We start from the raw sequence: 72089 nt of genomic DNA, 5'->3' as shown, positions 1-72089 counted from the left end.
AGGTGTTTTGTTGTAGGGATAGTATTGTAAATTGACCTTGGTCCTTTTGCTTATAGAACGGATTCTTTTTCTTTTTTATTTTTCCCTCCCAATTTTGCAATTTTAGGGTTTTATTAAATGCAATCGGTATATATTGTCTATAATTATATCCGCCAAATTCCCGTATATTTTGTTGTTTTCAATTGCGTATTATCCTGTGAATTTTTATGGCTGATTGATAGTATTAATGGTATTTGCTGAATAGCTACTCAGCCAGGCTTGCAAAATTGCAGTGTCGGTTTTAATATGATAATTGAAGGAGTGAGAAATGTGGGATTCTATTCCAAATTTGCAAAGGCAATATAGGGTAATTTCTACGCCCTTGTATGTAAATTTGCAATCTTTCGTAGATTGCACTGGTTCCAATGAGGTTGAATATTAATTTGTACTGTAACTTGTTTTTATAAAGTCTCACCAATTAAGGATAGCGTTTCATATATCTCGATTGTTGTGGCTTTCTCTATATACATGATTGCTTTAGTTATAGAATTTATAGAAGAATAGCTTTTCAATTGAAAACTTGGCAATTCGGTGTGGACATGAGTTAAAGACCATCCGCAGCGGTGAAGAGGATGTTGTTCGTTCGTTGGTGCCGCTGAGAACGGTGCCGTCCGTCTGCTGATGGAGCTCGTCTGTCCGTGCCAGCGGTACGGCGCTGCTCTTAGCTAAGAGCACGTCCGTGCCGCTGAGCAGCCCTACGTGGCACGCCCTGATTGGCCAACGGCATAGCCGTGCAAATTCGTTTTTTTATTTTTTAAAAAAAAAAAATTCGAAATTTATCTAAAAAAATATTTTCCCACTTCCCAAAAAATTATATCCGTTTTCTACCCACTTTTAATTTATTTTTCAATTTTTTTCCCCAAAATTCACATTTTCATCTATAAATACCCCCACTTCAACACAAAAAAATCACATTCTCATCTATTATATCATCATCTACATTCTCTCATCTTTTTTCCTCATACTCTCTTATCTAAATTCCCACCACACTACACAATGTCCGGCTCCGGCGATCACCCCTCCGGCAATCGCGGTTGGAACCACGATTAGTTCGACTCCGAGGCCGGATTTAGTCCGGAAACGCAATTTACGGCCCCTCCTCAAACCCAAGGTTCGCAAGCTCCTGGTGGCTATCGTCCTTACCCGGTGCACGACCTAAACGCCTCCGGGTTCGGGTGGGCACCCGAACCCGGATCGGGAGGGAGCAACAGCTCTACTCCTACTCCTACTTTTGTTCCTACTCCTCCTGTTCGTGGCACCCGCACCCCGTACACTCCGGGTGAGATGATGGCGATGTTCAAAGCCTACTTGGCAGTCTCCGAAGATCCAGAAGTTGGCACGAACCAGACCGAGGAAACGTATTGGTGGCGCATCACTCGTCTTTACAATGAAACCCGGCCGGGGAGAACCATCTATCGCAATGATAGTATGGTTCGCAATTGCATCTTCAGATGCAACGAGGCAATCGGGAAGTTTCAGGGGATTTACCTCCAGGAAGAGCGGTCGGCGGGGAGTGGTACGAGCGAGCTCGACATCATCATTGCCGCCTTGGCGACCTACCAACAGGAGGAGTTCAAACCGTTCAAGTACCTCGATTGTTGGCAGGAGGGGCGCCTACATCCGAAGTATAAGGGCGGCATAGTTGCATCCTCCTCCAACTCCTCCAGCAAACGGTCCAGGTCGGTAGCCCTATCCGACGGCGCCTCCGATGATGTGGCTACCCAGCTTGCCGGAGCTAACTTGGGTAGCCCCGACGCTGGCCCGAGCAGTTTCCGGCCTCAAGGAGGAAGAAGGCGGCGGCCAACCGCCCCCGCCGTCGCGCCCCGACTCCATCCGCCCCCGCTCTTGCTCCCGCTCTGGCTCCCTTTGTGCCTCCTCCACCCTCGAACAACTCGTTGTGGACCCTCTTGGGCCAACTCTATTTGAACGATACGTCTAAGATGGCTCCGGAGCAACTTGCAACACATGAGCAAATGATCCGAGGTCTCAAGAGGCAATAGGGGTTAGAGGAGTAGTCTTCCACGTGTGTAATTTTTAATTTGTAGGATTTTAATTATGTATTTTTTTATTTTCTAGGATTTTAATTATGTATTTTTTATTTTTTAGTATTTTAATTATGTAATTTTTATTTTTTAGGATTTTAATTATGTAATTTTTATTTTTTAATGTATTTTTATAATGTAGAAATGTTTTTATTAATTGGAGTATTTAAATTGAATAATAGAATGGTGGGACCCTTGAGCTTGTCCTTAGCTAAGAGCACAACACCTAGGGATATAGAGATATTAGGACAAGGAGTAAAAGTGGGTTCAGACCAACCTCTGTGCTCTTAGCTAAGAGCACGGATGGGGATGCTCTAAGCCGCATTCCCTTTCTGATCTAGGGATATAGAGATGTTAGGAGATGCTGGTTTATAAGCTTGATATCCTCCTCACATTTCTTTATTGACGAAAATTATAAATCCAGCTATATAAGCTCTGGATAAATTGCAGTATTTCTTGATACCATCATATTTCTCATCTGCTAAAACTTTAGATGATGTAGATATTGCTTTCAATTATTTTAGATGCTATACATGATTAGTCTCTCAATTGGTGATATTATAATTAGAGTGTTATAGATGAATGACCCGTTTAATAAGCTAGTAATGCCTAGATATAGATACTTATAGGACTATTTCTAAGTGTTTGATATCATAGTTAACCTATTATGTCAGCCCGTTGTTTTCTCTATGGCCCATCCGAGCCCGCAATTTTTTCCTTAAAATACAAAGATATGTATCTCACAAATTTGGTCGGATAGCATTTCTACCTCATTTATTATGATTTTTAATACAAAATCCAGATAATCTACCAAACAACAACGAAAAAACCTTTATCTGAGTTTATCTTGACACGAAGCCCGCATTTTTTATCTTATTTAACAAATCTTGTTATATCTCATCTTTCTTATCAAACGAGTATAGTGTACAACTACAATTAGTTCTACAGACTACAATTGGCACATTCTTGTGAGCTTGATCATCTGTGTTGAATTCTTTTCCTGTGGTGCTGTTTCTCATTCTTAGATTTCATAAATAATCTGGAACTTGGAGTCTGTGGAATGAATAACATTGAAAGAGCAGTGTGCTAGACAAAATAGATAACACAATAAATGAATAAGAATGAAAGATTGGACACTAATTAGTGAGGATATGTGAGATCCTAACATCCAATAGAAGTTACCACTTACTTCCTCCGTCCCATAAAAATAGGGATTTCGGGGATAGCACAAGTTTAGTATAAAATTGATAAAGTTAGAGGAACGTAGAAAAAAAAATGATTGAATTATTATTAGTGGAGAATGAAACACACGTTATGAGAAAGATAAACTTGTCAAAAATGAAAGGTGACTATATTTGTAATACAAACCAAAATAGAAAAAGAAACTATTTTTATATACAAGCTATGTGTGTAATCAACAATTTATAGGCGCCTGAAATCAGGTTTAGAATACATAAGCGATCGTTTTAATAATTCCCAGATTCTTGCTAAGATATCAGATTAATAGTTAATCGAATTAAGAGTTAGTGAAATCAACATCCTAGAATTCCCTCTTTTGTCTAATTTAATCTCGTGATTTATTTAATTACTCTATATTTTCTTAGTTAAAAATCCTTTTCAAAGCCCCTACAAGATAGTATTTGGAGATCAAGCTGCAGTATTCAGTTAGTGATCAATCTTAATTTAGATATACTAGAGTAACATGTCGAATTAACAACTATTTTAGTGCTAATAAATAATGCAATCACCTAATTCGACGAGGTATGCAATGTCTTGGCCTTCAATGCACATTGCATGAAAATGTCTCCACCGATAAGGCTACCATGTAAACTAAAAATAGACACTTGCGTATCCTCTTTTTGTCATATCTCGATAGTTTAACTTAATTAGGAAGTTCTTTCGCATCCCAAACAATATGCGAAATATGTTCATTTTGCAAATAAAGAATGGATGGATCTTCTGTACCACACGATAATATTTCTCTAGACGAGCTAGTGATCGGGTAGTGCTAAACAATAACTACATTAACTTCATAAATCAAACTAAATTGACATCACATTATTAAACCCTAAAAATTTTAATACTACTAATCAACAACAAATAAATGAGCATGCTCTAATCAAAACTTCAAATTACATGTAAACACCACACCACACCACACAATCCTTAATACACATAATACACGACTATAAAATCAAATCATCCTCATCATATGAACTCATGAAGATTTTACAATAAAATTGTCAAACCCTAACTTTCTTATAAAAATATGAAAACAACAAATGGACAAACAACACATTGTGTTTTTTTTTTCACATTGTGAAATGTTGTCCACATTGTGTTTTTTTTTTCTATTTTTGCTAAATGGAGTCCACTTTCCACTAACTCATTACACTCACATTATATACTAATAAAATTTATATATAAATGTGGAACCCACGTTCCATCGACTTTTTTCACTCACTTTTCTTCACATTTCTTAAAAGCACTTAAAAGCACGTGCCGAGTCAAATGAGGACCAGCCTTTCTCATGCATTATTTTGTTACTCCGAGGGAGGAATGGGGGTAGAGATTGACCATCCCTCCAGCACTGGATTTATTGAATGGCTTCGATGATTGCTAGAAATAGATAGTGGTGGAGGATCTGTACATGGCGGCGATGGTAGCGGTGGCTCCACCGAGGGCGGACACTGGCGACGGGGAGATGAGGAATAGTATGGTGGCTGAGACAGCCAAGCAAAGAAGAAGGTGGTGGCTGAATCCTAATTTTATTTAAATTTCTGAACCAAATTAGTAAAATGAACATATATTTAGGACAAAAATGGACTTTATTCTTTAATTATAAATTAGTATTCTAATTAGGTAAAAAATTACTCCCTCTATCCGCCATTAGAAGTGTCATTTGTGTCGGCACCAATTTTAATATATATGAAGGAATGTGGAAGAGAAAAGGTAATGGAATGTGAGACCCATTTTTATATATTATGTTTTAGAATAAAATGTAAGTGAAATGAATTAGTAGAATGTGAGGTCAACTACCATTTTTATAGTAAAAGTGAACTGAAACTTCTAATGTCAGACAGACTAAAATTGGTAAACTTGGTAAACTGATACTCTTAAAAGCAGATGGACAAGGGGAGTAGTTAACTAGTGTTGACCATTAGTTATTAGTTTTGTGACGGCGCCGTCCAAAAAAGGACCATATCATTATGTTCAAGATTCAAAAATAAAAAAGTAAATATTTTTGACCAAATTCTTAAAAATTGCTATATGTATAGGACCAAAAATGGACATTAGTCTACTTTTAATTGACAATTATGAGATGCAGTACAGCATGTGTAAAAGAAATGGTCACATATGATGTTAGAGTGAGTACTTAAATGATAACTGAATGTTACGTTCCAGAGACTACTTGAAGTTGAACTTCGATTTCTATATATACGACTTCTTTTGGGTTTTCATATTTTGATATCTCTAATAACAGAAATTTAAATTCTGTAATATCAATGTCTTCTCGCATTTCTTCTAATCCACTGTCTGGAACTTCTAATACAGTTTCAAAATTGTATCATTCCAGCAAACTGACTGAGGTACTTCACATTTCAACTTGCAATAAAACTTAAAAGTTCATCTACAGCTCCCGTTTCTATTGGGAAATCATGAGCAACGATGACAGCTGAAAAAGGTAAAAAAATATGTAAAAATAGAGGGGGTCGTTGTGCATCATAAAACAATGTTTACTCGGGATTTCGAACAAAATTGTGCAGCAATAACTCACAATGTGACAGTCATTGCCATTCATTCTTCCTCACAAGAGATTGACATGATTTCATACAAGTATTTGATTAGGATTATAGAAATCTGGGCAGTCTTTAGGAATCTAAAAGATTTGCCCTAAGCTCAACACAGAGCATATAATGGATATTAATAAGAGCAAGACATATTAGATGAATTCAACCACTAATAAATTATGTGCATGACAACAGGAGTTGGCTTCAGATGTGAAAGTTTAATATATAGTTCAAAATCATGCGCGCATTCAGATATATGACTTTTGAAAGAGAACGTATGTACCTTAGTTCCAGCGACAATGGTGCCATCCAAAGGATGGGTAGCACATGCAGTAACACTTTCAGACAATGATAAATGTCTGTTTTGCTTAGGGCGGATGCTTGCTTTTTCACCACTTTGCATATCCTCACTACCAGCAACAATTTCTAGATTAGATAAAATAACTATTGCAAATCAATGAGGATTCGAAAAAGTTCATATTCTCTACTCTTAACCCTTGATAATCGCTTATAAAATGTTCCGTTTCACAATATAAATACTAGCCTATATTTATATCATAATCAGTTTGCCATCAATATTTTGGAATCACCAAAGCTATATAAGTAAGAATCAGTGCTAGTAGTAGTACAAGTTCTTTGAAATAAACATAGATTTGTTGTACTAAAATGAGATTATAGAATTGAATAACAAAATGACACCATTTTTTATGCAAAATAGAACAAATCAAATAGTTGCTACTTGAGAGGCCTAGAATTTCCGGGCTCGCTTAGATCCAACCTAAGCCACCTAGGGCTAAAAGCAGGAAAGCAAAGTCCCCTAAACCCAGAAAACAGATTAAGGAAAGAGATTTAACAAGGTTCTTACTTGTAATCCACGTGACAAGGGGACGTAGAATCTGGATAGAAATCCAGAAGATAAAGGCCATCACTGGATAGTGATCCAACTGCATAGATCTGCACATGTCCAAAAAACTAGAGCTCAAATTAATGATTACAACTGCTTGGATGATTGATAAGTGATGTCTAAATCTGAATATTCCCTAGAATGGTTACATATTTCCAACATTCTAATACAAAAACTCAATCATATCATTAAGAACACATTAGTGAGACCAAGGCGATTTTACAATATTGTAGATTGTAGGTTGTGAGACCTAAGCATAATGTAGATTGTGTATCCCGAAGTAAAATAATTAAAAAGACAAGAAACTCAAATTAACCAACTACATAAGGATCCTAAATTAGAATCAAAACACATCAGTGAGACCAAGGCGTTTTTAGACAAGTTTGCTCTGGAACATTGCTCATTATCCTCCTTCAGAGATATTGTAGATTATGTATCTTGAAGTAAAATAATCAAATCGGTTTACGACTTACCGAGTTGAAAGGAAGCCAGCATGGATTTCTCAAGTACGAAAGATTGGCGAAATCATTTGGTTCATCCCTAGTCCCTCAAATTAAGATGAATAATATACTGACATTAGTAAGGATTTTACGAATTTCTGCTAGAATGAAGTCAAATCCAGAGGACTTAGTGTACTCACAACCATGGAGGTGGAGGGCAATGAATGTGTGTCACTTGAAGCCTGTTGGTGTCCAGAACACCTGACCTAGAAAGAATTAATGATAATCATTCTTAGCAAATTGTCAAAGCTTTGGATGAAGGATGAAGGATCCCAAAGCATATGAAATTCTCACAAGGGGAAAGGGGGAAAGTGGAAGAATGTGTCTTAAAAAACACAAACTATTCAAGGTTTTTTTAGAGAATTTCCAAACAATCAAAAACTAGAAGTCGAAAGTCTTGTTTTTCCTTCGAAATTCAACATACAATTTTCTAATTCAAGTAAGTATGTTTGACACGTGAAAAACAGAAAGTATCGCTGCATATTGTAAAAGTAGAATCCACTTGTTTCCAGAATTACCATCCATCATCGAGATGAAATGCTAGTTGATAAGGGCAAGATGGATTGATGTCAATTGAGTGTATTTCCTTTGGAACAATGCTTGATTGAGCCTGCAGTCACATTAGACATGCAATCAAATTGAGTCAACAACATAGGAAGAAGAATAATTTTATTAAACCTTGAGAATTGAGTTTGAACTCATAAGAAATTATTTGTATTGAAACATGGACTGATCTAAATCAACAAAGAGTATGCTGTCTAACATCTCGACCCGCTTACATTTGCACATAAATTAGTTATAACAGAGTTGGACAAGAGCCATAGTGATGTTGCTAATGGCTAATGATCACAAATCACATATGCAAACAACCTTTTTTACACTACCAGGCAAAAAAAAAAAAAACAAGCCTTAGCAGTATTTTGTTAAAAAGTACAAGATGCCACTTCTATGCATCCAAACATTATTAATCAACCTTATCAATTTTTATTGTTGAGGTATTCGTGTTCAGCATAATTGCACGTACTTTAAAATTTTTATCTAGATAGCCTACAGATCAGAACAGGTGAACTTGTACATGTTACAGACTAGTGATTCATATTAACAATCTCCCCCTTCGACCATCAATATCATACCAAAAGAGGATTGGGTATTTACTATTAAGCTTGCTAGCAAAAAAAATAGACTCCGAATATAAAATTGCATGTTATCTTCGCATTGTTCTAGAGTGAAAAGCAAGACTTAAATAATGTAATTTGGTATTAAACAAATTGAGAAAGGATCAGCCAACTTCGGTAGAACAAACTGAGCCTGAACTCAATAAATTCCATCAGTGTCATTACCTTAAGAGGTGATATTTTCTCCAACTCAGGCGCCAACTTCACAGTTATCAAAGGAGAATGATATTCCTGCAAAGTCACTCATAACTAAGTACAGAGGGTAAAGTTTGGTACAAGAAGTTGTTTAGTACAAGAAGAATAAGAAATGTCCACCTCATCAACCAGTCTGCCATTTGTGTTAGCTAAGTTTGCATTTCTATTGGTTATAATAAATTGAAATAAATTACTCCGTACTTCTTTGAGACAATAATTTTGATTTTGGTATGTCAAGCTGCAATCTAGGTCCTAACTCAAAATTTTTACATCTCACCTAAATATCATTCATCTAATACAAACAATATCAGGGGGAGCTTTTCTAGTAACTTTTAATTTATATAAACAAGAATTACTAAACAGTTTGGTAAGAGAGAAAATAAATTCATGTTGACTTTTCTTGTTTTAGAATGTTAGTCAGGATATCAGTATGACGAGGCATAACATTAATCAACATGTATGACTTATGTGATTCTCACAAATGTAGATTTAATACTGCATTTAACCATTTAAAATTAGAAAGTCCTATGAGATATATCACATATCATTGGGGGAGAAGCCCAAAAGCATTATTACCTCTTTATGGTTTTTGAAAGTGGATAATGACTTTCCTCCACGTAGATCCCAGATAAATATACTTCCCTGCTTGCTAGCTCCAAAAACAATCTACTGATTCAACAGAAAAATGTAAGACAGATGGCATATCACTGTTGAGATGATGAGTGATGAGGAATGTTTCTTATTCATGTTTCAAGCAACAAAACTCAGATAAAACCCACCTCATTATCCCTGCTCAATTTGATGCTATTAAGCAAGCCAGTTGAATTTGTGGTGAGTTCCAAACATGGACGATCACTAACTCTTCTATCCCATATATTAATTACACCACTACTATCCGAAGCAAGCAACCTATTAATGAGGATTTGGGGACCAAAAGGTATTACGAAAATGCAAAGCGTGAATAATTCAGAAACCAAAAGCTTTATTCACGGATCTTACAATAATAACTGGATAGTAATGATGTTTAACTTAGAACTCATACATGAAACCTAAAAAAATATATTGCTGGCCCCAAAAAGGTTCCCTAAAGGCTAAAAACATATGGCACACACAAAAAATAAATTGGTCCTATATGAGACACAAAATTCACTTAATTGGAGACTATACCCATTATATAACAGCCACAAAGCAATTATTTTCTTCTTAGCAACTATTTCTGAGGACATCTACGAGTTGCATACATTTTAATATTTTATAAACAGAGTGGTGTCTAGGAAATATGATCAGACTTAAAATCTCAAGAGTTCTCAGATTGTTTTTTAGCCCCTGTCATTCTTGGTACTGAAGTTATATAATCAACAATTTAATTATCACTCCTGTCTTGTACTCCCTCTATCCCATTTTAGGAGTCCCGGTTGAGTTCGGCACGGGTTTTAAGAAATGTAAAGGAAAGTTGGTGAAAAAAGATAGTGGAATGTGGGTCCTACTTTTTTATATTAGTTTTATAATAAAATGTGAGTGAAAAAATGTTTGTGGAATGTGGGACCTAATACCATTTATGGAATATTTCAATCGGGACTCCTAAAGTGGGACACCCAAAAATGGTAAACCAGGACTCCTAAAGTGGGACGGAGGGAGTATTAGACCTAAACTTTTATTACAGAGGTGTATGCTCTATAAAATATGTTTCTAAAAAGCTTTGACATTTTCATGGTATTAATTATTCCAATACATATTTACAATATTGAGATTTCGTGTTTCTTGCAACAACTACTTGATTGTAATGCATAGAGAATCGCCTATGATTTTTAAGAACGTGAAATCAAAGTCCAAACAAGATCGAGTCTTCATAGACCTCGAATTGTCATCAGATGAAAAGGCAATATCAGAAAAGCCTTTGTGGACATTTAACCCATGGACAGTGATATTGGGTCTCTTCTTCAGTACCTGCATAAGCAAATACAAGATAAAGACATTCACTTGCAGAAGCAAGTTGTATATCAACATTCAAGTATGCAAGGCTACAAATGTGCTGCACTTCAGGTTTCTCAAGCATAGTAGCCTTAAAAGTCGCCTCTATCAGACCTAATATCTTATTTAACTTCAATATTGTTAAAAACAAGTTAGTTCTTTTTAGTAAAATCACTCCTTGACATGAACAGATGAACTCAACAAGTAACGAATGTATTCATATGTTTTTTTGCTTTTTTTTCTTAATGTGATAGGAAAACTCACAGCTACCACTTGTGGACATGTTCACACTCACACCCAATGATGTTTTATGTTGAACTTTTTTTGCAATAATTCAAATTTTCTATTTATTCATTTATTGGCAACTTCTATCACGCTTTCCAGGGAGAATAAAATGATTACTTTTCATTCAAAAACAGCTACTATATGGATTTTCACATAATAAAGCTGAAAATGATACTTACTTCAACAGGTTCAGATGAGATGTAACCAATATCATAAATATGAATCTCACTGCTTCTCATTGATGTACACGCAATCTGGAATGGCCAAAATATGATAAAGTAAGAGGGTAAAGAAATAACAGAAAAATGCAGGGGTCAATAGAATAAAATATAGAACTTTTGCTAGGCTTGCCAAAAAGAACGAAAATCAAAAAAAAGGACAACATGCTTCAAATTTATTGGATTTTCTCAAACAGAAAACCGATAATTGCTTATTTGACCAATGGAGATATGATATATGAAATAGACAGAAAATGAAAAGCAAAGTCAAAGAAAAGGTGTCTTTTCGTGACAAAACTTCACAAGAGAACGGAATGAAGAATCATTCAATGATTCAACAACTGCTAACCACAAAATAACAAGCATGTGGATTTTGTCATCACTTCAGTAAGGAGGTAGCTATCAGAAAGGGTTCATATGATATGATACGGGAAATTATCAACGAAATAGGTTTAAACATGAAAGTTCACAACTAACAAGAAAGACAAAAAGAACACCGAACTACCTTTCCCATTGCAGAATGAAGAAAATTTTACCTCATCTTGATTAGCAAGGTTCCACTTAACAACATCAATTTGTTGAGATGTAGAAATGTGCAGCAACTGCTTATCTTCATCTTCTTTCGAATCTTAAGGATGTATAAGACAAAAAGAACAAACAAAACAAAACAGCTCAATAAGGGATGTCTGTAGTTTATATGGTACAAAAAGGTACAAACCAAACCATATACCAAAAAGCAAGAGCTTACTTAAAGGGAGTTATAATAATAAATATGAGCACTCTACAACAAACAGTCAAGTTCTTCTACAACATTCTACACTCTTAAATAAAACACATCGCACAACTTAGAGCAACTTAAGTTTTACCGCCCTTCATTTCATGGCTAACCTAATCCTTACTGCTAGGTGTAAAACACTAAAAACAAAATGTAGATTTTCCTTGAAGCTAAAAAAATCTAACATTTTTGCAACACTGTGATTTTGTTTGAGGTCTAAGATGGAATATTCTCAATTTTCATCCGGATTAAGTGATAGTTTGTTCGAGAATAGAGGCCAAGGTACATAAAGCCATTAAGTATTTTTGTCCCCAGAATGTGTTATTCTATTGTAGTATTTTCTATGTGCTCAGGCTGGTGCAATTCATACCTCATAGTTATTTATTAGAACCTAGAAGATGTGAGAAGTTACGTAGATTCACCTATGATCATAACTAATTAAAAGAAGAAGTCAAAACCATTGGGCACCAAATGGTCAGCAAAACTTTGAATAAAGACATAGTACATAAATCTGACTAATATGACTTTTTACCTGCACTACGTATATTGTCAAAGTCATGAACAGTTAAGCAACCTGATTTTGTTACTGATGCCAAGTACACACCCTGACAAAACATGGAAGCATTATTGATTAGTCCAATAATGCTAATAGAAAAACAACAAAATCTTCCATATAAACATAAACATTATCACACTGTGCAATTTTATGCTTCAAAGCATCCACTTGCTACTGTGAGACAAGAATCCATCATGCAGAATAGAAGAGTGAAGTTAGCTTTGGAATCAACACGTTCGCTGCTTTTTTAAGCTTAACCCTGGAACAATAGAATGTCATTTACATGTTCCGATAGAAGGATATAACATTAGATAAAAGTGGCATTGTCATGTAAAGTTGCTGCTAAAACCTAAAAGAGCATGCCAGCTAACATTAAGGGTCGTGGCATTTAGCGAACAATACAACTAACTAATTTCTCCAGCAATTTTGTTTGGCTCAAGACCACGAAACTTCGCTCATGGAGAATATTGACATTTTTAGTTGACAAGTCATATTGCAGTCAATGGAATGTTTTCCTGTTATCAAGTAGTATGACATTGTATTTCTCTATGTTTAGTTACAATAAAATGTTAAAAACCTGTGAAAGTGTGAAGCTAATTATGTTCTAAAGTGATAAAAGTGAGATCATAGTTTATATGAGAATACTATTTCATCATTCAGTAAGTTATTAATCAACAAACAAGCATCCCAAGCTCACCTTTGAGTCAAACTCAACTGATGAAATACCTTGCCTGAAAATGAATAAATAGATATATCATAAATAAATATATAGATTAAATAAAAACATATTTTCAGATGTTACAGGAAAGGAGAAGTCTTTATTTCTGCAGATCGACCTTGCACTAGAGTAATCACCCATTCCAGCGTTCATAAACCAAGAAGCCTGTCAAAAAGAGGAATTACAGATATTCACGGTCAATGTAACTTCATTTTTTACAATCATATCAAAATAAGACATAGTAAAAATCAGTAAATGAGTTCATAAAAATTCATACGTGCGTCTGGCAAGGCTCCCCATTGACATGATAATTATGAGGAAATGCTCCTTTCTTTTTTGTAATTGCCCCATCAATTTTTCACCCCAAAAAAAGGAGTTAATTCGAGCATTTGCAACTGTATTAAAATTTGGGGAAAAACAATAAGAAGCAGCAATAACCTTAGAATATGAATCAATTATAAGAGTAGAGATATAATGGCGATAATTGGGATCCGCTCTTCCGTTTAATTCCACGAGACTTCTCTTCCATGGGCACCTGAATTCCACCCACGGCTTCACAAATTAAAATTGAAATAGCAGTAACAGTAATAGAAGAGATATTATATGAGGTTGATGATCAATTTTGTTTAAGGAGGATTTACCGTTTCACCGACTTCGTTTTGTCGAAAAGCGTAGTTGCTGAAGGGTCTAAGAATTTGTCCATGAATTCGAGCACACAAGGTTTGATCTTTACCGACTGCTGTGATGTGACTGAGAATTTACTTATCCCATTTCCCGCCCAAATTTGTTGTGCAGATTGGTGTTGGGCTCCTAATTTCTCCATGTCTCTTTTTAATTTGGTGTCCAAATTTCATCTTAACAAGAAAAAGTATTTCATGTTACTTGAAAATAAAAAGTTACATCAATTTAATTCTAAAAACTACTATTAATAACCATAAAAATCATAATTTAAAAACTAAAACCTCTTTTTTTTTTCTCCTACTCCTCGATAGACTGATAGATAAAAAAAAGGGTTTTTGGCTTTTTAAACCAAAACATTTCCCCGGATTCCGGTTTTTCCCATGATCTATGAGATTTATTTTTAAAACCACGAACTTTCATTTCGTTAGGATTTTCCCCTGGCGGGTCAACGGCGAAACCCGAGTGTCTACATGTCAATTTTAATCCTATTTGTCATTAACGGCCAGGTCGCCCACTACCAGGACATCCGCAGCCGGCACACCCAAAACGAGGATGCCCAAAAGCAACTTCCTCACCTACCTGAGATCAAACGAAGACGCCTGATTTTGAACTGAGCATATGAACGAAGATGCCGGAATTTGATTTTAGGGTTTAATTGGCTGGCTGAATTCGATTTTAGGTGAGTTGGGTAATGTTTAAATGTGATTGAGTCGTAAAACGACGTCGTTTTAGGGTCCTGTATCCGGCGTCCATGTCATTTTTTCGACAACTTCTCTACCAGAAATGTATTATTCGGGTCGGGTTGAGAAAATCTTAACAAAATGAAAGTTAGTAGTTTTAAAAACAAATCTCATAGTTCATGGGAAAAATTAGAATTCGGGGAAAGATTTTGGTTTAAAAAGCCAAAAACCCATAAAAAATTGGAAATATGAAAACAAAAAGTGAGCTGTGAAAAATGAGAAGAAAATATGGATATTTATAGAGAAATAATATACATTAAATAAAAATTAAAAAAAATTAAAAAATTAAAATATAAATCGCGATGCGGCACAATTTAGCCGTGTAAGAGAGTTTGTTGGGTGGTCGTATAAGGGAGAGGAGGTGCAATGCAACCCTGTTTGTGAATGACCTTATAGTTTTAAAGGGACTCACACATCTGCATGCCCGGATTCGAACTCGTTTTTCCTGCATAGCAATCGTAAAACAATGTGTTCAATGTTTGCGACAATTTATATTTGTGTAACTCGTCTCCTTCACGTGTTTCCATAAATGGCCATGGCCTCGACCTAATGTCCTTGGACTTTCCCTTCCTCAACCCTCTATCATTAAGGTGGCGAAGTTCACAATCACAAGAGGTATTTTTTGGCACAGTGGATATATCAAATGTCGTCGCTTCATAGGTTCTCGTTGTTGGAACATGGTGAAAATTGCATGGTTGAATATTAAGATCTTTGTCTTGTTTGTGTTCATGTTAGTTTTGTTGAAAGAAATAAGTTGGATGTTGAAGAGAGAGAGATAGAGAGCTTAGTGTGTATTGCTGAGTAAAATGGAACTTCCCCGATCCAGAGATCCCACTAGACACTGGGTCTAGGAACTCAGAGAATCCTCGGGTTACCCGCTATGCTAAAATGATTAGTACAGGGAAGCAGAGATCGAATCCACAGAGACAGCTGCGTAAGTAAACATGTTAAAAGACCTGGAAACTATTTTTGGCTGCTGCCATGCAATTTTCTCGGGGTTGAGATTTAATTCCTAGACTCAGGAAATGAAATGTTCTATCCTAACAGCTAAATCTAGGCAGAGATAACAGAACATGCATAATGATGACCAAATGTGCTTGAAATTACTACTAGACCTGGTAAACGGCTTCCTAAACTATCCTAGACACAGAGACGACCAGCATGTGGGGACCATTTCCCTAAACGGCATAGTACGACGGAAAAGCTGCAGATTAACCAATTAAAGGACTAACTAACAGCAACATCATCTTCTCTAACTTTTATCACGAAATTTCAGAAGAAAAACAGAACAAAGCAAAGATCGAAACAGGGCAAATGAGATTAAACCAATTAACGCAATTAACGACCGAAACTAAAGCAGATTTACGATTACTAGACGAGGTAAACAAGTAAACAGAATTTAAATATCACAACCATGCAAGCATGAACAGATCTAAACGCTGGATGCTTCATCCACTCCGGATCCAAGCCATCCACAACAATCCAACACAATTTCCATCTTCGATCTTCATAGATTCAACCAGATTCAGCCGATCAACTACAAATCTCCATGCAATTTAAACTCCACCTCAGATCAATCAACAATATCCACCAAAAACAAACAGATAATGCAACAATAACATAACCGAAACCAAAGTAGCAAATTCCATAGCAAAATAACGCAATATCCAGCGAGAATGTAACAAACACGACCGAGCTTCGAACGGCGAAGACTCGGGAAATCCAAAACATAAACAAAAGCAAATAAAAGGATTGTATCTTCGCCTCCCTTGGAGACGGTGTTACACAACGACTGATTTTGGAATGTGAACCCCCTCAATGATTCCCCTAAAGTGTGTGTGTAGAGAAATGGAAAAGCTAAGCTAAGAGCTGATGATGCAGAAAAGAGGACTCGCTTCATGTTGAATGCATGCTCTTATTTATAAGGGGTGGAGCTTCTAGACTCTTCCTAATATTTCCCATTTTTCCGTCCTCGTGGATGCTCCTTCGTCTAGTACTCTTCCCTTTTTTTGCTCACTTTTCCCGCCAGCTTCTTCCTCCATGTAATCCTTTCTTTCTTCCTGGGGCTGGCATTTTCTCTACACACCTGGCTTATAAAACTTTGTTAGCCCGGGAAATCACATAATTTATCCCATAACCAATGCATGAAATTAGCCTTATCAGATGTCAAATTTATTAATTGTATGTCCAGTGGTTATGAAGACGATGAGTTTGATTATAAACTATGGGATGAGCTGGACTGGAAGGTTATTTGCAATAAAGATGTGGTTTGGAATGAACATGTATCGCATGTTGACAGATTAGAGGCATCGATTTCCCACAGTTTTGAGCCCCAAGTAGTCAAGCTAAACATTTCAATCTCGAGTAGGAGCAAGGATAGTCAAAATGCTAAAGAAGTGTTTGAAGAAGATTCAAACACTCCACCATTGAATATCTGATGCCTAGACCGACTATAGAGTGACATGAGATATTCGCCCTCTAATTTTTATATGTTAGTACTTAATAACAGTGGTGAGCTAGAGTGCATAAGATGATGATAAGCGAAGCCGCGAAGGTTAATTTTTATCGATGACGAGTTTGCTTCTCACCTCCTTAATGACGAGTGGTATTCAAATTAAGGGTGAAACTGATAGTAGTAAGCACGACAAGGCTATAGTGGTTGTCAAGGGATTTGAGCAACAATATGGATATTGATTATACATTTGTTTATTCTGATTGTGAAACTAACTACTATACGTTTAGTGTTGAGTATGGTAGTTGCATAAAATCCATTGTGATGAGGCTCGTTTCGTGCATGGTTTTATAGGTGTCATGTGCGAAAAAATGGTGAATTTAAGTGTGCATGAGCTAAAAAAGTGTTGAAGCGGTAAAATGCATGAACAACTTGATCAACTCGGAGAAGGAGCAAAAAATTGGCCAAATCTGAAGACAAATTAATCAGTTGGAGGCAAGCTGATCAAGAGGAATACTGAGCTGATCAGGCCACCACATGAGAAGACAAGCTGATCAAGAGGAATACTGAGCTGATCAGGCCACCACATGAGAAGACAAGCTGATCAAGAGGAGCGCTGAGCTGATCAGGCCACCACCACCACATGAGAAGACTAGCTGATCAAGTGGAGCGTGAGCTGATCAGGCCACTACATGAAGACACAAGCTGATCAAGCCAACACATGAAGACATGAGCCGATCAAGCTTCCACATGAAGACATTGAGCTGATCAAGCCACACACAAAGACATGAGCTGATCAAGTTGAACAAGTTGATCAAGAGGAATTCACACATGAAGATGTATCTGTTGTATCATTACTATAAGGGTAAAATGGTCAACTCAAATGAGAAGATGCCTTAGGGTTGAAGATTGAAGCCGCTCTATAAATAGAAGGTTTCCACAATAAGGAAGAGGCACTCAACACTACAGTAGCTTAGGTAGAAAATTCTCTTAGCTTGGTTCAGCTTAGTTCCGTAGTCCCAACGAAGGAATTGACGACTCCGACGTCGGAATTACATTTAATTTCATGTGTTTCAAGACTTTAGTGTAGATTTACATGGTGTTGGTCGTTTCGACGGTGGAATTGACGTCTCCATCTTAGAAGCTCCTTCACCTCCTCGCTTTGTAGTTAGATTTAATGGGTTCTACGAAGGAATTGACGACTCCGGCGTTAGGCCTCGCTTATTTCAAGTTAATAAGCTTTGGTTATTTCATTTCCTATTTACATTTAATTTCATGTCTTCAATGTTTTAGTGTAAAATTACAGTGTGATGGTCGTTGCGATGGTGGAATTGACGCCTCCATTTTAGCAGCTCCTTCACCACCTTGCTTTCTAGTTAGATTTAAATGGTTTCGGTAGATGAATTGCCGACTCTGACGTTGGATCATTGCTTTATTTATTGCTTTTGAGATACTGTAGTTAGATCCCGTGTTTCGTCGGAGGAATTGACGACTCTGCCGTTAGATCTCGATTTATTTCCAGTTTTTATGAAGCTTTGGTTTAATTTTATGTTTTCAATGCTTTAGTGCAGGTTTACAGTGTGTTGGTTGATTCGACGATGGAATTGACGCCTCCATTTTAGAAGCTCCTTCATACCGTGCTTTCTAGTTAGATTTAATGGCTCTGGCAGAGGAATTGACGACTCCGATGTTGGATCCTTGCTTTCTTTACTGCTTTGATTTACTTTTATGTTGATGATTTATTTACTCGTGTTTCTTGGATGTTTTTCGCATTTGGTAGTTTAGATGTTTAGATGTTTAGCTTAGCTTTGTAGTCTCGGTGGAGGAATTGACAACTCCGACACCAGGATTATACTTCATTTCATGCTCGCTTAGTTTAGATTAAGTTTCCCACCCTAGTGTTTATGTCCCATACTCCAGTGCTCAAGGCGTGGTGGCTAACACCAAACCCATGTCATAGAAACAATCTCGAGTAGGTCCATGGTCTCTGTGGTTCGACCCCTCTCTTGCCACTTATACTTAGTAACATTTGTTGCAAATGTGGGAAACTATAAATCTTGTTGAAAGGAAGGACACGTGCACACGACACACGTGCAAAAACATTGCCCTTTAAATTGTTACATTAGATAGATATTAAAGACGACATTCTTTCATGGTGCTTTAGAGGTTGAGTTATACATGACACAACTTGAAGGATTCGTGGTGAAGGGAAAAAAAATCTTATTTGCATGGTGAAGAAGAGTTTGTATGGTTTAAAACAAGCTCCAATGCAGTAGTACAAGAAGTTTAATCAATGCATGATGGAGATTTGCTACTTCATCCGTTCCGCAATAATTGTCACTCTTATTGTGAGTACGAGTTTTAAGAAATGTAAAAAAATGTTGGTTGAAAAAGTTAGTGGAATGTGGGATCCACTTTTTAATATTGGTTTTATAATAAAATGTGATTGATGTGAGTTAGTGGAATGTGGAACGTACTTACCATGGTAAAAATGAAGTGTGATAATTATTATGGGACGGATTGAAATGGAAAAGAGTGATAATTATTATGGGACGAAGAGAGTATAAAGGGGTTTGGACATGATTGAGCGGATGATTTAGCACGTAAGATTTGATGGGCCCATTTGTAATTTATTAATAACCCGGGGCCTCAAAATTCTGACGCTATGGGCCACTTGTGTAATTTAGCAAAATATCAATGGCTTGTATAGCAATTAAAACGAACTTCGCGATATACAGTATCATACAGTTTATCAACTGCTTTGTCTTTGTATTTATAATTCATTGCGTAAATTATTACTACTAGTACTTTGGTCAAATTTAGACACGTAATTGTACTTTATTCGTTATTCTCTTTCTTACTTTATTATTTTTCCGTTTAATTATTTATTGGTATATTTATTTAAAACAAGTGCAAAAAAAAGTGATTCAATTACAGTGGAACGGATGGAGATGTGAAAAAGTAAAGGAGAAGAAAAATGTAGTAGAAAGAGTGTTAGTGGATTGTGATTTGTGGAGTTTATATTATAAATGAAGTGTAAGATTATTATTTGTTGTGAAAACTTTTTATATTTGGACTTTGTCTAATTTCGGGGGACGACTCAAAATAGTAAAACTGGTCTATTTTCGGGAAATGATGGAATATTATAAAATAAATTATATACTAGTAATAATTATTCAACAACAATTTAAAAAAATATTACTCCCTCCGTCCGCGAATAGGAGTCCCGTTTTTCCATTTTAGTCCGTTCGTGAATAGGAGTCCTGATCCACTTTTACCATAAATGGTAATTAGGTCTCACCTTCCACTAACTCATTTCACTCACATTTCATTTAAAACTAATATATACAAGTGAAACCCTATTCCACTAACTTTTTTCCACTCACTTTTTTTAACATTTCTTAAAATTCATGCCGCTCATAAATGAGACTCCTAATGACAGATGGAGGGAGTAACATTTTAAATTAAACAGTATATATTTAAAAAATATTTTTTTATTGATATTGTATATTATTTTGAATTAAGCTCGAGATTATGTAAAAATTTGGCATAAAGTTTTCATATTTTTTTTACTATAGAATAATACTATAACATATAATAAAACTTATTCTAATTTTATTCAATTAAATTTAAAAATTAAAAATATTTAGTACATGTACTACATTTATCACCATTCTTGCATGAATAATTTATAATTGTCAAATTAAGAATACGGACATGTAATTGATGTATTTTTTCCCTTTTTTTCCACCTTTTTTTATATATTTGTAATATTATTTGTTAAATTTTAATAATTTAAAATAATTACATATTACTTAGATATAATTAATAATTTTAAACATACTAGTTAGTATTGTAGAGTTGGCTTATATCAATGTTTTAAAAATCGGATTGGCCGGCGAACCGGCGTTGTTACTGGTTCACTGGTTCAACCGGTTCATTGGTCGAACCACTGGTTGAATCGAAATATATAATAAACATATATATTATATAATATTAAATATATATAATAAAATATGTGAATAAAATATAAAAAAGGCCTTATAAAAATATCAAAAATAAAAGATTTGGGCCACAAATGCATTTAAAGTATTTTTCCACACATTGGCATGCATGCTCGTCAGCTTGCATCAAGAATTTACAATAAATATTGAGTTCAAAAATAAAAAAACAAATAAATACATAAGCAATGGCCCACAACTTGGGAAGTGGGAAGCTTGGGAAGTGGAAGGGACGCCTAATCTAAATGCATAGCCCCACCACCCAAGTAAAATACTATTTTAATAAATAATTAAATATTTAAATGAGGTAAATCGGTTTCCGGTTAGCGGTTTAACCGGTTCAACCGGCCGGTTTTACCGATTCTGGGCGGGTCAACCTACATACGATTTTTAGAGGCAAATCGGACCGGGCTGCCTTCCGGTTCGCGGTCGAACCGGTTGAACCGGCCGGTCCGGTCCGATTTTTAAAACATTGGCTTATATTAATCAGATTTTGTTAGTATAAATAGTTTTTGTAATTTTGTTATAGATATTCGGACAATCAACATATTAGTACTTCTTTTATACACGTACGTGCCCATTCGGATGCCGCTACTCCACCCTGACTCCATCTTACTCACTGCATTATCCGGCGTTCGGTTGCTGTGATAGAATTATCACTTGGCCCGCCGGCCCACGTCTCTTTTATCATGGCCCGCCTTGACTAATTGTTTTTCACCCTAATCTCGCGACTATTCATCTGGGCCCAATCCCTTCGACTAAAATTGTCGCATCTCTCTTCTCTCCCACCTCTGCTTCACCCCTGTCGTGCACCGCGGCACCGCCTGCTGTGCAGCAGATTATTTGATCGATTTATTATGTGGGTGTGGATTGTTATTGTCGGCCGATGTGCACTGTTACTTAGTACGAGAAGAAGGGTTGTGAAAAATTTGGGGATATAGATAACCATATTAATTAAATGAAATTAAATAAAAGTATTACGTTTGGGGAATGGTGATGGAGGAGGTGGTGAAAAATAAATAAAATTTAATAGTAAGACTAAGTACTAATGCTTGTGTTATAATTATGCTTTTATGTTCTGTATTTATTTTCCATTCAAATTTTATAATTTTTTAATTTTTCCTCTATACTTTTTTTTTATCAACGAACTAAACAATAATAATTAGCTTATTAATTAAATAAATAAATTTTAATTCATAATTTATTAAAATGTAATTAAAATTAATCAATTTTTAATAGTTTATTAAAATGAGATAAATATTACCAGTATTAATCTTATCTACCAAACACTACTCTATAAATTATCTTACACATAATCTAGTCCACCAAACATCATTATGTATCCAATACTAATTCTATTCTAGACAAGGGCCATCCTAACTTATTTCATAGGCCATGTTTGGTTGGCGAGAAAGTAAAGTTGGCAAGGAAATTGATTTTTGGGAAAATGAATCCCGGGAATATAATTCCTAGTAACATTACTATCTTGTGTTTAGAAAAAATCAAGATTTTAAATTTATATTTACTTTAAACGCCAAACTGAAAATATACTTATTATTTTTTATTTATTAAAAAGAATAATATTGTAAAATTTTTAATAAATTATTAATTATAAATAATAATAATTATTATTATATTATTATATTTATTACTACGATGGATAGTTTAAATATGGATTATCCATCATAATATATAATAATAATAATAATAACAATATAATTATAATTATAGTTACATGGAGTATTATACTCATTTACTATAATAATAAATAATTATTATATTATAATTACAATATTTACGGATATTATAATTGAATAAATTATTAAATTCAAATTGCACTATGACTTTATTCATTAATTATTAATTTATAAAATATAATAATTATTATTTATTATACAAATTATATTATATAATTATATTTTAATTATTAATAAATTATTAATTACTATTATGAATTATTATAAAATATAGTTATAATTATGATAATTTTAATTATTAATTTATAAAATATAATAATTGTTATTTATTATACAATTTATATTATATAAAATATTTTAATTATTAATAAATTATTAATTACTATTATGAATTATTACAAAATATAGTTATAATTATGATAATTTTAATTATAGTTATTTATTATAGTGAAATTAAGTATGATTTATAATTTTAAATTATTTTTAAAACATTGTAATTAATAATAATAATAATAATAATAATAATAATAATAATAATAATAATAATAATAATAATAATAAAACTATACTATATTGCTTAAATATGTAAGAATCCTAAAATTGGGAAAAAGAATACCTAAGAAAAGTTAGGATTCAGAATCCTGAAAAGTTGTACTAACTTCCCTTGTTCTCGGATTTTGATTACTTTCCCAGTTTGATTAAAAACCAAAACAAACACAGGAATTTAAAATTTAAGGAATCAGATTACTTTCCCAGACAGAATCCTGACAACCAAACATGACCATATTGTATCTTCCTATTATTTAATCTCATGAACCGAACAACCACTAGCTAACACTATTTATGAATACTGTTATTTGTAACTGCGACTTTTTTTTATTTCTCATTAGCTTTAATTTGAATACCTCAAAAATTATTGTTAACATAGTTTATTATGCAAATTAATTAACATCAAAGCTGGAATTAATTATTTTTCTACAATTTTATGTATAAAATAGATTCGAGTCCAATTTTTAAAATGTACAAAATAAACCAGTAATAATTAGTATAGAACAAAATTAAATGTATAGAAGAATTAAAACAAATAACTATCGATTCATTCGTGAGCTTGACGTTTATTATCGATTCAATCATGAAGCATTATCGTTACAATCATCACTTATCAAATCACATAACATGTCGTTGTATGTAGAAAATATCAAATAGGATTCATATGATCCAAGAAGGAATGAAATCAACTTTCATAGAATGATTCATCAACATACAAAGAAGAGAAGATAGCTATTTATACAACGAGCTAAGAAGAGAAGTAAAAATATCTTCTAACTAACTTTCTAACTAACTCTTCAAAATATCTATGCTGACTAGACGTCTACTCATCAGCTGACTAGATGCTGACGCAGCATACATGAGAAGGAAGGCCATGCTGTCGACATCGATGCCTCATCATCTTTCACATGCCCCTTCAAGATGGATTGTACAAACTTGCAAAATTCATCTTGCTCAGTATGGAACGAAAAGCTAACGTTCCTAAGGGCTTAGTAAAGATATCTGCTAGTTGCAGATTGTTCCTGATGTGTAGCGGCTTCATTACACCTTCTACGAACTTCTCTCTCACTGTGTGGAAATCGATCTCGATGTGCTTTGTCCTCTCATGGAAGACAGGATTCGAGCAAATGTGAATGGCTGATTGATTATCACAGTATAGTGGAACAACCTTTTCTACCTTTATTCCAAAGTCGCTGAGGAGAGCAACTGCCCATACTACTTCACACGTTGCTTGAGCCATGGCTCTATACTCAGCTTCTGCTGATGAACGGGATATGGTGTTCTGCTTCTTTGCTTTCCACGATATCATTGAGGATCCAAGAAAGAGACAATAACCAGTCATTGATTTCCTTGTATCCGGGCATGCAGCCCAATCTGCATCAGAAAAGATGCTCAAACTCACTTTGTTGCTGCTTGAATAAAATAGACCATGTCCAGGTGAACTTTTCAAGTATCTGAGAATCTTTTCAGCTGCTTCCCAATGTTCATCACTAGGATTTGATACATATTGACTCAGCTTATGAACTGCAAAGGTCACATCTGGTCTAGTGATGCACAGATACAATAATCTTCCAATAAGCCTTCTATACTTCGATGCATCTTTCAAAGGTGTGCCTGAGTCCAATCTCAACCTTTTTAGAGGGTCCATAGGCACAGCAGAAGGTTTGCATCCAAGCATTCCTGTGTCTCTCAACAAATCCATTGTATACTTTCTTTGAGAAACTAATATTCCTTTCTTGTTTCTTGCAATCTCAAGTCCAAGAAAGTATTTAGGAGCTCCAAGATCCTTGAACTTGAAGTTTTGTGACAAGAAAAGCATGAAATCCTCAGTCATTTCTGGATGAGTAGTAGCAACTAGAATGTCATCAACATACACTACTATCCCAAAGAAGCCATTGCTGTCATTCTTAAAGAAAAATGAATGGTCAGAGGCAGACTGTTGCAGCCCAAAACCCTTTAGCACTTCAGAAAGTTTCAAATACCATTGCCTTGATGCCTGTTTTAAACCATAGAGAGACTTCTTTAATTTACACACAAGAGTTGATTCTGAATTTGCCCCTTCAACAGACTGCCAATCAACATCATATCCAGGAGGCAAAGTCATATAAATATCCTCCTCTAAGTCGCCATAGAGAAAGGAATTATTTATGTCAAGATGAGATAAAGACCAACCCTTGATAGCAGCCAAAGCAAGAAGCATCTTCACTGTAGTAAGTTTGGCCACTGGAGAAAAGGTGTCTAAGAAGTCCACTCCTTCAAGTTGAGTGAATCCCTTAGCAACTAGCCTTGCTTTGTGTGAGTTGGGTTCAGAAATTTGTGGAGTTTGAGGAGAAGTGGGAAAAGATAAAGGAGATAGGTGTGAGAATGGAAAAACATCCTCATGAAAGGTGACATTTCGTGTGACTATTTCTTGCATGGTGATGTGTAATTTTAGGTCTATCAAAACAAAATAATTTTGCACTCAAGTTCAATTAATTAACCCAAATATTACCATTTTACTGCAAGATTACAGCTTCGTGTGTAGAAATTTAAGGTGTCGATCCGCAGGGAAGGTAAGTTTGTCTAACTTCACTAAAAATACAAAACATTTTAAATGTAGATTCTTGATTGGAGAAAGATTTTTAAACAAAAGAGACAAAGTTTAAATTTCAAATTACACAAGAGAAACGAAAGTTACTCCAAACAATCGTAGACAACAAGAGGATTTATCTTATATATTCGATTCTATATCATAACATTCGGGGCAATTAAGAGCAAACTAAAGTGTAGGCACTAAACATGCTAAACACAAATGATCAAAAGAATAGCTAAACACTTATTCTTAAAACCAAGTTCCACAATTCTAGAAATCTTACGAAAGCGCGAGATTCAAAGAACGATTTCAAAAATGCTCAACATCCAATATCAATTTATCATCTAAACGAATCCAATTGATAATCCAAAACTACTTTGATCCATCTTATTTCAAGCTAAAGAGGCATTAAAATAAGATTGCAAAACTATCACTAAAGATGCACCTAAAGAGATAGATTAATTCAAAGAACAAGTAGTAAAAGCGAGTATGAAATAGAAACGAACATAGGATAAATCACAAAATTACATTGTCTAACACATGTTTGGAGCAACACAATATTCTTAGCCTAACATGATCAAACTAAGAACAAAGATAATAGAGATGAAAATCCTTGAAACCATGGAGCTTGAAGATGATGAACTTGACTTTGGAGAATTCTTCCTTTTGCAACTTCACCAACCATACACGTAACAATCCCACTCCCAATTCTCCCAATTCCCGTTTTCTCACTCCGATTCGTCTTCCCCCTTTCTCTCTCTTCGTCTACTTTTTTTATTCCCAGCCAACCTCCAAGAAACTGCAGAGATGCAGTTAGAATTGCTCTACCCGGCCGGGTATATTTCGAAACTACAAATTCACCCGGCCGGGTGACATAAAATCACCCCTCTCTGGACTCTTCACGCCTTCCGAATCTTACCCGGCCGGGTATATTTCAAAGCTGAAAATTCATCCGGGCGGGTGACATAAAATCAGCCCTCTCTGGACTCTTCACGCCTTGAAGAAGCTGCCCGGGCGGGTGTATTTGTTGGTATGAAACTCACCCGGGCGGGTGGAGCTTTGCTGCGCGAAGCACTTCCGCGGGTCGCCGGGTTCGTCGGGGCACCCAATCGGCGGAGAGCCGGTTCAGTTTGTGGTTGAGTCGTGAGGTTCGTTTCTGGAGAGGTGACTCAGCAGCTGCTATTTGTTGTGTTAAAACACAGTGCACACCAATTGTTCGATGAAATGCCTCAACGAAAATTCTTCACTTGTCTTTTGCACAGCACACCAAATGTTCGATGGAATGTTTGAGTGAGCTCTAATAAGCTTTTTACAACCTAAAAATCGATGAAAACAATAATTTGATGAGTCATAATTACATAAAAATGTAAAGCACTAAGGGGAATAATATAGAAAATATGCTTCGCATCAAATACCCCCAAACTTGAGCTTTTGCTTGTCCTCGAGCAAGATTAATTTCAAGCACAATAACTCAACAAAGTTTAACACATAAAATTTATTTCAAAAGTTTTCATCACAAAGAATCAAGTAAAGACATGAATGACAAATACTAAACCCCCAACATTTTCCAATCAAGATTTCCCACTATCAAGAACACTCACCCATCCACTTAGAACTTCAAGTCAAGGTGCACTTCAAAGTAAGTTCAAGCATAAGATCTTACAACTCAAACCGTCATCGTTGACTCGTCAAGCATTACTTATCACATAGACTCGCGGATTTCAAATCAAACTTCTTCAACTCTACTAAGCTATTTACAAAACATCCACAATGTATCAACAATAAGGTCCAAGGTCTTAATTATAGGTTGTAATGGGGCTAAGGATGAGGTAGGATAAATATGGATAGTGAGCTCAAAAAACTACACATTTGAGTGCCAAATTCTTCCCTCCTACAACTTCCTTCCAAAGAATCAACTAACAAGACTTTACAACCAAATATTCACTCCCCCAAACTTGAGATCATTCAAGACAAAATTACATCTTAAAAAAAAAAATAGAAGCTCTATCTTTATTTCATCAAACTCTTTTTTTTTTTTTTTTTTTTTTTTTTTTCAAAAGACCTCGACTTTTGCAATTTTTGGAGGCCGTCTTTTTCATTTCTACTAAGAACTTCATTCTCAATTATACATTACATCGAGTCTCAAAATCTCTACACTTTTATAGAACACCACCCAACACTCACAACTCAATCAACAAAGCACAAGACTTGTATTTAACACTCAAAAAGTAGCAAGGATCAATGACGAGGCTAAAATGAGGCTTATTTTAGTAGCTAAGTGATTGGCTAAGTGTTTGCACAAAACAATAGAGATTACGCTCAAAGTGGCTTCTAGGGGATCATATGTTGGACTAGGCATGTGATCATTTGGCCATGGAGTTCATCCTAATGCCTTATCTTCCCCTATCATTGACACACATGAATGCAAGCACGTAACTCAATAAAGCAAATCGATCCAAGATAATTTCCAAAAGACATGTGACTTTCATACTCTCCTCAACTCAAGAAATCGGTTGTAATCACAAAATGCTCTTTCAAATAAATCAATGCACAAATTCCATCCATCCTGAGCTTCAAAGATCAAGTAAAATCAAGCAAGATTTCCCAACCAGAAAGCCGAAGATAAAGCATGCACCCGTCAATTACATTGATTCAAAAACACATTTAGCAAATAATACACCCCACAAACATGCTTCATGCATAGAAACTCATTCAAACTCATTCAACCCCCCCCCCAAACTTGAATACTTCATTGTCCTCAATGCAAGCAAAAAGAACATAAAAAGTAAAGGGAAAAGAAGACTCCCCCAAACTTGGCATGATATCCATAGTGCATTCGGGTGGGAGGGTGGGTGTATATTGCTTTGCAAGTGTGCTTCCTAACAAGCTCCAATATGAGTCCTATCTCCATGTTGCTCCTACACACAAGAAACAAAAGATAAAACACACAAAAAGAAACACTCAATTCAAAATAAATGTTAGAGGAAAGAATTGAGCAAACAAAACCTCCAACATATGATAATAAAAATAAAAGAAAAATAAAACTTGGGTTGCCTCCCAATTAGCGCCTTTGTTTATAGTCGTTGGCTCGACTTTCTTCATCCTTGATCTACACTTTCGGTTCCACTAGTGCAGCCACTTCTCTTGCTTCCATACCACTTTCACCTCCAACATATGCCTTCAAGCGTTGGCCATTCACCTTCCAAAGATTGTCATTTTTCTGATCTCGAATATCAACAGCACCATAGGGATACACCTTGTGCACCACATAAGGACCCCACCATCTTGACTTGAGCTTGCCCGGAAAGAGTTTCAGCCGAGAGTTGTACAATAGGACCAACTGTCCTTCATGGAAATGACGAGGCTTAACGGCTGCATCATGTATCTTTTTAGCACGCTCCTTGTAGAGATCAACACTCTCATATGCACGAAGCCTAAACTCATCCATTTCATTCATGTCAAACATTCTCTTCTCTGCTGCAGCATCATAGTCCAAATTAAGCTTTTGCAAAGCCCAATAAGCTTTATGCTCAAGTTCCACCGGCAAATGACAAGCTTTTCCAAACACCAACTTGTATGGAGAAGTTCCAATCGGGGTCTTATATGCCGTTCGATATGCCCACAAAGCATCATCTAGCTTTTGAGCCCAATCCTTCCGAGACGGCTTTACAACTTTCTCAAGCACCCGTTTTATCTCTCGATTGGAGACTTCAACTTGGCCACTAGTTTGGGGATGATAAGGGGTAGCAACCTTGTGTTGGACACCATATTTTCCTAGGAGGTTTTCGAACAGCTTGTTGCAAAAATGAGTTCCTCCATCACTGATTATAGCTCGTGGTGTCCCAAAGCGATTAAAGATATGCTTCTTTATGAACTTCAACACAACTTTGGCATCATTGGTTACCGAGGCCACTGCCTCTACCCACTTAGAGACATAATCGACAGCTACAAGAATGTATTGTTGCCCATTAGACTTGGGAAACGGTCCCATGAAGTCTATTCCCCAAACATCAAAGAGTTCTACCTCGTGAATATTATTCATTGGCATTTCATTTCTCCACGAGATATTGCCGGTTCTTTGGCAACTGTCACATCTCTCTACATAGGCTTTTGCATCCTTGAAGATAGATGGCCAAAAGAATCCGGACTGAAGCACTTTAAATGCAGTTCGACGTGCTCCGAAATGGCCGCCATACTCAGAATCATGGCAAGCAGACAAAATCTGAAGGTGCTCATGCTCTCCAACACACCTTCGAATGACTCCATCACTGCAAATACGGAAGAGAAATGGATCTTCCCAAACATACATACGGGTGTCACTAAAAAATTTCTTCTTTTGGTTAGAAGACAATCCTTCGGGTATAATGCCCGTAACAATGTAGTTTGCCAAGTTAGCAAACCACGGCACATATGTTTCCCGAGCCTCCACTTGAAACACTTGTTCATCGGGAAATTTTTCATTGATCCTTTTCTTTTTCTCATCTTCCGTCTCTTCCACGCCTTCTAATCTAGAAAGATGATCAGCTACCAAATTCTCAGTCCCCTTTTTATCTTTGATTTCCACATCAAATTCTTGTAATAATAGGACCCATCTCACCAAACGAGGTTTTGCATCTTTCTTGTTCATCAAAGATTTGATAGCTGAATGGTCCGTGAACACTACCACCTTCGTGCCAAGTAAATATGCACGAAACTTCTCAAAAGCATACACAACTGCTAACATTTCCTTCTCCGTCGTGGTGTAGTTCAATTGGGCATCATTGAGTACCTTGCTAGCATAGTAGATGGCATGTAGGACTTTCTCTCTTCTTTGGCCTAAAACGGCTCCCACAGCGTAGTCCGAAGCATCACACATCAACTCAAATGGTTTCGACCAATCAGGTGTGATAATAATAGGAGCTTCGACTAGCTTCTTCTTGAGCAAATCAAATGCCTCAAGGCATTTATCATCGAAGACGAACTTGGCATCCTTCTCAAGTAGATTGCAAAGAGGTTTTGCAATTTTTGAAAAATCTTTTATGAATCTTCGGTAGAATCCCGCATGACCAAGAAAACTACGGATGCCCTTCACATTTGTTGGAGGAGGTAACTTAGAGATTACTTCAATCTTAGCCTTATCCATCTCCAATCCCAACTCCGACACCTTGTGTCCCAAAACAATACCTTCCTTCACCATAAATTGACATTTCTCCCAATTAAGCACTAGATTCGACTCTTCACATCTTTGTAGCACACGACCCAAGTTGTGTAAACAACAGTCAAAAGATGAGCCAAACACGGAGAAATCATCCATGAAGATCTCCATAATATCCTCATTCATGTCGGAGAATATTGCCATCATACAACGTTGAAATGTAGCCGGAGCATTGCACAAACCAAACGGCATCCGGCGAAAGGCATAAGTTCCAATAGGGCAAGTGAATGTCGTCTTTTCTTGATCTTCCGGGGCAATTGCAATCTGATTATACCCCGAATATCCATCCAAGAAACAGTAATGAGAATAACCCGCAATCCTATCAAGCAACTGATCCAAAAATGGCAACGGAAAATGATCTTTTCTTGTCGCCTTATTCAATCTTCTGTAGTCCATAAAAACTCTCCATGAGTTCACCAATCGAGTTGCTAAGACTTCATTCTTTTCATTGACTGTCACGGTTATTCCTCCTTTCTTGGGTACACATTGCACCGGGCTAACCCACTCGCTATCGGATATAGGATAGATCATCCCAAATTTCAACAATTTCTTAACTTCTTTTTCCACCACTTCTTGCATAAGTGGGTTCAACCTTCTTTGTCTCTCTCTTACCGGCTTAGCTCCATCTTCCATCAAGATTTTATGCATACATATTGTCAGGCTAATTCCTTTGATATCGGCTATAGACCATCCTAGAGCTTGCTTGTGCAACTTAAGTAGCTCTATTAACTTGGATTCTTCTTCATTATTCAACTCAGCCGATACCACAACCGGTAAAGTTTCATCATCACCAAGGAAGGCATATTTCAAATTTTTCGGGAGGGGCTTCAATTCTAACTTTGGTGGTACTTCAACTGAAGGTCTCACATCTGCCACAAAAGTATCCACCACGCATTCATTTTCCAGATTTGGTTGATCAACTTGATAATCTTCTGTTTCATCAAAATTTACTTTGATTGTCGAACCAAAATCTCTCTCCAAAACTCCCTTTCTCATATACACTTCCTTCAATTCTTGATGAGCAACACATCTTGTCAAATATGCATTTATCGAGGACATCAACTCTAAAACACGCATTGGCATCACTAGGGTGCTTCATTGTCTTCTCCACATTAATAGTCACTTGCTCACCATTAATTCTGAATGTTACAGAGTTGTCTTTAGCTCCAAGCAACACATCTCCCGTGGCAAGAAATGGTCTACCAAATAGAATTGGTACCTCTTTGTCCTCGGGCATAGCCAAGACTATAAAGTCAACAGGGATGATGAATTTGTCAACTTTGACCAAGACATCCTCTACTATTCCACTAGGCTTTACTATCGAGTGATCAGCCAATTGTAGAGCAATGTCTATAGGCTCCATCCTATCCTCTAGTCCAATGGCACGTGCAGTTTTCAATGCCATAAGTGAGATCCCCGATCCTTGATCCAATAAGCATTTTGTGAAGATTGTATTGCCGATCTCACAAGGAATCACACAACTTCCGGGGTCCCTCTTCTTCATTGGCATCATTCCTGAAATCAATTGTGAGCAATTCATGCTCAAAGCCACTATCCCCTCATCTTGTAGTTTCTCCTTGTTTGCCATCATATCCTTGAAAAACTTGGAGAACTTGGGAAAATTAGTGAAGAGGTCCACTAATGACACATCCACATTCACTTTTCGGATTACATTCATCATCCACTCAAAACTTTTCTCTTTTGGGACTCTTTTCTTCCTCTTAGATGGATATGGTGGAGGAGGGATATGATCTGGGAAGTTAAACTTGCTCTTAGGATCTTGTGCCGGACTTGTCATCATCTTTCTCTTTGATTCCATCTCTACTATCTTCTTTTCTTTCTCTTCTGCTGAAAACTTTCCACTAGAATCAGATTCTACACCATGTTCCTTGCTGCCGGATGCAGCCTGATCTTGACCATGTTGGGCCCCATGCACCAACTCGGGACTTCCCTTACATACCTCGTCCGCCCCTGCGTGCGAGGAATGCAAGCCTAACATCTCATCCGCCCCTGCGTGTGAGATGCCGGAAGTACCTTGGCCGTCCATTAATGGTGTCGAACCCAACTCACGACCACTTCTCAATGTAACTACCTTGCAATGTTCATTGCCTTTGGGATTGGGCACAGTATCACTCGGAATAGTTGCAGGAATTCTTGTATGAGATGATGTAGCAAGCTGCCCAATTTTAGTCTCAAGAGTCCTCATAGTAGCCTCGAGTTGTCCAAACTTCTCCACAGTTTTACCTCTGAAATTCTCATTCTCCTTTTGACTTTTAGTCATAAAAGAGAAAATCTGTCCCAATTGATCTTCTTGTGATGACTTCTTCTCAAAACCCGGAGGTTGGGTATTACTTCTCCATTGATTTCCTGCAGTGTTGCTAGAACCAACTTGATTCCAGTTTCCTTGTTGAGGTCTCCAAATCTGTTGATTGCTATATTGATTACCTTGGTTGAAACCTTGACGGTTGTTACCAATGTAATTCACGTCCTCCACCGATGGTCCTTGAAGACTTGGACATTGATCAGTATGATGTCCACCTTGGCACAAACCACACTTCAACACAGCCACTGCTTGAGGTTGAGGAGTCAATTGAAAAGATTTGACAGCATTTGTCATTGAAGACATTTGAGTGCTTATATCCGCCAATTGGGCCTCTATTGCTGTCACTCTCTCTGCATCCTTGGTAGCACCAAATGTATCTCCTGCCTTATCAGCCGCTCTTCTTGGATTATGCCAATTCCTCTGATTGTTTGCTAATCTCTGAAATAAGGCTCTCACTTCATCATGTGTCAAATCATCTAAGTTTCCACTTGAACCTGCGGTAACTAATCCCGTGCCTTCATTATTGAGTCCTTTGTAGAACTTCAAAAGATCATGCCCCGGAGCTAGACCATGGCTTGGGCATTTCCTTAGCAAATCTGTAAACCTCTTCCAAGCTTCGGCAAATGACTCATCATACTTTTGCCGGAATGAAGTGATCTCCTCTCTCAACTTCTCGATCTTCATTGGAGAGTTATATTCCAAAAGGAATTTCGATTTCAACTCCTCAAATGTCGCTATGTTGTAGCCCGGTAATGAGTCGTACCATTCTCTTGCTTTCTCTCTCAATGAGAAAGGAAATAATGCTCTCTTAATCCGATGATGCTCTACATTTGGAGGTCTATGAGAGTTCGTCAATTCATAAAAGGCATTCAAATGACTCATCGGATCTTCTTCATCTCGTCCATGGAAAAGATTTCCACCGTTCACCAAACTAATGTAGTGAGGTGGGATGTTAACATTATCATGTGCATAGGCAAACTCTCCCGAGTGATTAATTCCCGATCTGAGGATGTCGCCAAACCTTCCCATGGGTGGTGGAACATTATTGTCGTCTTCAGCCATAGACTCAACTTCTGAATCACTACTACCCTCAACGTCTTGATGTGTACCAATCACAGTGGAATTCTGTCCTCTTCTATGATATATCAATAACCCAAATTGCGGTGTACCCTTAGATCTGGTTTGCATCCACTGATTTTCGTTTTTCTGTTTTTGATTTTATAGAATACCTACACAACAGAAAATAAACCAAACACAACACAAATATACTACTCCTACCGAAAGCAGGACATCTCGACAACTTCGGGGTTAGTCTTATAAAATGTGTGTGCTTTGTATACACTAAACTAAAAATTAGAAAGATATCACTTAATATAAACACTCCTTCGTCTTCAAGTCCAGACGTGGTAGATGGCTATCACTCCCAAGAACACGAAGTAAGTACCTACAAAATAAAAAGAAAGATCAAATAAAATAAAACACAAATTAACAAACTAGAAGTTAAACAACCTATTGCCTTCCCCGGCAACGGCGCCAAAACTTGATGTGTAATTTTAGGTCTATCAAAACAAAATAATTTTGCACTCAAGTTCAATTAATTAACCCAAATATTACCACTTTACTGCAAGATTACAGCTTCGTGTGTAGAAATTTAAGGTGTCGATCCGCAGGGAAGGTAAGTTTGTCTAACTTCACTAAAAATACAAAACAATTTAAATGTAGGTTCTTGATTGGAGAAAGATTTTTAAACAAAAGAGACAAAGTTTAAATTTCAAATTACACAAGAGAAACGAAAGTTACTCCAAACAATCGTAGACAACAAGAGGATTTATCTTATATATTCGATTCTATATCATAACATTCGGGGCAATTAAGAGCAAACTAAAGTGTAGGCACTAAACATGCTAAACACAAATGATCAAAAGAATAGCTAAACACTTATTCTTAAAACCAAGTTCCACAATTCTAGAAATCTTACGAAAGCGCGAGATTCAAAGAACGATTTCAAAAATGCTCAACATCCAATATCAATTTATCATCTAAACGAATCCAATTGATAATCCAAAACTACTTTGATCTATCTTATTTCAAGCTAAAGAGGCATTAAAATAAGATTGCAAAACTATCACTAAAGATGCACCTAAAGAGATAGATTAATTCAAAGAACAAGTAGTAAAAGCGAGTATGAAATAGAAACGAACATAGGATAAATCACAAAATTACATTGTCTAACACATGTTTGGAGCAACACAATATTCTTAGCCTAACATGATCAAACTAAGAACAAAGATAATGGAGATGAAAATCCTTGAAACCATGGAGCTTGAAGATGATGAACTTGACTTTGGAGAATTCTTCCTTTTGCAACTTCACCAACCATACACGTAATAATCCCACTCCCAATTCTCCTTCCCGTTTTCTCACTCCGATTCGTCTTCCCCCTTTCTCTCTCTTCGTCTACTTTTTTTATTCCCATCCAACCGCCCAAGAAACTGCAGAGATGCAGTTAGAATTGCTCTACCCGGCCGGGTATATTTCGAAACTACAAATTCACCCGGCCGGGTGACATAAAATCACCCCTCTATGGACTCTTCACGCCTTCCGAATCTTACCCGGCCGGGTATATTTCAAAGCTGAAAATTCACCCGGGCGGGTGACATAAAATCAGCCCTCTCTGGACTCTTCACACCTTGAAGAAGCTGCCCGGGCGGGTGTATTTGTTGGTATGAAACTCACCCGGGCGGGTGGAGCTTTGCTGCGCGAAGCACTTCCGCGGGTCGCCGGGTTCGTCGGGGCACCCAATCGGCGGAGAGCCGGCTCAGTTTGTGGTTGAGTCGTGAGGTTCGTTTCTGGAGAGGTGACTCAGCAGCTGCTGTTTGTTGTGTTAAAACACAGTGCACACCAATTGTTCGATGAAATGCCTCAACGAAAATTCTTCACTTGTCTTTTGCACAGCACACCAAATGTTCGATGGAATGTTTGAGTGAGCTCTAATAAGCTTTTTACAACCTAAAAATCGATGAAAACAATAATTTGATGAGTCATAATTACATAAAAATGTAAAGCACTAAGGGGAATAATATAGAAAATATGCTTCGCATCGCATGGATTCCAAATCAATGAGTTTATACCCCTTGTAATCAGAAGGATATCCCAGCAAGGCACATTTAATGGCTCTAGGTGAAAATTTATCCCTTCCCCGTTCTAAGGTTGAGGCATAACAGAGGCACCCAATGACTTTTAAATGGGAATAAGATGGTGGTTTTTGGAAGAGAATTTGAAATGGTGTCATATTGTCTGGTAAAACAGAGGAGGGAACTATATTTATTAGATATGAAGCTGTGAGAATGCAATCCCCCCAGAAATGGATAGGAAGGAAAGACTGAAATAGAAGGCTGCGGGCAACATTTAAGAGGAGTTGGTGTTTTCTTTCTACCGGGCATTTTGCTGAGGAGTTTCAACACATGAATGTTGAATAACAGTTCCAAAGGATGAATATAAGGAGGGTATGTTTAGTTCTGGGGAATTATCACAACGAATGGCTTTGATCTTTTTAGAAAACTGAGTAAGGACAGTGTTGAAGAACTGTGGAAGTATGGCTCTAACATCAGATTTGTTATGCATCAAGAAGGTCCAGACAAATCTGGAGCAATCATCTACTATGGTGAGAAAGTATTTGTAACCCTGAGTAGTGGAGGGGTTAAAAGGTCCCCAAACATCACAGTGTATAAGGTCAAAGCAGCTAATGGCATTTGAGTCAGATTTTGAGAAAGGTAGATGTTTTTTGTTTGGCAAGAGGGCAAATATCACATAATGAAGGAGCTTTATTGAGAAAATTAAGAACATCAGACATAGATTTTAGTTTTCCAAAGGACACATGTCCCAACCTTCTATGCCAAACATCTATGCTAGCAACAGAATTGGAATAAGAAACATCAAAACATGAAGTAAAAGATGAAGGAATGACAGAACCTTCAAATTTCTTGGAATTAGAAGAGACATCAAGAGTGTACAAATTTCCCAATCTGCTACCCCTCCCAATCACAATTTCCTGAGAAGCTCCCTGGATTTCAATGGAATCATGAGTAAAGATAACAGTACATGGCAGAGATGAAGTTAGGGAACTCACTGAAATGAGATTGAAGGAAAAAGTAGGCACATATAGGACTGAGTAAAGAGTGATTGAGGGAGTTAGGCGTACAGTTCCAATATGTGTTACAGGAGCTGTAGCACCATTAGGTAAGTTTACAGATGCATTTTGAATTGGTGAAGAGGAATTAAAAATGGACAAGTCACAGCAAACATGATGTGTGGCTCCAGTGTCTAAGAGCCAAGCAGAGTGAGATTTAGAGATGGAATTGATAGAGGATTTGGTGAAAAAAGTATTACCTGTGAAAGGAACATTGTGAGGAGATGAAGGCATATTTGGTGCAGCAGAAGTAGGAGTAGCTGAAGTAGGTGGAACAAAAGTGGCAGCAGCAGCAAGTTGAGACTGAAGCAGATTTATGAGCTGCTGACACTGCTCCTGAGAAGGTATGCTCATTGGTGGAGAGAAAGCAGATTTATCACATGAATCTTCAATGCAATCCTCCACAAAATTAACAGATTTAGTCTCCTTAGCACCAGCACCAAATTTGTTCTTCCCCTTACCATATCCTGGAGGAAAACCATGGAGAGTAAAGCATTTGTCAACCGTGTGATTACTCTTACCACAGTGTGAACAAAGTCTCCCCTTATTGTAAGATTGAGATGTTGCAGCATTAGCTGAATAAGGTTGCTCACTCATAGAGGGAGATATAACTGGAGAATAACCATCAATAGTTCGTTGCCTTTCCTCCTGCAAAACAAGTGAGTAAACTTTTGATAGAGGAGGAAACGGAAGTACGGAACCATAGAGAGAATGTTGGATCGGATCTGAGAGAAAACAGGATTTAGTCCGATCAAAAACTGCATCGTGCACTCTTGCTCTTGATACTCATGCCACTTCGAGGCACTATTGCATCTACAATTCGCACAAATGCACCAAGCAATCGGTTGAGAGTGCTTGAATTCATCCCAAACGATTCGAAGATTTGTGAAGTAGGCATTGACATCGTCATTTCCTTGATTCAGAGACAGATGCATTGCTTCAATTGATAAGCTCGAGCAGAATCGAGCTGAGAGAATCGGATGCGTAAATCCGACCAGATCTCATGAGCATCTTCAAGGTACATTATGCTGGAGCAGATCTGAGGAGATATAGAATTGCGAATCCACGATACAACCATACTGTTGCAGCGCAACCACGCCGGAAATAGCAGATCATCATCGTGTGGCCGATGAAGGACGCCATTGACAAAAGCGATCTTGTTCTTCGCCAAAACTGCAGTGTTGACTGATCTGCTCCAATTAATGTAATTGGAGCCAGTGAGGACATGAGGAACCAGCTGCAAGCTCGGATTGTCGCTAGGATGAAGATAGTATGGACTGGAAGTATCTTCCATCGGAGGAATTTGAACGGCATTTGTATTGCCACCACGCGGCATGACGAAAAGAAGAAGAAAATAACGGAAGTAGAATCAAATCACAACTGATACCATGTAGAAAATATCAAATAGGATTCATATGATCCAAGAAGGAATGAAATCAACTTTCATAGAATGATTCATCAACATACAAAGAAGAGAAGATAGCTAGTTATACAACGAGCTAAGAAGAGAAGGAAAAATATTTCTAACTAACTTTCTAACTAACTCTTCAAAATATCTATGCTGACTAGACGTCTACTCATCAGCTGACTAGATGCTGACGCAGCATACATGAGAAGGAAGGCCATGCTGTTGACATCGATACCTCATCATCTTTCAAATTGTAAAAAAAATTGTTCTCGTAGATTAAAGTGAATAAATTTCGATTCATAAACGCAATAATCTCGTGCTAATTGACTATATGCAATTTTGTTACAACAAAAATTAAAGTATTTTAATGTTGACCACTATCATTATGTTTGTCTATTAATTCAGTGCTTTTATTATTATATAATTTGTATCATAACTTAAAGTTGCAAATTACAATTATTTATAATACGACTGAGACGGTGGCGATTTCTGTAATATAATCGTCAATAAATCGTAGGAGTACATACTCAAAATTAGGAGTGATTAATATGGTAGACTAGCACACGATAATCGTTTCTAAGATATTAATAAAATTGTCAATAAATACTACTACTATATCCTAAATTCCTAAATATTAATAAAATTGCCAATAAACATTAATAGATATATCTGCATATGTTGTTTAAAAAAATCTTAAAATAAAAATTGTAAAGATTTGAAGGGACATATCAAAATAGATAGAAATAGTTGTTATTTTTAAAATTCAAAACGCAATAAAATTTCTACAAAAGAAATTCAACAAAGGTTTTTGGTGTTAAAATTATGATAACCATAATCCCAAATTTGCCCCCATTAATTGCCTACTTATTTACTAGCTAATACCTAAATACTACCTCATTTGTTTCTCCTCCTTCTTCCCCATTTCACTACCGTCGCCGCCATTTTCAGCTCCTCGTTTTGTCACTGGCGCTCTAGCTTCAGCCTTTCTCGATTGATCAGGTGATTCTTTTTGTTTATCATTAGGTATTGAATTGTGCATAGTTTACTTTGTCGTTTATGTGACTGTTTAACTGTTTTGAATTTTTAGAAAGATTTGATGTGTGACTTTAAGGTTGTTTTGGAAATGGATTCAATTGGTTGATAGATCGTCAGGTTTTGGGAACTACATAAGCCTGTGAGTATGTGAGTTGGGTTGCACAGCGGAAACACTAATTTATCAAACAGATCTAACACAGATCCATTTATGTGATTAAGTGATTAATTTTATTTTTGTAATAAAATACATAGATCTATGCAATTCATATAAAATGTGTGTAAATTTAAATGTGATTGAATGAATACTTTTTTATCCTCCAAATGATCAATGTGGCTTGCACCTTCTCCACGAGAAGAACATTGACTCAATCTCAGGCTTCTATCATATTCTCTTAATCTTTTTTAGCCATTTTCATGGGCAAATTTTGATTAATTACAATAGATCTAGATGTGGATGAATACGAAAAGCTCAAAAAATTACGTCTAGATCTGCACAAGGAGAATTAAAAAAAAAAAAAAAATCTTCTCTTCTCATAGTAGTAGGCACATATTTCTGGCTCATGGAGGCTATACCACGATATGTCTGTTTTCTTAGGCATGAAAAACTTTTCGAACTGATACTGGAATCTTTCACTAGCGGTAGTTAAAATCTATCTAGGTCGTGATAATGTTTTTCTTTTGCAAGGGACTGACCAAGTCACTAACTTCTTCCACTAAAATATCATTTAGTCTTACTAGGTTTCAAACTAGATCTAGATATTTCGTATTCATATGTTTGAGTAACTTCATATGACACGCATAAATCGAGAAATGTTTGAGTAACTTCACAAATACATGTATGCTTGTAATAATTTTTAGCATACAAAACACAACATAAGTGTGGGTGAGTGTGAGCTCACGCGCATGTACATATTCACGTGCACTTATCTTTATTAAGTTTGGTTCGCAACTAATCGCGATCTGTCCAAATTTCCCAAATCGTTAGGGCATTGATTGTTGGATTGATAATTCTTTTAAGGTGAATTGACTAACTCATTATGTAAATTAAAAAATATTATTATATTATTTTATTAAGTGATAACAACCATTTCAACTCAATTCGTAAGTGTTTAAATGAGTTGATTTAGGAAATGTAATTATTTGTACTTTGTACTAAATTTTATGTAAATTAAAAAATATTATTAGATTACCCCCTCTGTTCCGCTTTAGAAGTCTCGGTTGATCAATTTCGGGCGTCCCGCTTTAGCAGTCCCGGTTGGGATAAACTGATAAAAAATGCCTATAAAGTAAGTAAAAAAGTGTTAAAAGTGGGTCCCAATATCCACTACAACATTTATTTATTACACACTCAATTAAAAGTGAGTCCCAACATCCGCTACAACATTTATTTATTACACATTCAACACTTTCTTAAAACATGTGCCCGACTCAACTGGGACTCCTAAAGCGGGACGGATGGAATATTTTCTTAAGTCATAACAACCATTTCAACTCAATGTGTAAGTGTTTAAATGAGTTGATGTAGGAAATGTAATTATTTGTACTTTGTAATAAATTTTAGTACTTATTTATTCTACATTCTCTCTCGTTTTTTTCAGGTTGGAATATTTGAAATTGAAGCATTTTGTCCTGCTAAGAGACGTAGGTTAAGTAAACCATCAGTGTAAAAATGGTAGGCCATTTTAATATTCTTAGACTACCTTGTAACCATTTCTTGCGCAAATGTTTCAATTCCATTAATGTTGATGTGTTGAATTGCAAGTCTTCCATCTCACCATATATTTTCTTGTTTATGTTGGTTTAATATGAATAAATTGATTTAATGCACATGCTTATGAATTTGAAGCAATTTTAGGATCATTATGTTAACACCGTAAAATGGGTTAAATATGGAGTAGCAAGACTTAGGTTGATTGCTAGAGCCATGCAATTGTCACTAGTGAAATGTATGGCATTACTTATTTTAAACAACAAATTAAAATATAATTCAGTTGATGCACGATGTAGCACAATGCACAATTGTCACACAATGTAGCACGGTGTTGCACGAGTCTTTAATTGATAGTCATACAATTCGTCACACACTTTTTACATATTTTGATATTTAATTGACACGATCTTTTATAGGTTACTGTCTCGATGTGTGACATGTATACTTATTTTTATAGATATCTTGAATTGCCTTAAGACATATCTTAGAATTTATTGATGTGTTAATAATTAATTAAACGCCATATGAGTTTATCTCACCTATGCTATTATTCAGTTTTCCTTTACAATATTGTTGTGATTTCCAACGCCTCACACGGTTGAAATTCTTATTGCCTTTTGTAGCTTTAAATAATTTTGCCATGGTTCGTTCAAAGATCAAATACGAGTTTATTGTTGATGATCGTACACGCCGCGAGTCATACAAAAAAAGGAAGTCAGGTTTGTTTAAACAACTATACGAATTGAAAACCATGTGCGGCATTGAAGATTGTGGCATAGTCATCAATGAAGATGGGACACAGTCTAAAGTTTGGCCTTCCATGCCTACAACATCCCAAGTTGCACAAAGGTTCTTAAGCTTACCTTCTTCCTCCCAAACAAATAACACGGTAGGCCAGTCTGGTTTTCTTAGGCAAATTTTGTCTAGGATATCCAAGAACTTGGTTAAAGAGCCCAGAAGGTACACTATCTGGAGAATGAACTACTCTTAGCCGAGTGTTTGACCAAGGAACAAGTGAATGTGAGCAATTCTAAGCAATTGCACGAGATACTTCACATATTGGACATGGAGATTGAATTAGTTGATGATAAAATTGCTAATGTTGGCCCTTGAGAACATAAATTTTAAATTCATTCTTATTTGAATCTCTTCTGAAGATGTTACTAGTATTTATCTTGAGAACATAAATTTTAAATTTGTTCTTATTTGAATCTCTTTTAAAGATGTTATTTATCTTGAGGTCGAAGTTGTTAGTTTGTTTGTTGAATTATTTCTATTTTAGTGTCATTTTGTGCGTATCAAGTATGTTTGTTGCATTATCACTATTTATGTGTCATTTTGTGCGTACTAAGGGATTATATTTTAGTGTGCCATTTTGTGCGTACCAAGTATGTTTGTTACATTATTTATATTTTTGTGTCATTTTGTTCATGCCAAGTAGGAAAATTATTATTCACTTATATGAACTAAATCAGTCAATAAATAACAATTTTATTAATTTTTTCTTCTTTGTGGGTACAGGTACGGAAATTGTTATTCATGTTCCACCTTCATGAAATTAAACTATTTTACTTAAAATTGTCCTATAAATAAAATGAATAGTATCAGATACTAAAACAAAATTATCCTGGATACGTAAACCAATAATTTATTAGACCTACCAAATTTAATTTATACAGAAATAAGATGTCAAAATATTTAACTTGGAATTTACAAATGACATACTATTAAATTATAATTAACGTACCAACGGGTTGTAATGCAGTTGACAGTGCGGAGCTGTGGTGACCTTGAGATCACAGGTTCAAACCCCACCACTCGCTGGGAGACTTTCGGCCTTAATCCGCAAGCTCGGTTAAGTAGAATTAATCCGATTCCGCCGAAGACGGTGTTCGGAACACCTATGGTCAAACCCAAAAAAAAAAATTATAATTAATATCTACGTATTCTAATATACATCTACACTACACTTAAGAAAAAAAAACAAAAAATGCGTATTTGGATTTATTTAAAAGGAGCATTAGTTTCATGTACTTGGATTGGAATTTGATCGAAATTGCTTTTTGGGAGAAAATATCACAAAGTCACTAACTTAGCATAATTGGATAAAAAAGTTTATTAGGAGATGAAAACTAGAAAAGCTTAAAGCTACCACCTTAATAAGTAGTAGTAATATGTATTTTTCCAACACAAAATTTGAAAAGAACGTTCAATTAATTAAATAGAGCAAATATAATACCCCTGTCACACAAAAAATTGTCACTCTTTTTGTGGGCACGGATTTTAAAAAATGTAAAGAAAAATTGGTTGGAAAAGTTAGTAGAATGTGTCACCCACTTTTATATATTGATTTTATAATAAAATGTGAGTGAATTGAGTTAGTGGAATATGAGACCTACTTATCATTTATGGTAAAAATGAAGTGTGACAATTATTGTGGGACGGACCGAAATAGAAAAGAATGACAATTATTGTGTGACGGAAGAAGTATAAAAGATGTCATGCTAATCATTGTTGTTACTGTAAGAGGTTTGACAAGAGCTATCGTATCATGTTATTATTGTTAGAGTTTGTATACTAGAAATCACGTTTCGAGTGATTGAATACTGTAAAACTCTTATTTTATTTTCCAATGAATAAAACAAATTATTTTTGTCATAATGTTGTTATGTTTTACATTTAATGGATGTTAATGCATGTTTAAATGTATAAGTTAACTTAACAAAGTCTAAGTCTTTGTTTTAGTAGACCAGTTGTGGGCGGCGTCCACTTTAAGGTAACACGGTCAGTTCTAAACAAAGAAAAAGATAAATTTCACAACCTAGTTGGAATTTGACTATCCATCGAGAAAGGTTGCAATGTCAGTCCGCATATTTCTAAGCCTTACTGAAATAAGATGACATTGGTGTGGTATAGCACTGAACGGATCTAACAGCAAGACTTGCCCTTATGCTATCTACTGAAAGGCGAGGTCTTGATAAATATTTGTTTCTTAATCAATATAGGTTAGCATTGAGCATACGGTATTGATTATGCATTACTTTGACTTATCAAATGGTGCGGGTTTTTCGTAACCCAATTATCCTGATATATTGGGTAGTGGTGATCAATATCTAGCGGTGCTAGGATTGCTATTATATTGAATCGTGCGCGAGCTGAGTCTCGTTTGATAATGTCCTCAAGAGGAGCGCGAAACAAGGTTTTATTATTCGGAACCTAGCTAGTTGGAGTTTGATTACTCTATGAATAATAAATGAGCGTTTCATGCTAAGTCCACTCTTGGAGTTAATAAGAAGTTAATTAATTAAGTCCATAGCAGATATTAATTAATTAATCGACATTTTTATCTTAAGCGCGGGAAATGAAAGTTAATCGGAAACCCGGATTACTTGTAATTTCGGATTTGGATGGGGAGAGTTCAATATTACTTCTGTAGTGGCTGCTCGTAATATTCCAATTATAACTTATATTAAATTTTGGGTTCAATTTAATTAGTAAAAAGTAAATTGGATGAGTTCATATCCAAAACCTTCCATAGATCCCTGTCTGGGCCCAAAAGGAACTTAATATAAATAAGAGAATAAAGGAGACAGAAATAATCACAATTTTATTCTTGCAATTTTCGAAAATTTCAAAAATCTCTAGCTGTAGAGAATTTCGAATTCTTCACCTATTCCCAAAAGGATTTCTTCTGTCTTCTTTATTTAAGTCCTAGTATTCTGGTGAGATCAGCCCACACTGATATCGGAGTACAGTAGGGAACCAGAGAGAAGATTTGTGGTCTAGTGTTCAAAGCGTCACATGGAGAAGCAGCTAGCCATCTTCAATTCTTTGGAGAATTAATTAGGTAATTTTCTGCTCCGTAGAAAAGCATGTTTTAGGTTTCAATATTCTTAAAGCATGATCGATTCAAGTTATGAGCATGATACATGTAAGAATTACGCGAATAGATTTTGTCTAAATAATCTACTAAATAAATTTGATTATTATGTGATTTAGATTTATTGGTGTGATTAATAATTGTTAAATTATGTTAATCAATGCAACACCGCTTCCGCTGCCAGTTCCATCAATTATATATTGATGATATGTTCAAAATGTAATTATTTTAATGATTCTGGATGAAAAATCTTAGAGTGACAATTAGATTTTGGGCATGTGAATTAAGTCTGACAAGGTTGTAGATAAATTGTATATTTTGCAAGTTGCTTACATTGGACGAAGACAAGATTTCTATATAAGTGAGGTAAAAATATACTCACTCCGTCCCTTAAAAATAAAAACATTTAAAATGACATGAGTTATAATTGGAAAAAGTAAGAGAGAGATAAAAAGAGTCAGAACGTTGGCATGTTGCTTACATTGCAGGTTTGAACTGGGACTGCCGCGCTCGAACAGGCCCAGCGGCCGCTGGCATGGCCCCAGCGGGCCGCTGGAGAGAGTCAGAACGCTCTGGACTGGTTTTCAGTGACCGCTAGTGTGCGCCAGCGGCCCGCTGGGTTGCCTTCTTCTCCAGCTTCCGAATTTTGACTTTTTTATGCCTTTTTAAGCTCCATTTTGTATATTTATCATAAAACACGTCAAAATACCAAAATTGATAAAATATGCAAATAATGGACATGTAATGCAACTTTGACATTCAAAACGGACCAAATAATGGCTTTAAAACAATGCAAAATCCGAGCGTATCAGTTAGTCAAAATAGGTTCAACCTCATTAGAGAGAAAGAAATTTCCTATAAGGAAAGTTTCTACTTTTACGAATGAAGTATATAAAAGCATTTTATGAATTTGAGAAGGAGCATATACAAGGGTATTTCAAAAAATATATTAAAATATGATCAAAATAACATTTGAATTTTTTTTTAGATGAGACGTTTTATTAAAATAAACTCCTATATAAATGAGGAAATTATAAATGATGTCAAGAAGTCTCAAACTCGGCACCTCATACAAATGAGTTGAGATGTTTGTCCCTTGTGGAGCTCATGTAGTTCGTCCATGTCTGCAACATAACCCGAAGAGTTTATAGAACTTCCACAAATATATAATAAATACACCCTCGTTCTCTAATAGACATCCTACTCTGATTTAAAACGATTTTTAAAAAATATAAAAAAAAATGAATTGAAAATTAGTAAATGGAATTATGTGGCTACTATAAAAAATAATAAAATAAAATGAGATAATTAATAAAACACGAACTAAAAAGAAAAACCGTGACACATAATATTGAGGGATCGAGGGACTAATTAAAAGTTTATAAAAAGTGAAACAAAGGATATTGACGGGCGTTTTTGTTTTATGGCAAATACTCCCTCCATCCCACTTTAGCAGTCCTGATTTTCTATTTTAGTTCTTCCTATATTAGGAGTCCAATTAGAATCTTTTATAAATAATAATAGGTCCTACATTCTACTATTTCTTATCCCACTCATATTTTATAAAATTAAAATATAAAAATGATACTCACGTTTCAATATTCTTTTACATTTATTAATTTAGGGTAGTGATAAAATGCAAACCTAAACCTTAAACTCATATATGGTACTAATTCCAAACTTTTCAACACAGTATTAATATAACGTCAACACAATGTAAAAATTTCAAGATTTTGATGTCAACATAATTTCAACACAACATCAACCATTGACATTGTGTTGATAATTTTTTATTATTATTATTTTATTATCTATCATACCATAATTTAAAGTTTCTATAATATTTAAAGTTTACATTTGATTATATTTTTATTAATATATTAATACTTGTGCACAAATTATTTGATACTGCTAAAGAAACAGATATAATAATAATAATAATAATAATAACAATAATAATAACAATAATAATAATAATAATAATAATAATAATAATTCAAACACGTGCTCCTACGTCTAGGTTAGTCTGGCATGGGCATCTAATCATTGTTGGGCATCTAATCATTGTTAGATAATCATTCATCAATTATATGTCAAAACTTATTTTTAGTGTAGACATTTCTCTAATTATAACTTATTTTTAGTAGACAATTTTTCCAATTATACACTAAATTTAAATTTATTTTGAAATTTTTAATAAAATAACACCAAATATGGTATTACTCTAAAATTTTTATGATATAAATACTAAAAAAATGATAATATTTAAATATATAATGTAACTAATTGTAATAAAACTATTTTTGGTATGATCTATACTCAAAAGTAAATTAGAGTTTAACGTATATAGTCGTGGAGGACCTTATATAATTGGAATACACCAATATATGGGAAGAAAATTAAATTTCCTCACCACATTTTATTCCACATCTCACAATAATAAATAATTGCTATACTTTTATGACTTGTGGTATTTAATTATTTCAACATTTCAAATTGCGTGATAATTTCCTTATCTTGTTATTAGAGTGAATATTTTCAAAGAGCTGTTTTGATGTTTATTTAATGGTATAAGATTTATTCATCATCCAAATTTTTTGTTTTAGACATTCAAACATTATATGCGACTAAATTATAATGACATACTCCCTTCATTCCATTAAATATAAAATATCTACACGAGATTTCATGTAGTGTTGTTTTATGAGTCAATAAAGACAAAGTAAGTAAGATTGAGGAAAAAATAGGAAGTTTTTATTTTGAATGGAAAAGAGGGAATACTTATATAATGTGAGTAATATTTATTAAGAAATTCGAAAATCAGTTGGTTATAAGTGATAACGGTCAATAGAATTTGGAGGAGGGCTCCTTCGTAATTTTCAACCATAATGATGATGATCTCACAATTTCATTTTCATGGCTGGTGAAATGGCGATCATCATTAACCTCCTTTCTACTGCTTTTCTCTCTGCCTCCCATCCGGTAACTTTCTTCCTTCTCCGTATATCATGTCCCCTTTTTCTCTTCTAATTTGATATTTACATGAATGTTTTTAAGATTGTTCTGATTAACTATTGGTTTATTTATTTATTGGAGATTTATACATTGCTAATTGATCTAGGGTTTTTTTTTATTTGGCCTATGTTTTGTTCGGTTGAGATTGTTGTTTGATTTGTGAATTAGGATGCGAATGAGCCTCGTGGTGGTGAATTTGGAAATGTTCTACATTTTTATATTTTGTTTCTCATGCATTTTGAGATTCTACAATTGTGTGACTGTAAATAGATGATTTCATGAATTGGCATTTGTTCAGAATTAATGCCAGTCTGCTTTTTTTGTTTCCATTTATATTGACTGTGTTCATTGAATAGATGGATTACAGGTAATGGTAGGGAGAAGAGCGTTCGTCGTGGGATTTGGTTAGCTACGAAACGAATTCTTGGTGATCCTGTAGGTCATATTGTTGCCATGGCTGCTGGAATTTCTTCTCCAAGGAAGATAAAGATCAACGGATTTATGAATGTGTTGTCATCCGCTTCATGTGAATGGTTCTTGATGTTCTTGCTGTATGTCGATGCAGCACTTTGGTATCTGCTCCTAAAATTCGCGCGCTATTGTGAACTGGAAACACCTTGTCTGTTGTGCTCGAGGCTTGATCATGGTTTGGAAAAAAAGAAACACGCATTGTGTTGGAGCTTATTGTGCAGTGAGCACAGAGAAGAAATATCTTCACTGGTGTCTTGTTCTGTCCATTCTAGATTTGCTACTGTTCATAGCATGTGTGAAGAGTGTCTCACATCGATTGCTATGCAGAAAAAATCGAGTTCCCCTGAGAACATGACCTGTTCCTGCTGCAGCATCATGGTGAAGTCTAAATCTAACACTGGAAGATTGCTACAACTTGACCCCCTTGGTTTTGGGGCTTCTAGGGAAAACATTAGGCTGCCTCATCCTCTTACACCAAGTTCGAGTAATTTCAGTCACAGTGATAGCCTAAAGAGGATTAGAGAAAAGTACGCAGGCACGGTGGTGACAGATCAACCAGCTCAGAGAAATAGTGTTGATGCTGACACAAGGCCTACTACTGTAGCGTATACGGAGCTAAAATTGTCCTCTGATTCCGAGTCTGAATTTGCACATTCAGAAGATGATGATGATGATGTTAACACTGATAATGAAAAAAGCTTGCACGAACCACCATCTGATAGCGATGCTCTAAAGAGCCAGACGGGTCAAGGTTTTGATGTGAAATATATAGCTCTTGATCCACCTAGTATGATTAAAACAAGCGAGCACAAGAATGAGGACACTTTGTCATCTAATGCCAATACAAAGCATTTTGCAGATCTTGATAAGGAAGAAGTGGCTTATTATAAACGCAGTTCATCTTTGACGCGGAAGCAATTTTCTTTAGGTGACAGTTTCTCACCACGCGATGGTGGTGTTGGTCATTTTACAGAGACATCTGAATCCAGCGTTTCTCTCCCTCACATGCCATCCATCTCTGTACCGTCTGAGGTTATTTCTGTATGCAGTGTTTCTCCATTGTCCAATGACACAACACCAGAAAAAGGTTAGCTCTTCTTTTCCTCCAATAGGTTTATACAATCCTTTAAACTTGTCTGCATAAAACATGACTTTCTTTGACAAAGTTCAATAATTTGGTTATCATATGCTGACTTGTTTGATGACTTTGCAGCAGAAGACACTGGGGAAAGCAGCGAGAATGGAGAACTATCTGAGGCGAGTCACACAGAAGCTACTGCAAGGACTAATTCAGATGATACACGTCATATTGATGCTTCAATTCGTGATGATGAAACTCCACAACTATTATCCAGGAGTGCTTTTGAACCCACTGATACCTGTGATTATGCTAAAATTGAAGATGCGGCTGCAGTATCCACTTCTGATGTGGGCTTATTGCAAGAAGAACCCAGTCATAGAGTTCATCATAAACGTGATGAATTTAAAATAACAGAAGATCCTTATTCTAAGGAAGTTCCATTTCCAGCTTCATCAGAAATTGAGGACTCCTCATATATATCTGTGGATGAAATCACTGTGAACGACATTGAAGGTGAAAGTGTTGTGAATCAACTACAACGACAGATTGAGCATGATCACAACTGCCTGAATTCTTTGTATAAGGAATTGGACGAAGAAAGAAATGCTGCTGCTATTGCAGCAGAAGAAGCAATGGCCATGATTACAAGATTACAGGAGGAGAAGGCATCATTACGCATGGAGGCACTAAATTACCTAAGGATGATGGAGGAGCAAGCAACATATGATGCGCAGGCATTGGAAAATGCTAATGATCTTCTTGCTCAAAGGGAGAAGGAATTGCAGGACTTGGAATATGAGTTAGAATCTTACAGAAATAATTTCCTTGATGACCCAGATGAAGCTGATATAGAAGAGACCTCAGATCTGGATACTCAAACTGCAGCTAATACAGAAACAAGTCTTGGGGCTTCTAGTAATTCCTAATCTGACAAAAACTTGAGAGCCTGCGGCAACTGCAAACCTAGGAGTGACTCAGTATCAAGCTTTGAGGATGATATATATGTATACTCTGGCAATGTTTGAAGGAAGTTGGAGGAGCTCCATCAAGCTCATTTTAGTTTGAAACTTAAATGAAATGCCTCGTGGCCCAAGTTCTAGATCTATTAAGTAGAGGCTGCCAATCTCAAATTTTACTCAACCAACAAGAACAATTTCTCTCATGAGAATGAACAGAATACCTCTGTTGTGCAAAAAGTTATTCTGTATCTTCTACTAAAAAATTGCACAGAAAACTCACATCGATGGTGATGACCAACCAGCCAGATCTTCATCTGTCGATAACAATGTAAGTATTACCTTTCGATACACTAATTGCTAAATTTATGTACATCCCCACTCTAATATGTATTACTACAAAAAATTGGGCCTGGCTCGAAGGTTTAATTCATTTCTCTAAAACATATATTATCATTTTGATTATGTTTTCTGATTCTGATTAATAAAAATGTGTAGGTCATAGAGTACACACAAAGTTCCTTATAGGCTATAAGTTCTACGATTAAACTGGTAGTGCCATGTTTGTTCTTTGTTATCCATTTTGAGAACACTGATTGAACTTAAGATTGCAAAGAATGATCACTTATTAAGATAAATTTGTAGTGTCATTCCCAGAGTATGATATTGAATGGATATTATAACAATCATCACATGACTGAAATTTGGCTTCAAGACGCTGTTAGAGAATAGAAGCGATGAGAAGGATCAAAGAGTGAAAGTTGGCACTTGCACTTACAATTTTCAACGATGGTGTCCCTTGATCTGCAAGGACTCTATTTGTAAATGAAAGAAGTAAATAAATTACATTAAATAAAGGATAATAAGCTATAACTGGCTGCCAGCCCTCTCAGAACCTCCTCTCCGTCACTAGTAACTGATGGAACTCCCATATAACCATTGCACCCCTTCTTCCGCAAGCTTGCATGATGTGTCTCATATGCTAAAGAAATGCCATTCTCTATTTAAATTGGTGTTGGTGTTTGCGGATGAAACATACAATTGGTGTAAATAGAGAACTGAGCGTTGGAACTCCATGGACTACATCAGATCAATAATTATGTACATGCTTTAATGCTGTTTTGGAGTTATGCCAAAAAATGACTGGAAGGGATCTGCTTTGGCACACAGAGAGCTTCACAACATCTGTAATAATCAATCAGAGGGGCCAAAATGGAGATGATCAAGATGTTCTGATCGGTAAATGTCATCCTAACGATGGATGTAGTCACAAGAAGCTTCAAAGGGATCTACTTGAACCTCCACTTAATCTTCCCCAGAAGATTGAATCACGCTTCAGGGGTGGAACATGTATAGTCAATGTAATCTTTGTTTTTTTCTTTTAGTTGGAGATTCGACTGCAGAGGTATTCGTTCTCCTTATAATTTTTTACAGTTTCAGGTTGAATCTATGCTTTTGACAAACTTGTAGCGCGTAGCTGATCATGTAAACTGTGGATACGAGCTTGCAAGTCCGTTTACCTTAGTGCAGAATGTAGATTGCTTACCTTAAGTAATATCATCGCATCTTTCTTATGTTTATGCAATGAAAACTTGCTTGTATCAAGTTCAACACTGTATCTATAAAACACTACTGCATTTCTTTGCATTAACTTAGCTTTTCAAAATAGCACTTCCCTCAGCCGTAAGTTTGCATTTGCATTAAGCAGTGTGTTTGAGAAATTGATTTAAGGTCCGTTTTTTCACACGAAATTCGAATCGAATTGGAATTGGAAATCTATGAATTTGAATCGGAAGGAATCAAAACTTAAAATCCATTGGTTGTAATATGAAGTGGATTTATATGGAATTGAATTTGAAAAATTGTGCCATACAATACAAACTGCAAACACTGCTGCACGCACAACACAGACACTACACACATTGCGCACGCAAACTTCCTGTTCTGTAGGAAAGCAAACTGGCTTTTCTTGATTAATTGAAAAAGGGAATCTGAGGGCTCTTTTCCTTTCTTGTTTTTCGCATCCAATGCATGAGAATGAGATAATTTAGATGTTATATCAAGCATTAATATAACAAAAATAGCTAGCATTGATTTATTTTAACTTTTAAAGGAAGTCCCAACTCTATCTTGCTGCAGTGCAAATAATCAGCTTATGCACAAAACTATTCAAAAATAATTAACTATGTGTACCTCATTGGGTATTGTGTGGGTAGGGTTAGGGCTCCCAAGTCCCAACTTAGCGGAAAAATGACCCTTATGGTATTGGTTCATTTATGTACTTTAATAGGTTAAATGAGAACTTATAAATACATACCATGAGTGTAGGAGCTCTCCATATTGAAAGGAGAGAGAAAAATGTGTAGAAGGAAGGAAAAGAGAAAAGAGTGTGTTCTCCAAGTTTTTGCACCGTGCAGTCTCGGTTTTTGTCACAGTCGGAGGTTTAAACTTTGTCCGATCAACTTGAAATTTTAACTAGAGGTAGAGGGTCTTGGAGCTTCATTTTGACCTAAGGAAATTGAAATTGAATTTGAACAGTTAGATTTTCAGTTATAAATTTTTGAACATACTTGTAGTTTCTTGAGATATTTATTTCATCTGTTATGAAGTTGTGTTGATTATCTATTGCCTGTCATTGTGTTGTTAAGGATTAGGTATCATTTTAAACTTCTTCGTTGTATTCTCCCTTTGGTGATAGTGGATTTTGTAGATCGATGGGTCTCGTGGTTTTTATCTCCTCACAATAAAGAGTGTTTTCAACGTAAAATCTTGGTGTTGATATTTTCTATTATTGTTTCTCATTATCATATTATTGATTCGTCCACATTAGGTGCAATTATATTGTTCTTCTTAGGCTTGAAAATTTAATCCGCGGGTTTCAGATATTCCCGACGCAGTCCCAATACCCGACGGGTTTTGGGTACCCGAAACCTGAAATTATGGGTTCGGGTACGGGTTTGTGTAGTTAAATGTTAGGATTTTTCGGATTTAGGGTACCCGAAACCCGTATTAGGGTACCCAAATAATACCCGATTAAACCCGATTAATTATGCATTTGTGATAAATATTTTTATTTAGTATAGGGCCTATGGCCCATAGGGTAAATCTAGGGCAACTTATTTAATCACATGTAGATTTATAAATTTTTCGTGTGCCTCACTTTTTCAAGTTTCCTTCACGCCATTGATGCTGCTCTCTTTTGGCCGTTTGCTCTCTTCTTTACATTCGTGTACGGTCCATGTTGCATTATCTATGTTCTTACTTGTTATCTTTTGAAAATATATAATTAATTAGTTATGCTTTCTCCATTTTATTTACATGTTCATTTAATGTCTTAAAAAATTATTTTAATCTCTTTTATGTTTCAATTTATATAAAAAAAAAAATTAATTTTAAAATTAAGTAGTGTCTATTTGTCTAATGTCCATTTATATAATATAGAATTATAGTCAATAAATAGTATAAATATTGTGTGATTTTAATAATTTATATTCTCATCACAATTTAATTTATTATAAAAGAATAAATTTTAAATATAATAATTTCGGGTTTATGGGTATCCGAATAGTTGCGTTCAGGTACCCGCATCGAGTATTAGAGTACCCGAATTCACATACGGGTCGGATATTGGGTATGATATTTTTGAGATTTCGGGTTCGGGTACCCGAATTTTCGGGATTGGGTACCCGCGGGTACCCGAATTTACACCCCTAGAATTTACACCCCTAGTTCTCCTATCATATTCTTGCAATTGGGGGAGATTTGTTTATCTGATGCGCCTTAGAATTAGGCCAATCCTCCCAACTTTGTGTGTGTCAGAGAAGTGTGTGTATGTCGTGTGTATTGTGTGTTTGTGCATGTGTGTATATACTGTGTGTTAGTGCATGTGCATTGTGCATTGCGTGTGTGCACTATGTGCAGGGACGGAGGGCTTGGCCGGAACCGGACCCATACCCCCGCCTATGCAGCCGCGCCCCGCCGGATTTCCGCCCCGGCTTCGGATGGCCTGAATTCTGCGAGTCTGCGACGCAGCGACGGCAAAACTGGAATAGAGCAGATCCCCAATTTGGAGAAGACGACATTGATGAAATTGGGCTTCTAAGTGGGTCATTAATTATATTGTATTGGACTATAATAAAACTTGGGCCTTTAATATATGATAATAATTGAAAAATTAAAATTGCTTTACTTGAACATTGAAGCCCAAATTTATAATACAATAAATTTTCTTCTCCTACAAACTCATATCAGAGGCGGTGTGTAAATTACAGCAGGTCAGCAGCCGCAAAATCATATCAAGAGTTCTCCTACTAAAATCTATGCATAATACACTGTTCAGCTTGTACTTGCAGAAAAAATTAAAGATTTGATTCTTTGTTTGTGATTTAATTTTTTATTTTGAAATAATGACATGGAATTTGAAATTATTTGTTTATGATTTTAACTGTGTTGCTTGAATGGGAAAAAACCTAATTAGCTTTTAAGAATTGAGATAATATAAGTTTTTGAATTAAGTTATGAGATTCAATCTCATGAACCAAATATACTAGTATAAATTTAATGAATCAAACATACTATAAATTTAATAATGAGATATATATAATTTTGCCAACGGAACACTCCTAACTGAATGCCATATATAAGTCCCATATATTATGAGAATGGAAGTTGTTGATCGCTCTTTTGTTTTGGGTCAGGAGAGAGTAAAAAAGTTGGCTAGGGGATTTAAATAGAATGTGGAGGAAATGATATTTTGGGCCTAGTGAATTTATTTGGAGTACATAAAAGTTGGCCTACGTCTTTATCTTGTGCATTCCTTTCATTTCTATGGACTTCCATTTTTTTCGTTTTCGTCTACGCACTTTGCATTTAGGCACAACTACTCTTATTTTTCTCATTTTCCCCTTCTCCTTAATTATCTCCAACTCTAGAAACATGTAGTAGTATATAATTGCTGATACATCACACCACAAAATGAAATTCAAGCTTAAATCTTACAAAATTCAAGACAACAAATAAGCAATTCATTATTTATGCATATATAAACTTTTCATATCATTAAGTCAACTCAACTCAAATATATATATGAAAAAACTTATCATCATCGACAATTCAGTCCCTAAACATGTGAAATCTCTAAGTTTTCTAAGTTAAACTCTATCAAAATTCTGCCTCAAATTTATTGAAGTAAAAATAAAAATAACAATAACATGACCTTAATATTATGAAAAGAGTTTGCTACCAACTTATTAAAAGACACATAAAATTGTTCACTAAAATGCAAACAAAAATAACTTCTACTAACAATGCTATTATACTTAGAGCATCTCCAAGGGAAAAGATAAATGAAGAGGTAAACGCATATAACTACCATATTTACCTTTTTTCATGAAAAATCATTCTCAAAGGGGAGAGGTATATGAGAAGATATTATACCTTTTTCTATTTTAAAGAGATATTTTTATCTCTCTATTGATGAAGAGGTAAAATCTTATAACTATCATATTTGCCTTCTTTACATGAAAAAATATTCTCCAAGAAGGTATTTGAGAAGGCAATTAATGCATTTTGTATTTTGGAAGTGTTTTCAATGTATTTTAATTTAATGCACTTTATAGTTTTTAATGCATTTTGTACTATTATTTTATTTAAAAAAATGATTTATCTTTTTATATACCTTTATCCTTTGTTATTTTTTAAAAAGATATACTCTATATTTCACTTTATAAGAAGACAAATAGATAATATACCTCTTTCATTTATCCATTCTCGTTGGTGATAGCTCTTAGTTAGCTAAGTCATCCACGACCACGACCCAGTCTCAAATTTTCAGTCATAACTCAGAAGTCTATTATTCCCTTTTTAAGTTGTTGATTTGCAGTTATTAGCACATTAATTAGTCACATCAATATTCATCTGATTATCAGGTGACACTGTCATTAATTGTCACCCATAAGTTAAATTAAATTAAAACATTCAAATATCTAATGCTGAAATGTCACCCAATAAAGAGTTTGATCGCTACTTATAATAAAATAGTACTATTATACATCTTCTGTATTTTAATTTCATTCCTTGGTTTACAATTCTGACTTCCAATATTACCTCTCTCCTGTGATATCGATATTTATTAAAATCACATACAGTAGTACATTTAAAAAAAAAGAAAGAATGAAAATAAGTTACATCTTAGTTGATTCTTGAGCCAAACTAAAAAAAAATTAAAAAAAATCAGTTATACTTTGTCTGATAACGTGGTTAAATATTCGATTTATTTAGCGACCCCAAAGTGAGGCATTTGCTTAGGGTAGGCGTCCGCGGGATGAGATTGGCCTGCGAAGTTCCGGTTGCTGATGGAGGCCGTGCATGGCTTTCCTCCGCTGCCACGGACCCATGTGCATCCGCTAGGCGCAGGAGGCCCGGTGGGGCGGCCCCGTTGGAAGGAAGGCAGAAGGAGGCTTTGGCCACTCTTCATGATCCATTGCTCTTCCTCTTCATCAAGAATTCGAGTTGCTTGATTGTGGTTGTACCATGAGCAGAAAAACTAGTACCGTGATGGCTAAGAATGTGAGAAATCTTGTACACCTCATCTTGATATTGGATGTGTAAATTATAGGAGAAAATAGAAATTGTGGGTTTTGGAGATAGGTTGATGTGTGTGTGGTGTTTGTATTTATAGTGCATATCAATTGAAAATTTCCATGCACATAAGTTTGACCGTTGACCCTATGTATTTTCAGTTTTCACAAGGAATAAGGACTTGAATTGGTCGTTAGAGGAAAAGAAACGGCTTCTTTTATATTTCATTGGATTAATATAGTACTATAATGTATATTTATGCCTTTTTACATTGCTAAGTTAAAAGTGATAACAAGTCAAACAAATAATATCATTGACAAAAATTAACATCGCTAGCGTGTTCCGTTTATAAACAATAACGAGATATCATGTGAATTCAACTGAATTTGGGAAAACTTAATTTCTACAACATCTTAATAACAGATTAGGAATACATCACAAAATAATTAAAGAAGTTAGAAAAAGTTTGTATTTTGAATACTAAATTTGTTATTATGTATATATATATATATAGGATCATGATCAATTGAGATTATTTAGGCTAATTGAGAAATGAGATGCAATATCAGCCATTCATTTTTATTAAATGAGTGGTCCAGATTTTGCCACACAAAAAATATTTTTAGATAAATAATTATGAAAGGTTAGAATGGTAATTTTATATTTTAAATTGATCACTTCTGCAGTCCTTCCGAATCTCCCCTGACCACTTCTCCACACTTTCCTCTTCTCTATAGCCTTCGCCGCGAACATCCCTTCCTCTCCGACCAGCTCCCGCCGCCCGATACTCGGCAGCGCGAAGGACAGGCAGTTCAACCCCTCCTCTCCGGCCAGCTTCCAGCGCCTTCAGCACGCTCCCGATCTCCGCAAAGAGCTCCGGCCGATCGTCGCAGCAGATCGACGCCTGATCTGTTCCGATCCGTCTTCAATCTGATCGACGATCACCTCGTTGATCTCGCTCGGCACGCCGCTGCTATTTTGCTCGCCTCCTTCGCCCTCTGTCGCTGCTCCTTCACGACTATCCACCGCGTGCCCCAATAGCGCTGCCTTGTCCATCTACATTGATCGGAATCGATCAATTCAGTGAGAATTTGATTCGATTTTGATTTGATTTTGATTTCTGATTTCTGATTTAGTTGTTAATCGTGGCTGCTTGTAATTGGAATTTCGATTTCGATTTTTGACTTCCGATTTTGCCCGTTTTCAATCGATGCGGATTGCGAGTTATTGATCTGTGTATTTAGATGCGTTTCTGGTTTTACGCGCTTGTGTTTGTGGGAATTTGTCTTTTGTATAATCAATCTGTTGTGATATATAACATGTCAGTGCTGCTAAATTGAATTGAAGAAGATTTGGTTGACATTTTAAGTATTGAAGGAGATTTGGTTGACATTTTAAGTGTTATAAGTGTTGCTGGAACTTTTTAGTTGTGTAGATAAGGTGTTTGTGATATTGCCTAAAATATTATTGTTGACATAAATTATATAAGTTGTTGACATGAAAATGTTTATTTTTGACATGAATTATATAACTCGTTGACATAATAACTTTTGTTATTGACATGAATTATATAAGTCGTTGGCATAAATTTTATGAAAAATGTTGTTGACATAAATTATATGTAAAACATTGTTGTTGACATGAATTATATGTAAAACGTTGTTATTGACATAAATAATATACGTCGTTGACATGAAAATATTTGTTGTTGACATTAATTATTTGTAAAATGTTATTGTTGACATAATAGTTGACATAAATAAAGTTTGTTGTTGACATCGTAGTTGACATAAATAAAGTTTGTTGTTGACATTTTGATATTCTGACTATTGATGTGTGAATTATAAGTGTTATTTTTTAGTTGTTGACATTTTAATACGAGTTGTTGACATTTTATATTCTCGGTATTGATATGTGAATTATAAGTGTTATTTTGTAGTTGTTGACATTTTAATATGAGTTGTTGACATTCGATATTCTCGGTATTGATGATATGTAAATTATAAGTGTTATTTTTTAGTTGTTGACATTCGATATTCTCGGTGTTGGTGTGTGAAATATATGGATGTAGTTTTTTATTCGATTGTGTTGCTGGAATTTTTGAGTTGTGTAGATAAGGTGTTTGTGATATTGCCTAAAATATTATTGTTGACATAAATTATATAAGTTGTTGACATGAAAATGTTTATTTTTGACATGAATTATATAGCTCGTTGACATAATAACTATTGTTATTGACATGAATTATATAAGTCGTTGGCATAAATTTTATGAAAATTGTTGTTGACATAAATTATATGTAAAACATTGTTGTTGACATGAATTATATGTAAAACGTTATTGTTGACATAAATAATATACGTCGTTGACATGAAAATATTTGTCGTTGACATTAATTATTTGTGAAATATTATTGTTGACATAATAGTTGACATAAATAAAGTTTGTTGTTGACATCGTAGTTGACATAAATAAAGTTTGTTGTTGACATCGTAGTTGACATAAATAATGTTTGTTATTGACATTTGTCGTTGACATTAATTATAAGTGTTATTTTTTAGTTGTTGACATTTTAATATGAGTTGTTGACATTCGATAATCTCGGTATTGATATGTGAATTGTAAGTGTTATTTTTTAGTTGTTGACATTTTAATATGAGTTGTTGACATTCGATAATCTCGGTATTGATATGTGAATTGTAAGTGTTATTTTTTAGTTGTTGACATTTAAATACAAGTTGTTGACATTCGATAATCTCGGTATTGATATGTGAATTATAAGTGTTATTTTTTAGTTGTTGACATTTTAATATGAGTTGTTGACATTCGATAATCTCGGTATTGATATGTGAATTGTAAGTGTTATTTTTTAGTTGTTGACATTTTAATATGAGTTGTTGACATTCGATATTCTCGGTATTGATGATATGTAAATTATAAGTGTTATTTGTTCGTTGTTGACATTTTAATACGAGTTGTTGACATTCGATATTCTCTATATAGATATGTGAATTATAAGTGTTATTTTATTGAATGTTGATTGTTGAAGATTCGAAGATTTGAAGATTTGAATGTTGAAGATTCGAAGATTTGAAGATTTGAATGTTGAAGATTTGAAGATTTGAATGTTGAAGATTTGAAGATTTGAAGATTTGAATGTTGAAGAGATTTGAAGATTCGAAGATTTGAACATTTGAATGTCGAAGATTTGAAGATATGAATGTTGAAGATTTGAAGATTTGAATGTTGAAGATTTGAAGATATGAATGTTGAAGATTTGAAGATTTGAAGATTTGAATGTTGAAGATTTGAAGATTTGAAGATTTGAATGTTGAAGCTAGAGTTTTAGAGAGGATTTTAGAAAATGATTTCAAACACAATTTAATGAAAAGACAATTATACCCCCTTGTTGACATAATGTGGTATTTGTTGACATTTTGTTAATCTTGTGGATTAGTGGCCCATATTGCATCTCATTTCTCAATCTAGCTAAATAATCTCAACCTAACAAGACCCTATATATATATATATATATATATATAGGATCATGATCAATTGAGATTATTTAGGCTAATTGAGAAATGAGATGCAATATCAGCCACTCATTTTTATTAAATGAGTGGTCCAGATTTTGCCACACAATAAATATTATTAGATTAGTTTAATATGAAAGGGTATAATGGTCTTTTCGCGTTTTAATTTAGGGTTCTTCATCATATTCATGTTGCATCGACGATTCTGCTGAGAATTTAACAATTCAATACTATCACTGATTGAATCTATTCTAAGGATTTATGATTCTATTGATTCACGAAATTAGACTCAGACGATTTCAACGATTTCAACGATATCTGATTTGTGCTTCAATTTTCGAAAAACAGACGAACAGTTTGACGGATTTTCGACGGATTTCTCTGTTGATTTTGACGTTTTTCGGTCGATTATACCCACTTTTATTCTGTTTTTATCCTTTATTTGTTGATGCCCAGTTAAATTTGTTCCTAATTAGTTTTTTTTTTTTTTCTCATCTTCAGGTCCGATTTCAGTTCATAATCAACAGCTAAGTGTTATTTGATGGATTCTTCATCTTATTCTGAGTCTACGTCGACGAATGGTGGAGGTAATTTTGTTTGATTTTCATTAACATGAATTTTTTGTGTTATGTTGGTGATTTATGCTCTGTTGACATGATTTGAAAATCTGTTGACATGATTTATGTTACTTGTTAAATATTCTGTGTTGTTGTTATGCTCTTTGTGGACATTTTGTTTCATTAACATTATTTTGTTGTGTTATGTTGGTGATTTATGCTCTGTTGACATGACTTGAAAATTTGTTGACATGATTTATGTTCCTTGGTAAATATTCTGTGTTGTTGCTATGCTCTTTGTTCACTTTCTGTTTCATTAACATTATTTTGTTGTGTTATGTTGGTGATTTATGCTCTGTTGACATGATTTATGTGTATTTGTTAATTATTCTGGTGACATCGTGTGTTTCCATCAGTGTATTCTAATTAAACTGTACATTTTGATCCTTGTAATTTGAAGCTTGTTCTGATATTTTGGCTTACATAACTTATAACAATTGTCTAAGAATTTATAATAGTGCAGCCACCTCTTTAGAGATAACTATAGGGGTAATTTACGTAAGTCTTTTGATTTGCATTGATGTAACTTGAAAATCTGATGACATGATTTATGAATGGTGAAGGTAGTTTGGTTTGATTTTCATTAAGATGATTTTTTTGTGTTATGTTGCTGATTTATGCTCTGTTGACATGACTTGAAAATCTGTTGACATGATTTATGTTCCTTGGTAAATATTCTGTGTTGTTGTCATGCTCTTTGTTCACTTTCTGTTTCATTAATCTGGACATTTTGATCCTTGTAATCTGAAGTCTATTCTGATATTTTGGCTTACATAACTTATAATAATTGTCTAAGAATTTTACAAGAGTGCAGCCACCTCTTTAGAGATAACTAAAGCTGTTATGTTGTTGATTTATTCTCTGTTGACATGACTTGAAAATCTGTTGACATGATTTATGTTCTTGGGTAAATATTCTATGTTGTAGGGTCTGTTATTCCAATTTGCAAGCCTGAGTTGAGGCCTTTTGAAGGTCAAAAATTTTCTTCTCTTGAGGAAGGAATTTCATTTTATGAAATGTATGCTCAGGAGTGTCGTTGACATTAATTATAAGTGTTATTTTTTAGTTGTTGACATTTTAATATGAGTTGTTGACATTCGATAATCTCGGTATTGATATGTGAATTGTAAGTGTTATTTTTTAGTTGTTGACATTTTAATATGAGTTGTTGACATTCGATAATCTCGGTATTGATATGTGAATTGTAAGTGTTATTTTTTAGTTGTTGACATTTAAATACAAGTTGTTGACATTCGATAATCTCGGTATTGATATGTGAATTATAAGTGTTATTTTTTAGTTGTTGACATTTTAATATGAGTTGTTGACATTCGATAATCTCGGTATTGATATGTGAATTGTAAGTGTTATTTTTTAGTTGTTGACATTTTAATATGAGTTGTTGACATTCGATATTCTCGGTATTGATGATATGTAAATTATAAGTGTTATTTGTTCGTTGTTGACATTTTAATACGAGTTGTTGACATTCGATATTCTCTATATAGATATGTGAATTATAAGTGTTATTTTATTGAATGTTGATTGTTGAAGATTCGAAGATTTGAAGATTTGAATGTTGAAGATTCGAAGATTTGAAGATTTGAATGTTGAAGATTTGAAGATTTGAATGTTGAAGATTTGAAGATTTGAAGATTTGAATGTTGAAGAGATTTGAAGATTCGAAGATTTGAACATTTGAATGTCGAAGATTTGAAGATATGAATGTTGAAGATTTGAAGATTTGAATGTTGAAGATTTGAAGATATGAATGTTGAAGATTTGAAGATTTGAAGATTTGAATGTTGAAGATTTGAAGATTTGAAGATTTGAATGTTGAAGCTAGAGTTTTAGAGAGGATTTTAGAAAATGATTTCAAACACAATTTAATGAAAAGACAATTATACCCCCTTGTTGACATAATGTGGTATTTGTTGACATTTTGTTAATCTTGTGGATTAGTGGCCCATATTGCATCTCATTTCTCAATCTAGCTAAATAATCTCAACCTAACAAGACCATATATATATATATATATATATATATAGGATCATGATCAATTGAGATTATTTAGGCTAATTGAGAAATGAGATGCAATATCAGCCACTCATTTTTATTAAATGAGTGGTCCAGATTTTGCCACACAATAAATATTATTAGATTAGTTTAATATGAAAGGGTATAATGGTCTTTTCGCGTTTTAATTTAGGGTTCTTCATCATATTCATGTTGCATCGACGATTCTGCTGAGAATTTAACAATTCAATACTATCACTGATTGAATCTATTCTAAGGATTTATGATTCTATTGATTCACGAAATTAGACTCAGACGATTTCAACGATTTCAACGATATCTGATTTGTGCTTCAATTTTCGAAAAACAGACGAACAGTTTGACGGATTTTCGACGGATTTCTCTGTTGATTTTGACGTTTTTCGGTCGATTATACCCACTTTTATTCTGTTTTTATCCTTTATTTGTTGATGCCCAGTTAAATTTGTTCCTAATTAGTTTTTTTTTTTTTTCTCATCTTCAGGTCCGATTTCAGTTCATAATCAACAGCTAAGTGTTATTTGATGGATTCTTCATCTTATTCTGAGTCTACGTCGACGAATGGTGGAGGTAATTTTGTTTGATTTTCATTAACATGAATTTTTTGTGTTATGTTGGTGATTTATGCTCTGTTGACATGATTTGAAAATCTGTTGACATGATTTATGTTACTTGTTAAATATTCTGTGTTGTTGTTATGCTCTTTGTGGACATTTTGTTTCATTAACATTATTTTGTTGTGTTATGTTGGTGATTTATGCTCTGTTGACATGACTTGAAAATTTGTTGACATGATTTATGTTCCTTGGTAAATATTCTGTGTTGTTGCTATGCTCTTTGTTCACTTTCTGTTTCATTAACATTATTTTGTTGTGTTATGTTGGTGATTTATGCTCTGTTGACATGATTTATGTGTATTTGTTAATTATTCTGGTGACATCGTGTGTTTCCATCAGTGTATTCTAATTAAACTGTACATTTTGATCCTTGTAATTTGAAGCTTGTTCTGATATTTTGGCTTACATAACTTATAACAATTGTCTAAGAATTTATAATAGTGCAGCCACCTCTTTAGAGATAACTATAGGGGTAATTTACGTAAGTCTTTTGATTTGCATTGATGTAACTTGAAAATCTGATGACATGATTTATGAATGGTGAAGGTAGTTTGGTTTGATTTTCATTAAGATGATTTTTTTGTGTTATGTTGCTGATTTATGCTCTGTTGACATGACTTGAAAATCTGTTGACATGATTTATGTTCCTTGGTAAATATTCTGTGTTGTTGTCATGCTCTTTGTTCACTTTCTGTTTCATTAATCTGGACATTTTGATCCTTGTAATCTGAAGTCTATTCTGATATTTTGGCTTACATAACTTATAATAATTGTCTAAGAATTTTACAAGAGTGCAGCCACCTCTTTAGAGATAACTAAAGCTGTTATGTTGTTGATTTATTCTCTGTTGACATGACTTGAAAATCTGTTGACATGATTTATGTTCTTGGGTAAATATTCTATGTTGTAGGGTCTGTTATTCCAATTTGCAAGCCTGAGTTGAGGCCTTTTGAAGGTCAAAAATTTTCTTCTCTTGAGGAAGGAATTTCATTTTATGAAATGTATGCTCAGGAGTGTCGTTTTGATTGTCGAAGATTTGGGAATAGGTCTAGTGGTGGTGTTATTATTTTTCAGTATATTGTTTGCAATAGACAAGGATTTCATACGGTAGATTCATTGGATGTTGATGTTAATGTATCTGAGGATGGTAATGTGTCTGATAATGAAGAAGTATCTTCAAAGAAGAGACGTAGACGTGGAACGAAAAGATGTGGATGTGGAGCGAGAATTAGTTTTAAGTTTTTTTCTGATTTTGGTGATAAGTATTACCTCGTGCATCAGTTTGTTGAGGAACATAATCATACTATGGTTGATAAAGATCATAAGAGATTTTTGAAAGGTAATCGGAGTTTGAATGATGTTCATCACAAGTTTGTTGAAGATTGCACCAAAGCTAACATCGGTCCTACCTCTACTTTTAACTTATTAAAAGAGTTTTTCGGTGGTTATGATGTTGTTGGGTGTACGTTGACTGATGTTAGGAATTGTTCACGTGATATTAAAGAGAAATTAAAAGAAGTGGATGTGCAAATGATTCTAAATCAGATGCAAGAGAAGAAGAGAATTTGTGAAGGCTTTTTTTACAAATATCAATTATCATCTGAAGATAATAAGTTAGTGAGCTTATTCTGGTCTGATGCTGAGTCTCGGAAGCATTACAACATGTTTGGAGATGTTGTAGCATTTGATACAACATATTCAACAAACAGGTAGTTTATTTATTATACTTATTAGTTGACATAGATGGTAGTTGACATGGTAGTTGACATATGATACATTTGTACTTTGCATCATTTCTGATTTAATAGTTGACATAGCATATATCTATAATTGACATTATTGATGTTTTGTGTTGATGTATTTGTTCAATAGGTATCGTATGGTGTTTGGTCCATTTACTGGGAAAGACAATCATGGGTGTCCTATTGCGTTTGGAGCTGGTTTTGTATCCGGTGAGAATTGTGATGCATTTTCATGGCTTTTCACTGTATTTGTTGAATGCATGGGTGTTGCTCCAAGAATCATAATTACTGACCAAGATTGGGGAATGAGGCTTGCTATTGAGAAAGTATTACCTGGTACAAGGCATCGTTTGTGTATGTGGCATATTATGAGCAAGTTATTTGAGAAGATACCTAAATCAATTTCTGATAGAGAAAAGTTTAGTAAGGAGTTTAAGTCTTGTGTTTGGTCAGAGTTGTTAGATCCAGATGAGTTTGATATATTATGGACTAGTATTGTTGAAAAATATAGTGTAGAAGATCATAAGTGGTTTAAGGATATGTTTTTGATCAGACAGATGTGGATCCCAGCCTTCTTTAGAGATGTTCCTATGGGTTCTTTAATGAGAACAACATCTCTTTCAGAATCTGAAAATAGTTTTTTTAAGAGGTACTCGAAACCGTTGTTCAATTTTGCTGATTTCACTCTTCAGTATAACAATGCCATTGATGCTCAAAGGAATCAAACTGAAAGGCTTGACTATTATGATTCTGTAATCACTCCAAAATATGTCACTGATTTAGCATTTGAGAAGCAATTGGGATCTGTTTACACAGATAGGATGTTTAGAGTGGTACAAGATTTGATTGTTGAGGCTGATAAGAGTTGTCGGATGATTAGCATGTCCACAGTGGAGAACATCGAGGTCTTCAAAGTTTCTGATGCTAGAAAGAAGATCTTTACAGTTAGACATGAGATAGAGACTGAGTCATATGAATGTGAGTGTAAACTATTTTTAAGGTGTGGTTATCTATGCAGCCACCTTTTTTTCATCCTCAGAAACAAAGATGTCAACAATATTCCAGAGAAATATGTTGGCAACCGTTGGCTTAAAAGTGAATTACTAAAGGCAGTTCATGGTCTCACAATTGATGAAAGTGCGTCTGACAGAGGTATGCAAACTGTTTTCTATAGATATTTCAGTTTAAGTTTTAGCATGTGTTGTTTAAGCTGTTGACATCTTATATATGCTGTTGACATTTTATATGTGCGCAGGTTCTAACAAAGATGACAAACTACAGATTGCTAACAGGTGTCATGGTCGTTACTTTGGTCTATATCAGCGTGCTTTTAGAAATAAAGATCATTTGATTGCTTTGGATAATTTGCTTGCGGGTATTGGTCCTCAAATCTTTAAAGATGACTGTGCTGGATCGTCTTCTCTTGATAAAAATGATTCAATCATGAACATATATGGTATTGCTGTTCCTGAAGAAATAACTGCCCATGCTCTAGATGTGGTTAGTACAAAAGGAGGTGCAAGTGACAAGAAAAGCAGGATTAAGTCAAGCATAGAGAAAGTAATTGAAAAGGCAAATAAACCTCATAGGCGTTGTGGAAAGTGTCACAAAGTTACTGATCATAATGCTAGAAGTTGTGGCAGAAAGGAGACATGATTGTTTTTTTTTTAATAGTAAGGGTTTTTTTTTTATTTGTTGACATAGACTACAAATTATTGACATTTTCTCATTTGTTGTTTATATCTGATTTTCATCTCTATTGAAATCTATTTATGATTCTGTTTTTTTAATTTTAAGATTTGTTTTCTGAGTTGTACACCTTTATACAAAGTGTTGACATTTGGTTATAAGTTGTTGACATTTCAATATAAGTTGGACATGCCTTGCTTTCATGCTCCTTCATGTTTTTAATGTGCACATGTCAACCACTTAAAAATTGAGTCAACTATATATACTGGCCATGTCAACAAGTAATATAATTATGTCAACTATCATGCACATCGTGTCAACGGCACATACCAGTCATATCAACTACGCTACATATCGTGTCAACTACACGTACAAGTTATGTCAATTATGTTACAAACCATGTTAACTATACGTAGTAGCCATGTCAACAACTAATATAATTATGTCAACTATGGTGAACTTCGTGTCAACGGCATATACTAGTCATGTCAACTATGTTTTAAGCCATATCAACTACACGTACAATCCATGTCAACTATATTAGTTTTACAATTATATCAAATTTTGTGCATATCGTTTCAACGGTACATAAAATTCATGTCAACTACACGTTAGAGCCGTGTCAACTACACATACAAGCATGTCTACTATATTACATAGTATTGTAACTACAAATTGAATCATGTCAACAAAAATTATAAGTCATGTCAACTACGTATAGATCCATTTCAATTACGTTACATACTATGTCAATTACTCACAGAATCATTTTAACAACAATTATAAGTCATGTCAACTATGCACAGAACTGTGTCAACAATAAGTATAAGCCATGTCTACACCAATTATAAGTCATGTCAATAACAATTATATCAACTATGGTGCATATAGTGTCAACGATATATAAATGTCATGTCAATTACACGTTAAAGCCGTGTCAACTATATTATTTACTATTTTAAGTATCTACAGAATCATGTCAACAACAATTATGAGTCATGTCAATAACAATTATAAGCCATATCAACAATAATAATAAGTCATGTGAATCATAACCAAAATTAACAGAAAATATACATTTTAATAAGTTCAAAAGTTAGAAACCACAATAGTAGCTGTTTTGAAATTCATCCCAAAACAAGAAAGTTAACAACATTAAACGTTAAATACATCCCAAATTCTGTTTCACTTCTTTCTATTAACAAACCACTTTCTGTATTTGTTGTTCAAACTCTTCAATCTGTTCTTGTTTTCTTCCATCCATGCATTTGCTACTTCTAAAATGGGCACTCTCTGGTTGTTGTAACTTGATGCAATCAAGTTGTAGCAATATCTTCCACGCAGTACTTGGAGTAACTTTATGCTGCGTGCAGACAAACCAACATTCCATTCACTATCTTTTTTTCCAACATAAGTTTCCATGTGTCTCATTAAATAGACACCACAGTCCTTTATGTTGGTGTTTGTGGCCCACTTCAAGGAAAGAACATCGATGGAAGACTTGTTAATATTTTCCAATATCTCTAACAAGTTCTTCTTTTTGTAGTATGCCTCCAACATATCTTTCGGCAAATATATTAATAAATAAATAAAAGTATACATAAAAAACATTTTAACATTGTGCATAAATTATATCAAAAAAATGTACAGACTGTTTCAATAAGATAAAAAAAAACATACCAGTAAACCAATTTCATGTCCATACTCATCTAATTCATCCATTTCCTTAAATGCTTTTCTATTGTCTATGATCTCAATCTTACTTTGTTTCAGCCAGAATACTACCAGGTAGTAATGTCGGTTTTCACAGATTGGAAAGAAGACCTATATCACATGGAAGATAAAATTACATTCAAAGAACACATCCTAATATTTTCTCAAAAATTTAATTGTTAGATCTAATTACCAAATCAATGTTTCTCCAATCAAATTCTAGTCTTTTTTGAATCTCATTCTCTATTTCATCGATGAATTTGTTCGTTGCCATCGTAGTATTCCAACTTTCTGGCCGATTTGTAACATTGAAATTCTGCAATTAACATATTCGGTTAAGGAGGACTGTAATTCAAATATTTTATATAAATTTTTAAATTACTTACTGTTGGAGTTGTTGTCATGAAAAACCGTGCAGGTGATGTTTTTGGCTTTTGTTTTTCAATGTTGTTCAAATGTGAAGCCCATGAGTCAATAACACCTGATTTGATTTCTTCATGGGGCTTCAGTGAGTTGAACAATTCCTTGGTTGCCCAAGTAAAATCATCATCATACACACATGCATTCCTGAAATGAAGTTATTAAAATAACATATGAACAACAATCATAAATCGTGTCAACTGTTTAGAAAACTATTTTTTTTTTATATTGTGAATATTATTAAAATATACATACTCATCTGTTGTTCCTGTTTCCACTATGTAATAGTAGAGATCTCTTTCATGAACTTCCAGGTATGGCAGTATATCAACATCATTTACTTCTGTTGTGTTGAGTTCAGTTTTGTTTCTGTCTTCTGGAAGTGCAATCTCAGAAATTGAAGCAATATTCTGTTTTCAGTTGACATAAAATTCATGTCAGCTACAAATTCTTTCTATGTCAACTACGGTTCATATCTTGTCATAAAAGTAATGTCAACTACGGTACATAATATGTCAACTACTCATAGAGGCCATGTCAACTACTCATAGAGGCCATGTCAACTACACGTAGAAGCCATATCAACTACACTTAGAAGCCATGTCACTAATTATTATAACTCATATCAACTACACTATCAAGTCATGTCAACGACACTTCACTCCTTTTATAAAACTAATATACTGTTTAATCTCAGTTTTAGTTACCTCATCAGTATTATCTTCTTTATCCAGAGGTTTTTCTCTCCCCGTTTCAACATTTGTGTCATCTTGATTCTCCGTATCTTCCTGTTATTTCAATTGAAACACATTATGTTATGTTAAATATATTTTTTTCTATAATATGCAGAATATCTTTATAGTTTAAGATAGTTATTGTAAATTGTACCTGTTCAAGATCTTTCTGATTTTCTGTCTCACTCCGCTTGTTATCAGATTCATTATTGATGCCACATATGTTGTCCTCTTTTGATCCTTCTTGTTCTTCTTCTCCTTCACTTTGTTGTTCTTCTTGTCCTTCAGTTTGCTGTTCTTCTTTTCCTTCTTCTTCAGCAGTCTATTGAAAGGGTTATTTATAATTAATATCAAATTAATTTCAACTTTGACAAAATGTATGTAAACAAAATGATGTACTTACTTTGTTATAGCAATCTCTCCATTTGAAACTTCGAAATTTAGTCAAATCTTCAAGCGCTTCCCTTTTCTTTTCGACAGTAACTAGTGCTTCACAGATTGTTTTACAGTTGTCAAATGCCTCATTTTTGTCTTGAAGAAATGACTCTGCCAATTTTACACACTTGTCTTCCACAGATTGAACAGAAGTTGTTGGGCTTCCAATTGCAGATCTAGCAATATCACAAACTAATCCAAATAGATGATTAGTTTTGACGTGTGTAGGAACTTCTTCAAGTGTTTTTACTAGATTGGTCTTCCCATAGTTCATGATTTGAATGTATTTCAATACATTCTGCATGATATCTTTTGGGACAACGCTTTTGGAAGACCCAACCTCGCTGTCAACTACGTTGGGAATCTGTTGTTGAGGCTCCTGCTCCTGCTCCTGCTCCGGTTCACGGATATATCTTTTGAAGATAAGTCCATTACCAAATATTCCCACATCTATCTCCCGATCTTCCCTAGCCTGGAGATGTGTGCTTGTCCAGCCTTTCATTAATGGGAATGTGCGAGGAATTGAACGTTTGGCTTGTAAAACTCTATCCATGTAGCAGAGCTGCATATAAAATACATATCAATAACAATTATAAGCTATATCAACTACACATATAACCTAATGTAATTATGTTCACTATTAATAATCTTTAATGTGAAACGCAAAACATACCATGAGCAAAGGAAGTGGTCCTGCAAAAGCATTCTTCTTTTTCTTTGACCAATTTTCCTTTGCAAACCTCAGAACAGACAATGTGTACGAACACCAGTTGACATTTCTAATATTATCCAGATCATCAACTATTTCCCCAATCTTAGACTTTATTGTTC

The 72089-nt window shown here is 34.9% G+C and overlaps 3 protein-coding genes, 1 non-coding gene and 3 pseudogenes across 9 annotated transcripts in view; 4 read left to right on the top strand and 3 right to left on the bottom strand.

The window, feature by feature from the left end:
• Window positions 1–78, top strand: part of LOC125206589 (uncharacterized) — a 1180-nt gene extending 1102 nt beyond the window's left edge. The window contains exon 2 of the mRNA XM_048106110.2: window positions 1–78. This exon is cut by the window's left edge and continues 731 nt beyond it. The gene's annotated coding sequence lies outside the window, so the exon portion shown is untranslated.
• A 4165-nt stretch (window positions 79–4243) lies between these two features.
• On the bottom strand, window positions 4244–13975 carry LOC125210142 (Transducin/WD40 repeat-like superfamily protein). 4 transcript variants are annotated; one of them, XM_048109725.2, is made up of 18 exons: window positions 13811–13975; window positions 13608–13704; window positions 13447–13500; window positions 13288–13334; window positions 13149–13182; window positions 12428–12500; window positions 11657–11748; window positions 11082–11156; window positions 10502–10593; window positions 9426–9555; window positions 9223–9312; window positions 8617–8682; window positions 7795–7886; window positions 7420–7482; window positions 7250–7316; window positions 6738–6826; window positions 6156–6282; window positions 4244–4843 (listed from the first exon to the last, which is right to left on the bottom strand). In XM_048109725.2, exons 1-18 carry the CDS (start codon window positions 13870–13872, stop codon window positions 4625–4627), a joined length of 1569 nt encoding a protein of 522 aa, XP_047965682.1. In that variant the 5' UTR covers window positions 13873–13975; the 3' UTR covers window positions 4244–4624. The 4 variants fall into 4 exon arrangements, with proteins under 4 accessions (XP_047965682.1, XP_047965675.1, XP_047965689.1 ...); XM_048109718.2 differs by having other exon boundaries at window positions 4250–4843; window positions 7417–7482; window positions 13811–13974; XM_048109732.2 differs by lacking the exon at window positions 4244–4843 and adding an exon at window positions 5494–5757 and having other exon boundaries at window positions 7417–7482; window positions 13811–13972.
• A 14995-nt stretch (window positions 13976–28970) lies between these two features.
• Window positions 28971–34566, bottom strand: LOC148932660 (uncharacterized; annotated as a pseudogene).
• On the top strand, window positions 33944–34050 carry LOC148932661 (small nucleolar RNA R71). The gene has a single exon (XR_016136091.1). It is a non-coding gene; the product is annotated as a small nucleolar RNA R71 (small nucleolar RNA).
• A 1848-nt stretch (window positions 34567–36414) lies between the features above and the next one.
• On the bottom strand, window positions 36415–39007 carry LOC125202045 (uncharacterized; annotated as a pseudogene). Its single transcript, XR_016135245.1, has 2 exons — window positions 37768–39007; window positions 36415–37441 (listed from the first exon to the last, which is right to left on the bottom strand). The product of XR_016135245.1 is annotated as an uncharacterized LOC125202045 (transcript).
• Window positions 39008–42262: 3255 nt separating this feature from the next.
• Window positions 42263–42873, top strand: LOC148932659 (agamous-like MADS-box protein AGL80; annotated as a pseudogene).
• Window positions 42874–48490: 5617 nt separating this feature from the next.
• Window positions 48491–52679, top strand: LOC125216099 (putative myosin-binding protein 4). 2 transcript variants are annotated; one of them, XM_048117736.2, is made up of 3 exons: window positions 48491–48583; window positions 48973–50174; window positions 50304–52679. In XM_048117736.2, exons 2-3 carry the CDS (start codon window positions 49070–49072, stop codon window positions 51092–51094), a joined length of 1896 nt encoding a protein of 631 aa, XP_047973693.1. In that variant the 5' UTR covers window positions 48491–48583; window positions 48973–49069; the 3' UTR covers window positions 51095–52679. The 2 variants fall into 2 exon arrangements, with proteins under 2 accessions (XP_047973693.1, XP_088920079.1); XM_089063953.1 differs by having other exon boundaries at window positions 50301–52679.
• Window positions 52680–72089: the final 19410 nt, after the last annotated feature.

Source organism: Salvia hispanica, chromosome 2, assembly GCF_029641045.1.
Source record: "Salvia hispanica isolate PSC_SH4W2 chromosome 2, Shi_PSC_v1, whole genome shotgun sequence".
In the NCBI taxonomy this organism is placed as follows: Eukaryota; Viridiplantae; Streptophyta; class Magnoliopsida; order Lamiales; family Lamiaceae; genus Salvia; species Salvia hispanica.
The sequence above is the reverse complement of the archived record's forward strand: the minus strand, read 5'-3'. Positions and strand labels throughout refer to the sequence as shown.

What these genes read in the sequence shown, in the direction of transcription:
- LOC125210142 (XM_048109718.2), bottom strand. Translation starts at nt 13,872, where the DNA reads ATGGACAAATTCTTAGACCCTTCAGCAACTACGCTTTTCGACAAAACG. An exon ending in ACCTTGCTAATCAAGATGAG is followed by an intron (nt 11,157 to 11,656) that starts GTAAAATTTTCT and finishes TGGCCATTCCAG; the next exon opens with ATTGCGTGTACATCAATGAG. An exon ending in TCTCATCTGAACCTGTTGAA is followed by an intron (nt 10,594 to 11,081) that starts GTAAGTATCATT and finishes TTGCTTATGCAG; the next exon opens with GTACTGAAGAAGAGACCCAA.
- LOC125216099 (XM_089063953.1), top strand. Translation starts at nt 49,070, where the DNA reads ATGGCTGCTGGAATTTCTTCTCCAAGGAAGATAAAGATCAACGGATTT. An exon ending in TGACACAACACCAGAAAAAG is followed by an intron (nt 50,175 to 50,300) that starts GTTAGCTCTTCT and finishes ATGACTTTGCAG; the next exon opens with CAGAAGACACTGGGGAAAGC.